The 64703-nt window shown below is 38.8% G+C and overlaps 5 protein-coding genes and 1 pseudogene across 6 annotated transcripts; 3 read left to right on the plus strand and 3 right to left on the minus strand.

Annotated features, from left to right (window-relative positions):
• Nucleotides 1–7124: 7124 nt before the first annotated feature.
• Nucleotides 7125–8889, plus strand: LOC122656784 (F-box protein At1g67340-like). Its single transcript, XM_043851435.1, has 3 exons — nucleotides 7125–7491; nucleotides 7652–7814; nucleotides 7907–8889. The coding sequence occupies exons 1-3, from the start codon at nucleotides 7211–7213 to the stop codon at nucleotides 8687–8689; spliced, it is 1227 nt and encodes a 408-aa protein (XP_043707370.1). The 5' UTR covers nucleotides 7125–7210; the 3' UTR covers nucleotides 8690–8889.
• An 8563-nt stretch (nucleotides 8890–17452) lies between these two features.
• LOC122653946 (serine/threonine-protein kinase RIO1-like) lies at nucleotides 17453–26657 on the plus strand. The gene is made up of 12 exons (XM_043847911.1): nucleotides 17453–17800; nucleotides 18164–18292; nucleotides 18846–18938; nucleotides 19156–19235; nucleotides 21916–22029; nucleotides 22747–22820; nucleotides 23527–23603; nucleotides 24772–24855; nucleotides 24933–25025; nucleotides 25110–25217; nucleotides 25303–25377; nucleotides 26132–26657. The coding sequence occupies exons 1-12, from the start codon at nucleotides 17453–17455 to the stop codon at nucleotides 26582–26584; spliced, it is 1728 nt and encodes a 575-aa protein (XP_043703846.1). The 3' UTR covers nucleotides 26585–26657.
• Nucleotides 26658–29382: 2725 nt separating this feature from the next.
• Nucleotides 29383–37531, minus strand: LOC122656648 (CTD small phosphatase-like protein 2). 2 transcript variants are annotated; one of them, XM_043851260.1, is made up of 7 exons: nucleotides 37259–37531; nucleotides 35607–35860; nucleotides 34677–34810; nucleotides 32970–33063; nucleotides 32166–32528; nucleotides 31585–31922; nucleotides 29383–29666 (listed from the first exon to the last, which is right to left on the minus strand). In XM_043851260.1, the coding sequence occupies exons 2-7, from the start codon at nucleotides 35761–35763 to the stop codon at nucleotides 29448–29450; spliced, it is 1305 nt and encodes a 434-aa protein (XP_043707195.1). In that variant the 5' UTR covers nucleotides 35764–35860; nucleotides 37259–37531; the 3' UTR covers nucleotides 29383–29447. The 2 variants fall into 2 exon arrangements, with proteins under 2 accessions (XP_043707195.1, XP_043707194.1); XM_043851259.1 differs by having other exon boundaries at nucleotides 32166–32729.
• Nucleotides 37532–41959: 4428 nt separating this feature from the next.
• Nucleotides 41960–44282, minus strand: LOC122657130 (annotated as a pseudogene).
• A 7228-nt stretch (nucleotides 44283–51510) lies between these two features.
• Nucleotides 51511–54630, minus strand: LOC122656634 (cytochrome P450 78A5-like). Its single transcript, XM_043851241.1, has 2 exons — nucleotides 53636–54630; nucleotides 51511–52133 (listed from the first exon to the last, which is right to left on the minus strand). The coding sequence occupies exons 1-2, from the start codon at nucleotides 54587–54589 to the stop codon at nucleotides 51519–51521; spliced, it is 1569 nt and encodes a 522-aa protein (XP_043707176.1). The 5' UTR covers nucleotides 54590–54630; the 3' UTR covers nucleotides 51511–51518.
• Nucleotides 54631–55846: 1216 nt separating this feature from the next.
• Nucleotides 55847–57345, plus strand: LOC122653948. The gene is made up of 3 exons (XM_043847913.1): nucleotides 55847–55860; nucleotides 56360–56569; nucleotides 56730–57345. Exons 1-3 carry the CDS (start codon nucleotides 55847–55849, stop codon nucleotides 57343–57345), a joined length of 840 nt encoding a protein of 279 aa, XP_043703848.1.
• Nucleotides 57346–64703: the final 7358 nt, after the last annotated feature.

A 64703-nucleotide genomic window follows, 5' to 3' on the forward strand; every position in this document is an offset into this window, starting at 1 on the left:
ATCTGTCCATTCATTTATCTATCCATATGGTAGTGAGACAGGGGGCACATTCCTCAACCATTGATGTCAATATCGCGGGTTGCTATTTAAAATCTGTTGATATTGAAGTCGACCAATAAGCACACCCACCACGTATGTAATCTTGATTGGATGGAGTTTGGTCCATCACTCATAATTTTGTAATTTTGTAGCTACAGGCAACTAAAGATCCATTCATGGAGAATATTAGATAATGATATATATGAAAATATATATATATATATATCCTCATGACGCGAGTGCAAATTTCATCACATACCATTTCATATAATGAATCATAGGATTCACACGGACACTCTCTCTCTTTTTCGATAATATATAAATCTTTTACTTGACAAATCCGTCTCCTACCTCTCACCTGATCATTGGTGAGGTTATCTATTATAGGCAAACTTTTTCTCACAATATATATGTATTATTTAAATACTTTGCATTTTCTTATCCTCAGAATTAAAAATATAGGTATCAAAGGTCATATTTACTCATATTGGGTGTCATAAATTAAAAAATGAGTCTCTTTTAGGCCGATACTTTCAATTTATATTAGTAACACTCAATATCAGATACCAATGATACTAATACATATCAACTAATACGACACCGATACCTTGATTATCCATGATTGTGTTTGCATTGCTGGTGAGAGAAGTGGGAAAAAAAAAAAAGGCGGCCATAATATATTGTTTATGATAAGAGCACCGAAGTAAAGATTTGGGATACAAAAATATCTATGTAATCTTAGAAAAAATAGTTAAAGGCAGAAAAGATCTCATCCGAAAAAGCCAAGTGGCTATCTTTCCACCACTAGAGACGAGACTCAGTGGTGCAACATTATCTTAGCCGGATAGGGGTCACTTTTTGTCTTTATTATCCACGTGTCATCATTTGAGATGTGTAGACAAACTGTTTTGATGAACAAGTAATCTAATAAAAAAATGATTGGATTAAAAATATCAGATTTTTGGTGACGTTGTTGTAAAGACGTCACCCGTCAGATCGGAATCCAACTGAAATCCAGGGCGTTCGTATTCACGCAACCCAACTTTCTTATCCCAACTGCACCTACGCTACCGCTAGTGCGTTCTTAACCACTCGTCTGTTCTTAATCCAAATGTTACCTCAAAACAAAATATGAAAGCACCTCATAAAATTAATTAAAGGAAGAGAGAGATAGAGATTCAAATCCATTTAAAAACATGGAATCGGTTCTGACCCGGAATCGGTGTCTAGATTTGTATCCCTGGTTTTCATATAAAGATTGGTCCAATTCGGATCTGCCAGAATCAGTCGATCCGATCCTATTTTTAAATCGCTGGTTCAAATATGTAGCATCGAAGCAACGGAATCAGCTACAGCCTATTCGATTTTGATTAATTGGAATCAGCCAAAATCGGTCAGGGACCAACCGGAATTGATCTAAACCATAGAAACCCATTACCTCTCTTGATTAGTAGGAATTGGCACCATTTTGACATGACCAATTATAGGGTTTTTGTGGATCGATTCCAACAACAGGACTGATCAGGTCCCTGATTCCATGTTTTGAATCTTTGGATTAGCGTAAAGTTGATTTCTTTTGTTTGTTTAGTACTGTAAAGAAAAAAAAAAAATCTGGATTGGGTGGCGCCGGGGCAGATCAGACTTTGAAACTTTAGAGATAATTAAGATAGAAAAAAAATGGTGTTTGTCGGCTAAGTAAGAAAATTAGGAACCTAATGGAATAATAATTGAGGGGAAAGATTGAAGGAGGAGAAGAAGTGAAGAAGCAAACAAAGACCAAATGGCTGTTCCCATGGAAGGGAAAGAAAACAAAAACGTGATCTGATGGAGGGAGAAATTGATTGAAAATAGGATATTAGAACGATGTTTGTGGTACGTGTTTGACCCTTCACAAGTCACAGCAGACATTAACAGCCCTCCCTCTCCATTATTAATCCTTTTTTTTTTTTCAAATCTAAAAGTAATCAACTTTACTATCTATTTATATATAAAAGCCTCCGTCCCTTCCTCTAAGTTAAGCAACCAACTACCCACATTCATTTTAATGGACTCAAAAGTAGTTCTACTGTTCTCTATCTAATCATATCATCTACATCTTGACTTGGTCAACCTTATTGTAGAAACAAATCTTATCAGCCCAAGAAAAAAAAATATTGAATTGAATTTACTTTTTAATCCATTGTGAAGAGAGAATCTCTTAATTTACTAGATTTGACCCTTCAATTGAACCAGAAAAAAAATGTTTCAAATCTTCATTTGTAGAGTCATGGGAAAAATGATGAGACTCGCTATTCTCTTCACTCTGTGCAAGGGTTTAAAAAACAGAATTGGGAATAGAATCGATCAATTGAATCCATCGAAGATAGTCAGAATATAATAGAAACATAGTGGAATTGATGAGAATCAACCATAATTAGTTGGATCTATCATGATCGCTTCTGTTCCGAATTGGCTGATTCATCGATCCGATTCATAAAAATATTGTAATAATAAGAGTCAAAATCTAAGGAAAAAAATATTCACCATAATTGGAAAAAAATTCTTTTCACAAATTGAACCCTATGCTAGCACTTTAATGAGTCTTATCTTTTGTCTCTTCATTTGAAAAGACACCTTTGCCCCCTTATTTTGAAAAAAAAAAACGAATAGATATATGAAAATACTGACATAACCTTATCGAAAACTACTTCTCCAAAAAAAATAATCCATATCGTAATGGCAAAAACATTAGATTCCTTCTGGACAGAGCACGAATCGGGAACAGCAACGGTGAATGGAGACACGTGCAAAGGTGCAAAAAAGAGACACGTTCAACAAAGAATGACTCAACGAACTGACCCGACCCGACTCGATATGTCATTAGGAAAGAATGGCTCAATGAAAAAGGCACTAAGCAACAAACAAAGTAGGTAATGGCATGGATTAGTGAGACCGAATATCCACGTGGCAGGATATGAGTAGCCAACATCATCCCTAGAGATCCGCATTATTCCCCAACTTTATTCAAATTTTATTTTGGGCTTTGATGCCTGAGACCTTAGAGTTAATTTTGTCATAAAGCTATTTGGATTTGGTCCTCTTTCCAATTTAAAAAGGAAAAACCCAAATTTAAAAAAAAGTATTGAAGGATAAAATAGGGAATGTCTTGTTTTTCTTTCAGTTCCTCCATAATCTAGACTTCTTTAAACTATTAGACTTTCATGCCCTCAACGGCATACTCTCCCTCCTTGTTCTTTAAAATATTTTTTTTTTGGGAAAAGTAACTTTAACCGGCGCTGGTGTGAGCGTGTATCTACACCAAGACACAATCCGATACAAAAAGACTACCACACCCATGAACCTTTCCATCTTTCTGAGGGTGTTGTGATCTTTTCACCGATTAACTCCCTTCTTTTAATTAATGACGATGTGACACGTTGCCGGCTCCCTATATGTTTCTAAAATCTTTTAATTTTTCTTTTCAAAACAATTTTTTTTGACAATAATGCCCTCAAAAAGTTTGGTAATTGCAATCTGATGTAGTCAGCGGAAGGTAAGGCAATTGGATTGAAGGATAAAATAGGTGATGTGGTCACCAGCTAAGAGGGCTACCATAAACAATGATGGATGATACGAGTCTCGATGGTACACGCGTATGGTGTTTGCTCTTTTAAGTCAAGAAGATAAATAGAAGGTGGTTGATTGTTCACGAATCACGACATATATGGTAAGGTGAAGGTTCTTTTTTCTTAAAAAAGGAAAAGAAAAGAAAAGGTTTCCTACAAGTTCAGGGTAAAAGGAGTCTATATGTTACAAGTTCAGTGTAAAAAGAGTCTATATGTTGCACAATGAGGGTTTAGAAAATAATATCATTCAATAATGTCAACATGGGATCTATATAATCAGAATACGAGGAATAATGGCGCCTAATCTTCTTATTGGAAGGATTTGGATTTTAGATGAAGACGAAGTACCACCCGACGTACATGATGGGTTTGGGAATTAAAGTTGTTTTTTATTTTTTCAACCGTTGGATGTTGAGCAGTTCACATGGCATCATCTAAAGGGGATACTGGAGACTCCAGCTCCTGCCACGATTGGAGGAGAGCCAAATCCACTTTTGACATGAATTGCAAAAAAAAAAACTTAGGTATCAGGATTCAAATTGATCCATCTAGATTGAAAAATCATCAGAATAGGTGAAAATCAGCAAAAAGCCCTTGAAATTGATGGGTTGCAAGATTCATTATTCTCAACTTATAAAATTTCTTGTATTAATTTTAGCCTCATCATCTAGTGGGGGTGTCAAATGGTTTGCTCAACCCAATATGTTTTTTATTAGTTCTCCTTAACCCATGTAATGTCACATGGCAAATAGTGAAGTATTATCTCACTAGGCATAGTGTTGGAGAAAAAAATTCATATATAATAATTATTAAAAATAATTTTTATTATTTTTTCATTTTCTACTGATTTTTCTAACCAAATTCAAAACCATCCAAACATTAAGGCATTTGGTCTAATTTGATTTTTTATAGAAACAAAATTAAAATGTGATTGACTCTGAGATGTACGTTCAACTGTTGATACTTGCAGAGGAACCGAACTCGGGTTTTTTTAAGGGTAGAGCCGTGTAGAAAAGGGAGAACAAGACGTAATTGGTCCGCAATATGAGACGTGGTTCCTAGAACGGTCACAACCCTATCACTACTAGGCCAGTTGGGGGTAGGGATTGTGGCCACCCACCACTAAATGCGTGGAATTTGTTTGCAACCAACCCCTTACCCTCATTACAAAATCGTACCCTGTAACAGTTACTTATTAGAGGCTTATTTCATGTTCTACCAAAAAAAAAAGAGGCTTCTTTCATGCATTTATTTTCTTAGGTAGATTTATAGAAAGAACGTAATTAAAAGGAAGAGAGAAGGAAAGAGAAGCCTTTCGAAATATTCAATTTCAAGTTTCAAATGTTGAATTGGAAGCCAACCTAAACTATTTTGTATGGAAATTAGGGTTTATGGGGTTTTTTTTTTATCGCTTTCTATTGACTCTGGTCCAATCGTGGTTCAAATTCCGATTCTTGTTTTTCGAACCTTAGGTTTGATAGAAATTATCTCCTGGTTGATTATGAGTTGACTCGATCAATTCAAACGATTCCAATACATGTCTCAAAAGCATGGCTTTAGCTGAATTCTAGTACGAATATGGGCTTGTAAGGGGGATTTAGATTCTTGCGAGGTTCAATAGAACCTACAAAATACAAAATTTTATAAGAAAAAAGAACATTGCGTGGTCATGTGGTTCCCCTAGCCTTCTGGAACCAAACCCCCTCTATGATGAAGTAGGAGGGTCGAACCCATGACTTCTAGGGACCTCTACAACCTATTTATAGGGATACCCATATCACCAACTATGCTAACAGTTGTCTTCATCACATCAAAGGTTGTGGGTTGGGCTGTGTTTCTTGAGCTAGGAGACGTTGAATTGTGGGTTCGTTGGGTGAACGGTCTTTTTACGTATAAAAACATTGGTTTGTGTCTAGGTGTGGGAACCAACTAACCACACGACCGGTTAGTGTTCTTTTTCTCATTAAAAATAGGAGAAACCTTCTCTGCACTGGGGGCACAGAATTGCCCAGACACAGACCGGCCTGCCCCATCGAATGACCAAAATGGTCACCCTACAATGCCCCATGTGTATTGGCACAGCGTGTGCCCCCGTACGGTCCAGGTAGAGAACACTACCCCTAAAAAATAAAAGGAAATAGATCCCCAAGACACCAACATTAGGAGTCCCTGCCACTTTTGCATGCCTCCACTTATTTTATTGTAAGAACTCCTTTTGAAATTCCCATATACACCCTATTGTCAGACTTACTCATAATACCCCTCCCTCCAACGCCCTAAAAGAAAAAGAAAACTGAATTTTCGTTCTCAAAAAAGAATCTCTTAATCCACAGGTTTTAGGAATTGGATCAAACTTCTAAAATAGTGTGAAGGGCAATTTAGATTTTTTGTTGGGTGAAAGAAGGGCATTTTTAGATAACGATAAGGGCGGTAGGAATAATGACACCCCTAATATTGACTAGTTTCTTCCACCGAAGGTGAAGAAAAACTTTAGCCAAAATTGAACTTATTTCTCATGGGCCCAAGACACTTCGCTTATCAAATTATCTATGGTTCCCATTGGCCTCTCGTATCACGCGTGATAGATGTCACATATATATAATATATGCACGTCATTGTCTACCTGGAGTACTAGTTCCTCTTCCCATCTAAGGTAATTTGGTAGTTGTTCCAGGGGCATAATTGTATTCTCAAAAGAACAGAAAAACAACGAAAATGAAAAAAAAAAAAAAAAAGGGAAAGGAAATATAAAAGGAAACATTTCCAAGTAACTGAGAGGTCCGGTTTGACCGCCAATGTTAAAAGTCTTCGATGGTGACCATTAGAATCCGAGCTACCTGGTTTTGTTTGTTAATATGGTTTTCATTTGCTTAAATCTTAACACCTTAACCTGGAAAAACCCAAAAAGAAATAACTGAAATTTGTTACCTTTCTTACAACAAAATTAACTGCTTTCAAAGATGAGATCAGAAAGAAAAGGTAATGAGAGAGAAAAAAATAAAAAAACAAAAAAACTAGTAACCCATCTCCTCTGCTATAAGTTGAAGCGATCAGAGATGAGAGAAGGAAAGAAGATTGAAGAAAACCCCTCTTAAGGCTCTCACTCTCTGTAAAAAGGGGTAAAGATTAAGAGAGAAGAAGAAGAACAGAGAAAAAATGTTAAAATTGTTAAAAGCAGAAGAGGGCGTGCGTGCATGCAGACAAGGGAGAATGATTTTTTTCCTTTTTCCTTTTTTTTTTTTTGGTTTTTTGCAGTAGAGATTAGAGAGATTAATAAGAGTAAAGGCATCCGTGGTGGTCTGGTCAACCCCGTTTGACAGAGTGGCTCTCTTTCGTAAATACGACAACTTTACAGGAAATCGCTGAGAGTACTAATGGCGTAATGGGTTGCTGAAAGTATACATAAGCTCATTTGGGCTCTTTGAGACTTTGAGAGACGAGTTTTTTTGTTTTTTTTTTTGTTTTAATATTTTGTTATATATATATATACATATATATATATATAAAGAGAGAGACCTACCCTGTGGTCTGTGGCTTTGCTTTGCTTCTGTTTGTCTGAAAAGATAATGAGAACAAACACCAGAAGGGGAATCACTTCTCACAGAGATAGAACCCAACCTTGCAAGGAAGGGAGAGTGAAGAGGAAAAGATGTTTCTCCGGAGGAGCAGGAGGAGATGTTATGATTCTCCAGAAGAAGAAGACCAAGACAACCAAGACTACGTTTGATGCTTCTCGTGGAAAGTCTGATTTTTTCGATGGATTACCAGATGATCTTATCGTTTGCATCCTCTGCAAACTTAGTTCTTCAGCTGCTTATCCTTCTGATACCATCAACCTTCTCATTACGTACGGCTCCTCCCATTCTCTATTTCTCTCTTTTTTTCCTTTTGGGGGGGGGGGGGGGGTTGGGCTCCAGGCGATCTTTCGATTCTGAATTGGGAGATTTATTTTGTAAAATGTGATTTTTTTGACTGAATTGTATTTTTTTTTTCTTTGTTTTTAACAGATGCAAGAGACTGAACGGTTTAGCTCTCCATCCTTTGGTGTTATCTAAAGCTTCTCCTAAAGTTTTTGCCATTAAAGCGAGCAACTGGTCTGAATCCGCTCATCGTTTCTTGAAGCAATGTGCTGATGCAGGGAACGTTGAAGCATGTTATACACTTGGCATGGTTAGTTTGTTGTATAAATGAAATTAAAAGCTGTAAATCTGATTCTATCTGTGTTTTTTTATTAACAATAAATTTGCTTGTAATGGTTGCAGATCCGATTTTATTGTTTACAGAGCAGAGGGAGCGGAGCAGCCCTCATGGCAAAGGCAGCAATAAATTCTCATGCTTCCGCGCTCTACTCACTAGCAGTGATTCAGTTCAACGGGAGTGGTGGCTCAAAGAACGACAAGGACTTAAGAGCTGGTGTCGCTCTCTGTGCCAGAGCTGCCTTCCTCGGCCACATCGATGCCCTTCGTGAGCTTGGCCACTGCCTTCAGGATGGATACGGCATCCGTCAAAACATCGCCGAGGGACGCCGATTCCTAGTTCAAGCAAACGCCCGTGAACTCGCTTCCGTCCTCTGTTCCACCTCCTCCTCCTCCAGGCCATGGCTTACGTGGCACCGTAATCAGAACCACCAACATCACCAAATCCGGCAAGTGATGGGTGGTGGTGGTTCAGGTGGGTGTCCATTACTTAGCGACTTCGGGTGCAACGTGCCGGCACCGGAGGCGCACCCGGCCAACCAATTTCTGGCCGACTGGTTTGGGATTCGAGGGGGTGTGCCTGGGAATGAGTTAAGGCTTTGCTCCCACGCCGGATGTGGACGGCCGGAGACGAGGCGACACGAATTCCGGCGTTGCTCCGTCTGTGGAACAGTCAACTACTGCTCTCGTGCGTGTCAGGCTCTCGATTGGAAGTTGCGCCATAAGTTAGAGTGCGCACCCATGGAGCGTTGGCTAGCTGGAGATGCCGCCGGCGATGCTGACGGTGAGGCTGAGGATAGGATGGCCGGCGTTGAAGGAGACGATGGCCAAGCCATTATTGGAAGCTAGCGGTAACGGTACTGTAACATGTAACAACTCTTCTCCTTCTTAGAAAAATTAGTTTTTTTTTTTTTTTTCTTGGGTCCCCTTCTTCTCATGGGAAATGCTTTCTTACGATGGTTCAGAGTGTTTCTCTTTGGTTTTGTATAGGAGAAGAGAGAACATACTCCTTTTTTTCTGTACCATAGGTAGTTCATCGGCTGCAATGGGAGACAAAAAAAACTGAAGAGAAAATTTTCTTTTCTTTTCTTTTCTTTTCTTTAGATTTCCTCATTATCTAGTTTTGATTTCAATAATAATTTCTTCTTTTTTAATCTTCTTATTCCACCAAACAAAACACACAGCTGCCGCTGAGATGTTAATGGGATTTGCGTTAATTTTGGCTTTGCCTTTGCTTTGGGGTGAAGTCTGTCAAGTTTAACAGTCACAGAGAGAGACAGAATGGTGAAAATGGAATACTTTCTTCGCTAATAACGTTTTTAACTACAAATTCTCAATGGGTTTGGAATGGAAGGGTTCAAAATCCAAATATTTTTAAAGAATTATTTGAAAATTGGGAGAAAGCTTCATCATCAACACCCATAAAAATACTTGAGTGGGCTACAGAAGGAATCCAAGGTTGTGTGGTTCCGAAAACTGCTCGCTGCTCTTTAGCCTTTTTTTGGGTTTTCTGGTGGTCAAAAAAGAGATGAGAGAGAGAGAGATTGACTAAGCGAAAAGGGAGAAGCAAAACAAAAGCAGGTAAAATGCAAGTGGGAGGTAGTGTGAGACACTTTATACTCTGTCACGCACCACAAAGAAACATAGGAAAGGAATGTTAATAACCAACGAATAAGTCCAGTGAGAGAGAGAGAGAGATCATATCTGAAGTATATCTTGATCACTCTTCTTAATAACAATTGCCACTCAACGGGGCACAAAAGCTATCAACTATACTAATTCAGTTTCTCACAAAGGAACTGACAAAACCAATAACAAGCAAAGCATGAGCTTGTTGAGGGTTGTGAATCTCTTTGTTTTCTTGCTTGTGGGACTGAAGAATTTTCCATGCCCTTGATTTCCTAGGTTTCATTTGTTTTCCATTTGCTTGGTTTAGCCAAAAACAGAGATTTTAAATCTTTGTTTACTTGCAGTTTTGGTGCCACCAGGTTCTGCATCCCAAGGTCAATTTCCTATACTAGTGAAAGGGTTGAGTCTGTAATTTTCACCCATATAAAAAACAGTTATTATAGTTTAACAAACTTCAAGAAGAAGCTATAGAATAAGGGGAAAAAGAAATGTTATCTAGTCATCTCTCATGCGAAACTCCAAGCCCATGACAAAGACTTCTTCTTCTGCCCTTCTCATCAATTGATACCCATATGCGTCCATGTTCGCCAGGAGAAAATGTAAAACCTGCTATATGCAAAACTCCAAGAGATGACGAAAATTCTCTTGTCCTTATCTGGGTTTGAGGAGGAGAATCCAGAGTATGCTTCTCCCAGAAGCAGACGCCTTTTGACAAACTCACTCCTAGTCTTTACTCACCGCCGTTACGTGTGGAACATATAAGATCATATGATAAGGTGGATTTGAAGGGGGGTTGTTTCTGTTCAATGAAAGAAACAGAGAGTTAGGTGGATTAAGTGTTTGTCAAATTTTTTTCTGATCTATATGCATCATCATTTGATCTATATGAAATCTTGTTAAATTTGAAGTTTGAAGTTCAAAAGGCATTAAATGTAGAACTTCTCTATATGGAATGCACCATTAGTGTGAATCATAGATCTTAGAAAACACATAGCAGACCACACTCCCTATCCTGAATCAAAGCAGAAGAAAACCATCTAGTTTCCATTAATGGATTGAACTTGAACCTGACGCTTGTGATTTTCAGGACTATGGAATAAAACATTATCAACAAGGTCTCCATTTTTCTAGAATTCATTAATAAGCAACCTGATTCTTGTACTGGAAATGGAGGCTTTTGTGATATAGGACATCATTAAACAGTTATTTCCCATATGGTTTTGGCATTAAAAACTCACATTAAATGGACACTAGGAGTAGTTACTCTTTTCATCCTGGAGAGGTAATAAAACCAGCAAAAAGTTCAATCCAAAATCAATGAATTAGATGCCCTCTTTGCAATTTAAATCCTGAAAACCAAACCATACAGATGGTGCAAAAGGACATCATGTAGGCAATTGGCAGCTGTGCTTGTGTGGGGTGTGGGTGAGAGGGACAGAGTGAAGGGTTGCTTTGGCTACAATGTGTCCTATGACATATTCCCTAACACCCAAATAAAAGCAGTGTAGATATATAAAAAAAATAAAAACCAAGCATTCAATTAGAGCACAGAGAAGCATGTCTTTTGAAAGGATCTATTCCAAGGTGGAATAACTCAAGGAGGAAAATACACACCAATATCATAAGACAAAAGCATGTCTTTTGAAATTTCCAAGAGATCAATCCACTACCCTTTTTCAGGTGCAGCTTCATTTCGAGGGCTGTACATCTGTACCAAGGTTCAGATTTATCATTGTCATTGCCTACAGTCAACAACCAATTCCCTGTAGTTCGAACTTTGATCCAACCACTAAAAATATACAAATTACAAAAAAGAAAGACTGTTAAATATAAAATGAAAAATGAACAGATGCTAAGATGCCAAAAAAAAATATTAAAAGCAGATTTCACAGCATTACCTTCTGCACTAATTTCAGTGAGTTGACAACAACATTTTTCAAATGTAAGCCCTATACAGTTATATAAGCTGGGCTAGGCTCTGCTGGAACTAGGTCGGGTTAGCCCCATCGAAAACCACCAACCATTTTAACCCTGTCCCCCCCCCCCCCCTCTTCACTAAGACATGATTCTAAGCCTTATTCCATATTCCTAAATGAGTCAAGCTCCTTTTCCTCAGTGAACAGATGCTTGTGGCCAAAAATAAAAATGTGCCAAGTGACCACTTTGGTCACAAGAACAAAGACCTTCCCCTAGTCTGCCATCCCCCAATATATATATTTTTTGAGCAAATGATAAATGCATTAAAGAGAGAGAATATACAAGCAAACCCCACAAGGGCCAACAAAGGGGAAATTACCCCCAAAACGAAAATACAGCAATAGTAGAAAGCTACAAGAGACGAATCTGAAGGCCCCAAGAAGTAACTATATGCCGATTTAGCTCATTGTTAGGCAGGAGGCACGAAGATGATTGACCTTGGATTTGATCTCGAAATCAATGGAGCTCCATATTTGATTCCAGGAGTGGGGATCTAAATTGACTATTGAATAACATGTTAGATCATGATAAGTGGATCTAAATTCTTGGAAAGTATTACCTGTCCTTGAGAAAGAATTATATAAAGGTCTAATGAGCGTATCCCAAAAGGTGAAATTCTCTGGGATCAGTAGCCCTCTCACTGAGAATCCCCCCCCCCTTCTAACTGTGGCAGAATTCCAGAGAAATTTCATTATACTTATTAGATGTCTCCACCTAAAGGTGTAATCGAAGAAAATAATTTTTGAAGAAAAAAATCAATGAAAACTGATGAAATTTCTAGTCATTTACAATGCAATTTATTTCATCCATTGGATTTTGAAACAATCACTTTTGATGGTAAATAGGGCATCAAACTTACACTTATCTAAATGTTTCAATGAACTCTCAAAATCAGGTGTCTTAGGGAAAATTTCCAAAACATGGCCCCTTCAAGAAGGGTTTCTCTACACGGTCAAGGGCCCACCATGTTAGGACTTTTAATTCTTGCATTTTCAACCTTTTTAACTGAAGTTAACTTGAAGCTACCAAAGTTGAATTGTCAACCAATTTCCAAACCTCCATATGTCCTTGTGGGAGGATCAGATTGGGCATGCACCAAAGGTAGGGTTTTCAAATAAATCTAAAAAGATTAAAGCTCTGTTCTAGATTGGCATGCTTAAATGTCTTAGTTGGATGTGATTCCTTACTAATTCTCAACTTAATTATTAACAGCAAACATCTTTCTAGGAAGTTTGTAATATTGCTGGTCACACGCTCAAAGATTCTTGAGGAGTTTGAGTGGTAGTGTCCACCACATGAAAAGAGTATTGATAGTGCAAAAAAGAGTCCCTGAAGCTTTGGTCCTGAATGTGACCCTACCCAAACTGCAAACAAAGAATGATACAGTCCAAACCACAGCAAAAGTAGCAATTTTGGACAATAAATCTGACACCCTTTTATTAGATTTATACCCATTACCATGATCTATCCTTGCCTAGTTTAGGGGGAAATCTTGCTTTTCTGTATAGTGGGATCAGAATCGAGCCTCATACAGTCATACTCCCATTATGTTAATCAACAAAATTTTCCAATTGCATGCCTATGGCCCTGGACTACTATTGTTTTATTTAATCATTCTTTTACCAGTTGAAAAAGGAAAGTAAAAGGTTGGGAATGGCTATTTGAAATTCAGAGTATAGAGAGAACAAGGTTTCCCTGAAAGGGGGAAATAAAGTGCACAGTACTGGAAGGGGGGATAGGTACAAATTACTTAAGTTGTTCTACCGAAGCAACTCAGTTCTTTGCTCTAAAGAATACCATTTTGGTGAATTTACCATATCCCAAGTTAAGCAAACGAAATTCTCCAGAAGAATTTATTATGTGTAAGGCCAGAGATTTGATTATGAAATTGGCTCCCCCCCAACAACAGGTCAGTACTGTTATCAGTAAACATAGTTATCACCCTCTTTGATTACTTGAGGATTACATGTAGTCATGTACTTCTATGTATTGTCCTGCGATTTCTGCTCATATTGCAATTCCAGTACTATTAATTTCACATTCTTGTAACCTACAGAACTTTGGCAAGTAGTTTTGTATTAAGAGAGCAGTAAGCAGTCAAATTACTTTTCCACATCGTGTTGACAGAGTCCTCTTGCTGGATACTCAGGGAATTGACGAAGGAATTTTATTTTTTTTAGAACTACTTGTCCGCATCGTGTTGACAGAGTCCTTCAAGATGAAGTTTCTTCCAGCTAAGGACCTTCCGGCATTCAAACTTCAGGACAGTGGGATCTTTTATCCTCCAGCGTGTTAACTCAGATGGTCCCCTTGGTCCTTATTCAAACTCGATTGGAGTTGAGTTCTTTCCAGAGGAGGAAAATTGATGCCGTAGCACTCGGCTGGTTGGACCAGAACGACCAGGTTTGGAAACCCAAGCCCAGATGGAACTGGCCCAACCTGGGTTTTTGGTCTAATAAGGGCTGGTAGTAGTTTAGTTAGTCTTTATGTCTTTTGTTTTATCATATTTGGTTTTGAATGGGTTATGTAGGAACAGGAGATAGAGAGACAGAGCGTGGGTGCAAGTTAGTTTCAATTTTAGAGTTTGATTAGGAGTTTTTGTTTTTTTTTTTTCCTTTATATAATTTCTTGTACCCAACGAAAGGAACAGATTTGATGAAATAGAAAATTGATATTGGGTTGTTGCTCAAGGTGAGAGTGGTGTGATTCTCTTTCGCCCTGCAACTCTGAGTTCTGTCTCATGTGTCATCCCTACTTTCTTTGGCCCTCCAACATAACCTTTGCCAATTTTTGCATGAAGTGGTTGCTCTCAAACTTAGACACACATATTCATGCTGGTAGCCAAGGCTTGTTACTGATATTGCAAGCGATGGCTCCCATGCAGAACACGACCGCACCCTTGATATTCTAGTATAGCTCCCCCACCCCACCCCCTCCCCCCTGGGTTATCTCTGACCCAAGAAGACCACTCCAGAGCAAAAGGTATGTGTATAAGGAAGCTGTGTGCTATATGGACACGTTATAATTCTTTTTTTCGTTGTGGTTCTACTCTTCATTGCTGTGTACTGCCAGCAAATTCTCTTCCGGCGTTAAGATTTATTTTCTTCTTCTTCCTCCAAAGCCTCAAGCACCAACTTTCAAATGCTGACAAAAACCTGACCCACTTTAAAACCTGCCGAGTTTTTTTGTAAATCCAAAACAAACAGCTACATATTTTATCTTGGCTGTTCCCAAATCCATTATAGGTGTATGGTCAAATTCATTTTAAACCTTGAGTCTGCCAAATCAATCGTAATGCTTGATGGGAAATTGTGACATGAGGTGGAAAACTGGAAAGTCACATTTAAACTTGGTGTTTACCATCAAGGTTTATTCTTTTCACCTCAAATCCAACCCAACCATGCATATAACATTCCATCAAACTTCACCCTAATTCTTACAGGCAACTCCCCACCTCTTTTCCCATATTATTTTTCTTTCCCTTTGTTGGATGGTGCAGACCAGCCACAAAAAACCACACCTGTTTGTGAAAATTTTCCTACCATGTAAGCTTCTTTTTCCCACCCAAGGAAGTTACTTTTCCTATCATCTCTAATAAATTTAAATCATTTTAGAAATTAGTTTGCCTTCTCAGCAGCTTCCCCGATCCTAATACATCCATTATTATGTGAAGAGGTTTTCGTTCTCTTAATTTTACAGGTTTTCCACTTAATTTGATGGTGTTCTTAGATAATAAACTCTGAACAAAAGTAGATTCATACTGAAGAAAAATGTTTACTATAGACTAGGCAAATGTGTAGCTAGATAGGCAGTGTCGAATGATTTTCATTGGCATACATTTTATTTTTTTTGGAGAGATTATTTTGTTTTCCATATTTTTTAGAGTGGTTTTCAGGAAGCATAACATTTGAGCTTCCCATCCTGGGAATCACTAGAGTGGTTTTCAGGAAGCATAACATTTGAGCTTCCCATCCTAGGAATCACTTCCTCATTTTTGGAGCGATCATTCTATGGTGAGCATTCCTCCATCAAAGGATCACTTCTATTTATCAAATAAGTGCTTCCAAGTGGAATTACTTCAGAATATAAGAAGTGAAACGAATTTCACCACCTCACATTAAGAGATATCATAAGTCCAACTCATGAAAAAGGCAGACTTCCCCGTTCCAAACTCACACGAATGTTAAGCAGAACCCCCTCCCCCACCCCCAATTCAGTTATATCTATTCTCTATAAAAATGTAAAAAACATAAAGTGAGAAAGTTCGATCTACCTGAGTTTTTTAATACCAGAGTAATGGATGATCCAAATCAGGCCGTCAATCCAAAATGCTCCCACCTATACTCTCTGAAGATTTAGTACTCTATCCAGTTTCTATTTCCTAATTCCAAGCCCTTCCTATAGTATCAAAATTTTGTGAAGGACAATCTGATCAAACACATCTACATAAGGAATAAACACTGCCTCATTATTGCACTAATTATCATTTAAGTAATTAACACCATTTTTTTCCTTCTTTTGCAGGCATTAACTACACATGAAAGAACAGTTTATTGACGAATTGAAAGGCATAACATTAACTAAGTAGATCCACCTCTTGGCTAATACCAGTAGGAGACTATCTAATTCTCTCTACGAGTGAGTGAGACATCCATGAGTACAATGCGGTTTGTTCGCAAGCATTGACAGGAATGGAGAAGAGAAAAACTGATGGAAAGGAGGGAAGGGGGGGTTTTAAAAAGTATTCCAACAACTTAGATTGATAAAAAAAAATGGAAACAAAAACTGAAACCTGAGTTCTCTTGGCTAAGTGGTTTGCGAAGAAGATTAAGCCGTCTTTGGAGCTCGAATCATCTTCTCTGGATATAATTGTTGCAGCAGAGAAACAAGAGAAATAGAAAACAGAACGACTAGTTACACAATAGATAATAGGTAAAGTGGTGAACGTTTTAGGAAGTTAAAATAGGCTGCACAAACGTATACTGTAGCATACGGCAGTAATGGCACAGGAAAGGGGGACCCAGATCATTTGTCACGTGGGCCGCGCGTCCAACACACATCTGACGGCTGAGAGCACCCGAGATACAGATTAAAAAATCCTCTGTAGTGTAGGCATCTACCGATGCACTATAGTGTGGCCCTGAGAACTCCACACGTGGAAGAAACTTCATCTGGAAGGCTGTTTTTTGTTTGGATAATAAAAGAGAATTATATTAATAAGGGAATGAAAAATGAATTTACCATCTAAAGAACCGTTTCCTATTGGTGTCGTCTACAAGGCAGTATTTTTTATTATTATTATTTTTTTTCGAGCTCAACACCATTGGATGTCATATCGAGCTCTCAAGATAGTTGGGCTAATATGGACGGATGGGGCTCCTCAGTGGCGGGGCAGGGTGTCCCACGCACATCAGAAGCCCAGGAGCACCTGGGCACGTATCCCCATCCAGCGTGAATTTAGCTCATCCCTAGGGAGTCCAGCATGCCCAGGGTGCTGCCAGCCGTTGAATGTGTAGCACACATCCCTACGTATGCACCGAGATGTGTGCGGCATAGCTCAGCCACTGGATGCCCCCTAGCAGCACCCTAGACGCACGCCTCCCTGGAGACGATCCTGATCCATTCAGCGCCCGTGTTGGGCTGCCTTCCCTGGTGCTCCTAACCGTCCACATCGAAGGCCTTGCCATGCCACAGAGGATCCGGGTCCATGTGGACTAGGGGTTCGTGGGGTGGACATGTGTGTTTAGAGTGTAATCATAGGCTCATGGACTGACAGTTAAACTCGAGCCCATGTAAGAGTGTAAGACCCAACAACTAAAAGTCCAAAGCTCAGGAAAACCTAGCAGGTCGGAACCTTGTTCGCAGACCAGAGACTCCAGAATCGAATCCAACTCAGAACCGCTACACTTGCACGGTTGCACCCCCGCTCTCTCTTTCCCTCTCTTCCAGGCCTTGGAACGTTGCTTGCAGTATTTTTTGGAGTAAACCAGCAATTCTCGGTCAGGAATGGAGGAACCGAAAAATCCTTTAAGTTCAGTATCAAAGCAGAAAGAAGAAGAAATGTCACTTGCAGAGCAGAAACTTGAAGAAGAAGAAGAAGAAGCAGTTGGACTAGTTGAAAACGAAGACGAAGAAGAAGGTCTTTCATGGTCATCAGACTCTGAGATTGGAGACGCCCTCGACTGGTTAGACTCGAAGGATGAGACAGAAGCTGTCAACGGTCCTTTTTGTCCGTCTACGAGGCGTCCTAATGCTCATGGCGGGCTTCACTCTCGGCCTACTTCATCTCCGCTTCAACCTCTCTCAAATAGAAACCAGAAATACACACATCACATCCGAGCTGCACCTTTGGAGGTATTTCTGTGTGTCTGACTGATGATTAGTGCATCTCTTACTAGTATTCGACAGAATTCTCTGCTTTTCGCTAGATTGGCTTATTTGCTGGATTTATTGTGCGACCAACCGTAATAGGCGGGACCAGCAATGGGTAATGGCCCTTTAATCTGGATGTAAGGTGGTGTTGTTTGAGTAATTACTGTGGGACTAGACCAACACGATCAAATTTCGTTTGACCTAGGCTTCTAATATTTCTGCTTCTTCTTCTTCTTCTTCCTAGGAATGTTGATTTGCTTGCCTCATTATGAGTAATATTACAAAGATTTGCTTTTGGCATCTCTTTTTTATTCTTTTTTTAACTCAGAAAATTGATTGGTGTAGGAGTGGGAAGGGAGATTGAATTGCAGCATGTCAAACTCTGTAACGACTGCGATTCGTGAAAGTGTTCGAGAGATGGCCATTGGGAGAACTAGAACTACTGAGAAAGCAGACCGTGCCACTGTTGAGCAGGTTGTGGTTATTTCCAGCAGGACTCAAGCAGCATCACCCTCCCCCTCCCCTTGGAACTTTATACCCAATTCCTTATTACAACGATTTTTTTTTTTTGATGGAACCTTATTACAACGTTGTTATCACGCACTTCGGTATTATGTTGATAACTTTTTTTTATCAACAAAATATCTATTTTATCTTTTTTATGTGTCACTTCTTGAGTTGAAACTACTTGTGGCTGTGAGGTTTTTTTTTTTTTTTAAATATTTTTATCGTTATTCTATTTTTTGTTTTGTTTGAAATTCTATTAAAATATTTTATTAGAGACTTCAGTGGCTGTTAGTTTTCAAGATTGCTGTGGAGCCACCGTATTCATGTTTATCATGCATTCTCATTCTATTTTGTTGCCTTAGTCCTGGCTTACCATTTGTATTTTGTGGGCATTTTCTAACTTTCAGTCATTTCCATCTCTTGGGTTGTGGTTATTTAATTTCTTTAGGCTAAACAAGGATATGATCAGATTTTTTTTTGTCTTTAAAATATTTAACATCTAAATATGATGTTTTTTCAGGCTATTGATCCAAGAACTCGAATGGTTCTATTCAAAATGCTGAATCGTGGTGTGTTCCATGATATCAATGGCTGCATTTCTACTGGGAAAGAAGTATGTAAGATGCTACTGCCTGCACATTGTCATTTGATCTAATTTTCTCGAGTTTCTTCTATAATTCACTTTGTTTGCATGGGTATCTTTTCTCTTCTTTTATCCCCTGGATTTGTCTTGAGTTTGTACTGGCTATAACATGCTTCAGTTGCAATTTTGGAAAATTTCTTGGTCATGGATGATTTTCTCAGAGTGTGGTAAAATTTTTATTTCTCAGGCAAATGTTTATCATGCTACAAAGATGGATGGTCAGGAGCTGGCAATCAAAGTGTACAAAACTTCTGTTCTTGTGTTTAAGTGAGTATAACAAATTTTTTACTTGTCATGAATCTTTGACTAATTTATAATTTCTATAATAAATGACTAAACTTGTCAGATCAAAAGTGCCATTACCCAGCACTGGTCCCACCTATGCTGGGTCCTTGGAGGGGTGAGTTTGGAGACAATCCTAACCTTTAGCATTTTTTGCGCAAAGTGTCCACTCTCCTGTCAGATACTCTTGCATTTTCCTCAGTTTGGAGTTATGGAGGAATATTACTGCAAAGGGGCGCACAACCGATATGTTTTGCCTGATTGGGTGATACATATTGATTCTTGAGCTATATGATATACATTATGTGGGTGTTGGTCAAGTTATTTATTTTTAGATATCAGCTGTGCCAGCTCGTGTTGGTCGAAAGTCTGGAAACTGGTTGCTATTTTTCCTCCATATCAAAGAAGTATTGAGTGAACATACCTTCTGGGGTTTCTTTGTCTGGAACTCCTCTTCCCCCCCTCCCCCCGTGGCACTTTTGGCCCCAAAACTCCTACACCTGCATCATTTAAAATTAAAAAAAAATCTGTTCATCTGCCCAAAAAAGACAAAAGTGCCTCTCCAGTTATCAATTTGTTTAAACAGATTGAAGCATACCTTGGTTTGAAACATCCGTGTTCTTCAACAACTCTCTCTCCCTTTCTCCCCACTCCAATGGCAATCAAATAATCTGACTGTGAATGCCATCAGTCATATTTAATGACTTCCATGAATGTCTTGTCAAATACATGGGCACTGCTTTGAACATATTGATTATGTGGTTTTTTCGTCCCACATCTTTGATCAGTATTGTGTTAAATACCATATAAGAAAAGCCTCTTAATACAATTCTCACATTCATACGCCCTCTGTCCCACAAAGATAGTCCTCCTTTCCTCTTTTGACTGTCCCAAATTCTTCCTCCATCTCACAAATTTTGTAATTTTTTATTTTGCCCCTTTGCACTGATTATCACATTCATTAATTATCCAATTTGAAAAAAAGTTTAGATTAGTAATGGAATGGAAATATTGAAAGATGAGAGGATTTTTAATTCTTTGAGCACTCCTCAAACTTTGGGCTTTTCCAGTTGGGACGGTCATTATGGGATGGAGTACACTGTATTATATATGATATAGCTACATCTCACTAAAACTTGTTATTGGATAAAAGGAAATGTGTATTTGTAATTTTGTTCTGAGGACTAACCTAGATTTTCAATTCTTTAATGAAATTGCATATAGTGTATTTGTAATGTTTTTTATTTGGTCTAACAGTAGCTAATTGGCCACAACTGTAAATATGTTTCATGTGTGTGTAAATTTTTTTCTATGACATTGCGGTACAGATTAATAATATTTTCTAGTAATGCCTTGCAGGCCTGTATATGGTATTGTCACTGAGCTGTTCTTTGCTTGTGAGAAAATTTTGAACTCTCCTTTTGAAACATTATTTATGTTTATATATGCGATCCAAATATTAGCAAGGTTAAATGCATGAAAAGGCTCCTTAAATGTGTCTCAATTGTGTACGAATATGTGACATTTACCCTAAAGTGTTAGCTTTTGTCTACAAGAAACAAGTGACTGATTCTTCGTGAGTACTTGGCATTTTTGCAGTGCATTATGTATGATTCTATAGACTGGTGTTTCTCCTTGTTAGATAGCTATATTCTTTATTGTAATTTTTTTTTCTGGTCAATCTTTAATGCAATTTTTGTGCTGCTTATTTAAGAAGTTTGTGGTGTTATTATTATTATTTTCTTAATGCCAAAAAAATCAAATTCTTGATGATTGATTATTATATGAAATTAAGATCGTCTAGTGTGACATGCTTACCCACCTTGAATTACATATTGAACTCTCAAGATATAAATTAGCACAAAAGGAATTAGCCAAGTGTTGATTTTGATTAGTCTATCTATACAAGCGTAATCTATGAAATAGGAATTATATTATTAGTTCTTTTCTGCAATACCAGGTATATTGATGGAACTGTATACCTCTATTGAACTGGGGAGCCAAAATTGATGGAGCTGAATACCTTTATTAAACACTCAAAGGGGACGATCTGACTGGGGAGTCAAAATGGAAACAAAAGATAGATTGATGGAGCTGTAATCAGGAGAATAACTTACCGAAAATTTAATCACCTTCAATCATTAGCATTTATTTATTCCTTCTGATTTCAAATTGTACCCTTTGTGATGCACTAATGCGGTCGAATCGAACCGAAATTTCGTCGGATTGGACGAGGATCCGAGAGATTCAGGGAGCCCTGGGCGGGGATGAATGAATGTTGTTTTCACATCTTTTAAACTTATTTCATACACTATGACGTCTTCTATTTTGTTTCTTTTAGGCTTTCATTTGATTGTGGTTGTTTACCTAATAAATTTATTGTAGTTGTGTAGATCGAGAAAATGAAAATGCAATGAAAAAGTTAGAATTGGTTGTGTTAACAAAGTATTAATATAAGGATACACATGCATTTCACTTCTTATGATGTTATGGTTCTGACTTCTGACCCTTTTGACTCAGAGATGCCACAATGGTTCTTCTTTGTCTTTGCCATCCTTTATTAGCTTATGGCTCCGCTGCACAACATGCAAAATTAGTTTCCAGACTCTGTATATCAAGACATGGCATAGTCTGATTAAGTTTCTCTCTGCCCTAACCATTTCAGGGATAGAGCTCGCTATGTACAAGGAGATTATCGTTTCAGACATGGCTATTGTAAGCACAATCCGAGGAAAATGGTGAAGACTTGGGCAGAGAAAGAAATGAGGAATCTCTTGAGGTAAAAGGAGCCTTTATACATTTTCCGGTTATGGGTGGTTAGATTTTTAGGTCGCCCCTTCCTAGCATGTAATGAAACTGAATTTTGATTGCCGCTCAATGGGCAACTTGGGCACAGGTGGGGCCTTCAGAGATCATGAAAGCAACATTTTTCTGGTTTACTGAGGTGCAATTGGTTTTGCTGAATCCATCACTGCTGAGCTGATGCCTAGGGATGTTCTGAGTTAATTATTGAGTGTGATATCAAGCGGCTGTTGTCCAATTCTAGGGGGGCCATGAAGTTATTTTTACCTTATTAGAAATGCTAGAAGCGTTAGTGCTGCGTCTCCATCATGTGGAGAATGAGGTTGGCTTACTGTTTCTCAGATGAGTAGCTAGAACTGGAATCAATGGCCACTACATATATTTAGGTTCATACCCTATTATTTAGTTTACCATCTGGTGTGCTGGTCATGGTGACCAATTGTTATTGTTGTTTATATTTTATATTTGCATCGTATCTATTTTCTTCTTTAATTAAATCTGTTATAAACCACCCCAAAAAAAAAAAAGGTTTTCACTGATTAAGCATGTAGGAGTGGAAACCCATTGAATCCACTGGGTACAGCCTTTTTTAGTGGAAACCCATTGAATCCACTGGACAAATTTATTCTGTCAAAGACAAACAATTAGACACAGAGTTGTAATTTTATTTCTGAGTTATTTCTCTGAACTGCAGGTTAAGGGCAGCTGGGATTAGGTGTCCAACTCCTCTTCTTTTGAGGCTTCATGTTCTGGTTATGGAATTCATAGGTACTTTTCCTCCAGTTTTATTCCTGTTTATTTTCTTTGAAATCATGGTATGGTGTTCGTAGAATGTTAGGACTTGTGCCGGAATGGCTATAGGCTGGTTGACAGGATCCCCGCTCCCCCCCCCCCCCCCTTTTCCTCTTCCTCATGTAGTATAGGATTCAGTATGGCCCTTCAGGTTAGGGATTGAGTTTGGTATATGAAAAAAACCTGGGGCCCCATCCTTCCCTGTGTTGCCCAGTTGGGGTCCTGCACCGTTACCTTGTAAAATCGGTTTATCTTATTCTTGCTTCACAGTGCAGCACAGGTTTTCAATATTTAATAGGGTCAAGTTTTGTGTCGGTGAAACCTGCACCAAACTGGATTGTGTTGCTATCAACTGTAGAGAAATCAGTTCACTGCAATTGTCCAATCCGGTGCTTAGATGGTTTCTAACTATTGGGGGCCAACGCCCAACCACCCATCACTTCAGCAAACATTCTTAGTTGGTAGTAATTTCATGCTGTTATGTACAGGACTTGGTTGTTAATGCATCTACCTTTAATGGGGCATTTCCTTCGTGCCCTGCCCTGAGTTCTGCCTTGAAGTGAACGCCTCAAATGCTTTTGAAAACGTTGCATCCATGTACTTGTCATCTAGTCAATTTAGGTTTAAAGAAAGATAGCTCCCTGCTATCTATGAACTTGTCTTAGTTATTTATTTTGTGCAGGCAAAGCAGGGTGGGCCGCACCTCGTCTCAAGGATGCTGCTTTATCTCAAGACAAGTTACGTGAAGGTTATGTGGAGGTATGTCTTGTTCTTGCAACTAGTTTGAGATATACATAGGAGTAATTTATTATAGTCCGTTGTTGAATTTAAATGGAACTTACTCTCACTTGATTGTATTATATGCCCAAATATGATCATGTAATTGGCATAAGGCATTGATATGATGGTAATTAATCTGAGTTACCCTTCATTTATGGATGCCTTATTCCTTTTCGTCCCTTAGTCATTTTTTGCTAAATTTTGTGATTTTATAATCTTTGCAACTTGAGAATTAAAATTTAATATTTGGTCAAAAAATTAAGATAAACACGTGAGATTCTCACATCTTATAAGGTAAGCGAGATCCTTATGTGAACTAAGGGATATCTTGTTCCAATGGAATCCTACAGCCAACTCCCTTAGTGGATTCTTTGGTCAGGGAGAGGATGGAGAGCGTGAGATTTTTGTGTATGGGACCATATCCTATTGAATTATGTGAAATAACTTGGAAGACATATTCTATTCTCTGTTTAGTCCTATATGAGTAGGGCGTATAGCTTCTGCTATACATATCTTCTTTTTCAGTCCAAACTCCAAAGGCCCAAAAAAAATTCCTTCTATATTAAAAAAAAAAAAAGAAGAAGAAAGACGTGATCTATCATGAGAAAGTAAGTTGTTTTGCTTGCTGAAGGAAAGTAACTTACATCATCTAAATTAAATAGTATTCTTCAATCCACTATCAGTTAGATATGGTACCCTCTGCATTTCTCCAAGGAAAAGAGGTAATCACAACATTGGAAGAGGACCAATGTATAAATGCATTATAGTTTACTCCTAGCGAGTTTTTTTCCTCCGCCTACTTGTCATCCAGTATGTGGAGTATGTACAATGCTATGGATATCCGCTGCCTACCCAAGGATCATTCTAGTGTCACTTGTTCAAATATGCCCTAGTTGCTGATGTTGATGTATTTATTGCTGTTAAAATAATAGAAAATGTCAGAAACCTTGACTATCACAATAATAGATGACCTTGACCATGATGAACTATCCAATAGGTGAAGCTCCTGTTTGACTGTATATGGTTTTTCCGGAGATATTGGTTGACTCTGTTTATTGTCCAATTTAATATCTAGAATAAGATTTCTTCTTAAAGTTCTCTCCTAATGTCTATATATAGAGTTAATTCTAGATTTCTGCATGAATAGATGATTATGGCGATGCGGACATTATATCAAAAGTGCAAACTGGTGCATGGAGACCTCAGTGAATATAATATACTTTATTTTGAGGTAAGCTCAGTGTTTCATACTGAAAAATGTTTCTAATAGTAAACAATTGCGATTAAGTTTCACTTGCCACATTGCAGGGTCACTTGTACATTATTGATGTTTCTCAATCAGTGGACCTTGACCATCCTCATGCATTGGATTTCTTACGTGAAGATTGTGTCCACGTTTCTGTGAGTTTGTTGCAAAGACAAATTTATTTACTGTTTCAACTAAGGAAAATAACTGAAAAAAAAGGTGGATGTGGTGGGCTTCAGGATTTCTTTAGGAAGCATGGTGTAGCTGTTATGACAGTTCGAGAGCTGTTTGATTTCATAGTTGATCCATCTATTGCAGATGAATCTGTGGACAACCATTTAGAAGAGGTTTGTGCTTCCTCAATGCATTATTATTTCACCAGAAATAAACTTTTTTAAATTTCCATGACCATGCCTTCAAAAATTATTTCAGGTTCAGCAAAAAATTTTGGCAAGAGGAGATGTCATATCTGCAGAGGAAGAAATTGCAGACTCTGTGTTTGTGCAGGTAATCAATACTCCTCCCATTTCTGTCGAAGGAGCTTATATTCATACTGCCTATTTGAGCAAATTCTCAATATTTATCAGCATCTAAGATGCGTTCCAGATAAAACAATTGCATCTGCTTAAAAATTATGTATATCTACTTGAATAAATAGTAAGGAATCAGATGCGTTGAGTGAATCTCAGTTTTTGACAATGCTGAACTGAAAACTTGCTGAGGTAGATGTATCAAGATCAAATAATGATATTACTTATTTGATTTCACCTGGTTGGGCTGCCTAAGGACTTTGGGTTGAGGTGTTGGAAGTTTTTCAATTATGAACTCAGTTAGACCTTTCACAGCTTATTGACCAATCTACATGATTTCCATCATGTTTCAGTCGACTCCTCTGTTTGTCACCTATTTGAGTTACTGCTAAATTCCTGTGGAAGCCTTCATTTACAGTTGTGCTTCTTAGTGATGCCACCCATCCATATCAGGCTCTCAGCTTGCTTGTTTTACTAATGCTCTTTTTTTGTCGGTCTTGCAACATAAAGCATGTTGTGCCAATGCTCGGTTGGATTACACTCCAAAAGCATATCTCCTTTTTGTCGACCAGCTCTAGTCTTACAGGCAGCATCCTTTTTTAATTTTTCCCTTGTGTACATAATCGAATCTATGCAGTAAAACAGATTATAATTATTTGATTCAAAATACTGTAATTCATGGATCCAATCCCCAACCCCCATCCCCTTTCTTTTTTTTTCTTAACTTGCAGTCTTTCATTCCAAGGACATTAGAACACGTAAAAAATGTTGAGGAGGATATAAAACGGATCACAAGTGGCGAGGACACGGGGGATATTTACTACCAAACAATAACAGGACTCAAGCAAGCTCTTCAAAGAGTAAAACCCACTGCAGCTCAAAGTACTGAAGAGAAACCACAGCAGAAAGAAACTCTCCAACAAGAGTCCCTTGTTAATTCAGCTGCGCAGACCAACTCAGCCAGCAGTGAAGCAGAAACTGAAACAGATGAAGAAGAGAGCTCAGGTGACTCACAAGGAAAGGATTCTGACACTGAAATACAGACACCGGCTGATAAAAAAGCTGCCCGGAAAGAGAACAAGAAGAAGGTTAAAGAGGAGAAAAGGGAGGCTAGGAAGACAAAAGTTACAAAGGCATTCAAGAAGAGAAAGAAGAAAATGTCAAAGGCCAACAAGTCCAGGTAGAAGGTCCTTATATTATGACTCTAGTGGTGAACGTAATTTTATTATTCACCTTTTGTTATAGTTCTCATACAAGTAAAACTGGGTACCTCCACCCCCCCACCCGCTCTCCCCCCACAGAAAAAAAAAAACACGGCTGTAGAAGATCGACTGACCAGGGTTTTCTGTCAAATGTAAAGAGCAAGAGGAAGTATTACTTAGTAGCAGTCATTCAATGACAATCCCAAATAAACCTGCCTTCTTAACTGTCTCCCAGACAAATGATCTGTTGGAGAGACTGATCATTGTATTGGATCGTTAAGAAATGCTATTGTTGCAATTGATTGGGTTCTAAAATTCCATGGAGCAAACTGAGTGAAAAAACAAACAACCGTTAGCTCGGTTGGTGGTGGCATGCCAGTTGAGTCATGAGTGTATCCTCCCCTCCCCGTGGGACTTCTGGTTGCATATTTGGGTAAAAATATGGCCGCTCTTGGTAGTTGTAAATTCTCCCCCTTCCTTGGTAGTGGTAGATTTTCTCGTAGTTGGTATTTAAAGTTCCATTGGACAGACAGGTAAGATAGTGCCAAAAAAATAAAACTGTTTGATGTGAGGGGCAGCACCGTGTGAGACCAACCTGTTTAACTCATGAGGGTGTGTTCATCAGAGCTAGGAGCATCATTAGAGTAGGATTTGTAAATCTTGAATAACTGTTGATGTGTGGCCGGTATGGTTGTTAAACGGTATGGTTCAGTGTAATAAGTAAAATTGAACTCCAACCGTTAACGTGTTGATTTTACGTTTTTTGGGTAGAATTTCCGTGTTGAATTATAAACGGTTTTGTAAGGTTTTTTAACCCTTTTTTTAATTCAAAGTTTCAAACAACTACTTTCCATTACATGCGTATTAATATTAATTCAATTTCAATTTTATATGTTTTTCCACCAAAAATATTTTATATCTTTTTATTAAATAAGTATTATTTATATCATTACATATTTACTAATTATTTATTTATTGTTACCACTAATCAGTTTAAACAATTGCGTCAAAAAACAAATCAGTTTAAACCATTTGATTCGATTTAAATTATTTAATTAAACGGTTTAAATTTTATTTAAAGGAAAATTTCACGTTTCTCCACTGAGATTTGCCTTAATTATAATTTTACCCGAAGTTTGAAAATTTTCATGTACCTTCCCTACCTACCTTCCACACTAAGTAACAAAAACACCCAACAAGTTTTGGGAAAACGATTTGAGGAAGATGAGTTCCAGGTTCTTTCAAACCCTAAACAATTTGGGGAAGATGGGGCATTTTGATCAATTAAAATACAATTTTAACATTTTAGTTACCTAATTTGAAAAGTCAAGGGAGGTACGTGAAATTTTCCCAATCTTACGGGTAAAATTATAATTAAGACAAACCTTAGGGGAGTTATGTGAAATTTTTTCTATTTTAAAAAAAGAAGCAAACCATTCTTTTAAACGGTTTCACGGTTTCGATTTGGTAGAATATCCAGCATCCAAAGATACAAATTTTAGATGATTTCACTCCGATGGGTTATTTACTGACTATTGAATCTTTACCTTAAAAGAGCACCAACCTGTTTAACTCGTGAGGGTGTGTCCATCAGAGGTTGGAGCATCATTAGAGTAGGATTTGCAAATCTTCAATAACCGTGGACGCATGCATTCGGTCGAATACCCAGCTTCCACGATACAGTTTTTGCTGAAAATATTTTTAGGTCAAATTAGATGAAGTTTTCACTCATGGGTTGTTTACAAACTTTTGGATCTTTGCCTAAAACGAGAAAGAATTCTCTACTATTGCCACATGAAAACTGTGCTCTTCTTCAGTAATCTGCTTAACACAGCCTTGGTAAGAGTGGACCATGGCTTGGAGTATGGCCGCACTATATTCCATGAAAGAGTGAAACATTTGTTCAAGACCATAAGGTATTGAGATTGCATGAGATATCCCATCTTATCCAATCCTCAGATCTTTCACCTAGATCTAGATCCAACCTTTGTTTGAGCCATTCAAAAAGAGGTTCCTGGTCTTAGCCTTGATAGGGCTAGGAACAAAGAAATTCATCGTTGGGATAGAACACGAGATCATATCATGAAATCTCGCATCAACCAATTCCAGATACTTCGCCTGCCATAACAGCCTGAAGCCCCCTTTGTATGGATGAAGCATCCATTTAAAAGGGATTTATCTCGTCATTGCTTGTCACTAGTGCTCCATAAATCTAAAGGCAAACAGTAATCATTTAAAGAAACCCAGAAAAAAAATGCAAGGTGGTACACCCTCGAGGGCGTAAACTGTGCTCGAGGAAATTATGCCAGCGATGAGACAGTCAGGTCCTACAATCCTACTTAAATGTTCTGCAAACATCAAGGACCTGCCATGGAATTTTAAGAAAAATACCTTATTTAAAGGGAAAAATATACTTACATTACACCCACAACTTTTCCACCATGTAGATTGGCGATGTGGCATGCAGACCGTTGGTAGTACTGGTACACCCTCCTGATCAACCATATGTCAAGTACAGAACCATATTCCATCAAATGGCATACCTTATGACAAGCCTTCATATTTTGAGGCAATGTTTTGTTGAACTTCCAAAGATTTCATTTTGAACTTCTAGAGCTTAACGGCTACTACAAAGTATTTATTATGATGTACACAATGAAAATCAAAGAAAACAAATCCTCATTAAACTTAAACCCCATTGTATAAGGCCTAGCTTGCTGAATATCACTGAGTATTCTGACAACATTTTATTGGATTTTCAGCATTTTTCCTCCTTTACATTTCAGGGGTACGGGCATTCCACAATGATACAAACTATATAGTAGGTCAATCACGCATTATGGGCTCACCTTTCGAAAGGATCTCCTTTATTTGAGTTCAATGATGGATATACAGCTGCAGCTATCTTCTCCCGCAGATTGAATTTCTTTGCAATCAATGGCCGAACATCTTCGACTCCAACCAAACTCTCCAGAAAAGGAAGTAACAACAGTAATTCTTGATCCAAACGATCATCAAACCAACTCTCAATTGGGATCCCATTGTCCACTTGAAACCCAAAAGCCTGGCATCAAACAAGACTCAGGTTTATAGAAACGAAATCCATAGATGTCATTCATTATGTTACAAAGAAAATACTATGGGCAAAGACTTCTGTGGAATATTACACCCGTCAGAGCATGCACCCAACCAAACCTCCACAATAAAAACTGGGAGCTGATATCATACAGGTAAAGGTCTCCAATGTAAGCCCATGTATAACACTCCTATCTAGGAGGCAATTGGTGGAATCATGCGAAGTCATGCCAGGATGTCTAGGGAACATACCAAGCCAGCATCACATCAGTTCATTTATCAAATATGCAGGATAAGCATGCTTAAGCCAATAAGCCCAGTACATTTATAATCGGGAATATGCAAATGGTCCGCATAAAAATTAGACTATATAATGACAACTCAGCTATAACAAACAATGTTAGACATTACATTCAGACGGGTTCAGAAAGGTTGAGCAAGCAATTGCGCAAGGTGAACGGTCTAAGGATAGACTAGAAGGTAGTACGCTAACTACCCTAGGTCCATGCCTCGTGCATTCTTTTGAAGTGTCTCGGTTTGGAGGTCCATGGAACTTTGTACCCTGGGATCATATATGAGCGTAGCTTAGCTAATTGTTAGTTATCTTTCCTATTATAATTAGACTTGTTGGGCTAGTTAAGTCTTTCTATTTTTTTTTGGTAATTAAGTCTTTGACCTTTTGTAGGCTGTTACTAAGAGTCGATTTAAGGAATACACATAAATCATGCTGCTCACAAATCACATAATAATGCATTAAGGCAATACTGCCACCCTTAATTCCTAATTTAAAACAAGTTACAAAAAGCATCAATATATGATAGCCACCCCTTAATTTCAAAAAATATCATTTTATTCATTCTGTTGACAACTACTGGTTGCCTAGACATCACTAAGTCAATGGATCAATTCACAAGTTGACAACCTTGGATTAAGTAGTGTTTTCTGATTTTTACTAATATTATGCACAGTGACTAATATTTTTTATTAACTACAGGGCACATGGCAACAAAACAGGATAATGAGAGACGTGAATGGCCCAGTAACTTGTCATTGTCCCAACCCAAATGATTGAATAGACTTCTTTTTTCTAAAAAATAATAGATAACACCAAACTCTTCTTTTTTTTTTTTAAATATTCCTTTATATTGTCCAGTGTAGTTCCAAAATATAACGTCTTTGTGATATGGTTGAAAACCATCTTGCAATTTATCCAATAGAAAGGGGAAAATTTTTTCTAGCAATTCTGATTCCGGTATCAACAATCCCACAGGAAGGGATGGGCAAAGTTCCGGGCAGATTTCTCCATGTCACAAGTATAGTTATATTCCATTCAGCAAGCATGCTCTGTAGTATAAAAAGCAACAAATAAGGGTAACACAAAACAGATATTCGTGGAGAGGTTTTCCCCACCTTTCCATTTCCATTCCCACACCCCCATAATATGATAATCAGAACTTTTGTTTATTTGTAAGAAGCAGGCAGCATAAGCGGCATTTTGTTTAGTAGCTAGATGATCCCTCTTAACTTATCTTTCCTCTTTATTTATCAACATTTTGACGAAGAAATTTCATGATACCAGTTATCTGAGCTATGCCATTCTCTACCTGTATAGCACTTTTTCTTTTGGAAAGGAATATTATATAAGCATGCCTGTATGGAAATATAATGAACCAATTGTGATTGTTCTACGTTAAAAAAGCAATATACTTAGGAATCCAACATGCACCATGTCCACCAGCATGCTAAATTAGTAGAACACCAAAAGAACTAGGGAACAGGTAGAGAAATTTTCTAATCATATAGCTTACACTCAATTCAGAGGTTAAGATGAAGCCAACTTTGTTTGTCTTAAAATCATTTAAATTTTAACCAAGTGTATCGAAATCTTCTAAGGAAAAGCATAGTACCTGCGGAGAGTTATCAATTATGATCACACGAGCCAAATCACGTCCCAGAACAGACAAATCTTTGAGATAATTACCCTCTACAAAAACACAGGACTCGCGAAAAACACGGTGGCGAAATATTCTCCTTTTGGGATCCAGTACATTCAGAAGCTGCTCCGCATAGATTGCTTGACTGGCTGTAAAGATGATGATCTCGAAAAGGTTGCCAACCTTTTCCAGAAAGTCCTTGAGATGAGGGCGACATCGAACATAAACCGTATGTTCCTTAAAGTTAAAATTTACCGAAAATGTAAAATCTGCATCATCGCAGTGTTCAAGAGTTGAGTGCACAAGTGTCTCTGCCAACCAAAGAAACCAATCTCAGAAATACATTAATTTCACCAACATGTACAAGCAATAGCATGCAAAGTTCAGCAAACAAGAGGCATGAATGATGAGAATCGGAAAATTTTGGAATTATTTAACATTAGAAAAATAGAAACATAAAATTATAATTATCAGTGGGAAAAAATGACTTATTTAATACCGAAAGAGAAATTGAATCATAAAAGGCAAAGGGTAACAATTAATGAAATTCTTACCATCCAAGTCCAAAACAAGTGTAGTACGAGGGCAACTCCGTGTTTGCTTCGGGAGTAGCATGGGTCGAAAAGTAGGAACCACCGAAGACAAGTCTGGTAAATTTTTTATAAAAAAATATGGATCAAAATCATCGGTTTCTTCAATGTCATCAGTCTCCACGCACATGTCAGTCGAAATTGAATCTTGACTGAGCTCATCAACACACTCCAACTTTGACTGCTGCATGGCAAGGTATATTGCTGAAACCTCAGATGATAGACTTGCCGCAACTAAATTGTTATTACCGTGTGACACTCCATTAGGCTCCGAAGAAGGCTTCTGATGACTACTGTTCTGAATATCTAAGTGATCAGAGGAAATATCTGAATCCACATCCATATCAACAGGACATATGGTATCAGCATCTGGTTCGATATTCTGGCCATAATTCTTCTGCTCATCCTTTTCAGTTGGATTAGAAGTTGGTACAGAAACAATACTTCTCAATGCATCAACTGGTTCCATAATTCTGGAGTTCTGATTGATTTTGTGGTCTTCGCTCCGGAAAAACTTAATGAAGCTTGCTGAAAGCATTTAATAGATATGTATAAACACATATTGACACATTTGATGTCATTTAAAAATACATTTCTAAAAAAGAATCATCACATGGGGAAAGGGGGATGGGGAAGAGAGAGTGTGTCACCTAGAGAGAAACACACTGATAGATAAACCTACTTGTAAGTACAGCAACAACTATAACATCGTGTAACCAAATGAAAAACATCTGGAGCAAAAGGTTAAGATGCATACAAAATATCTACCTCCATTAGCAAGGACTCCCACATCTTTCGAGACATGGAAGGCAGGCGAAAATATGGTATCCAATGTGCATTCACCAGTCCCTTCATGAAATCCCTACAAGACCATAAAAAAATTAAAACCTTCTGCTGAAATGTGTTGGATGGGGGAGGTGAAAGGCCCAGGTGATTACCAACAAACAGCTAAATAGAAAACAGTATAGTATAACATAAACATGCACAAAGTTATCAAAACCTGTAACGGTGTGACTTAGTAAACGAAGTAACAATAGAAGAAGGATAAAAGTGCTAGCACAATGAAACTCAAAACAGAAAATGGATTTGAGTTGGATGAATCAGCTTTAATGCATTGTAGGGACTAATCAATTAAATTTCACATAACCCAACTACAATATCACATCAAAAAAATGACTTCTTTTTATTTTTATGGGGGGTGTTTAATCAGCAATCTCCCTACTCACACAATGACTAAATAAATGGTATATGTCCTACTCTTATATTTGTGTTCAACTCGTACCTGACGATAACCAATGTTGCAGCATGGACACACTACAGCAGGTACTACAAAGGACAGAATTCTGTTTAGTTTATTCATTTCAGATTTTATTCTACAATCAACATACCACAAATTTAGGATTACAATGACTAAATAAATGATATATGTCCTACTCTTATATTTGTGTTCAACTCATACCTGACGATAACCAATGTTGCAGCATGGACACACTACAGCAGGTACTACAAAGGACAGAATTCTGTTTAGTTTATTCATTTCTGATTTTATTCTACAATCAACATACCACAAATTTAGGATTGTGATGAATTGAATACCAAAATATACCTTCTAACATAGGAAGACCTCTCTAGAGACAAAAATGGAAAAGGCTTCCCGGCGCTTCAATCCTCACATGAGCAAGTGGACACTCCAAAATAATAATTTAAAGGACCTAAATATATGTAGATAAGGATATTGAAGAGATGAAGGGGCACGACAGACTGCCGGTCAAACCTATAAACTCAATCAATGCTCTGTCAGCTCAAACTAGTCCACAAACCATAAATGCTCAAAAACCAACCAAATTGATCAACATGGAAGACCTGAATGTGTAGGCCCAACCTAGTTTGTTGACCTGATAAAGTTGTAACCAGTCTTCTGCCGTGTCAAGCACTTGCAAAGTGCATATGCTTTGAAGCCAAATGAAAAAGTCAAAGTACATTGTTGGGATAATGCTGAGTTAGAGTTAAAGGCTAACCAAAATGACAACAATTAGACAATTGCCATCAGATGTCCAACAATATGTCATTCATAGACAACTCAAAACCAGTGTATTCTCCTTTTCAAAGACACAAGTGGAAGAAAGTTTCTATTAAGAGAGGTTCTACAAAGAAAACTATATCTTCATGATCTTACCAACCTGTTAAACACAAAACCAAATACTCTCCTCTGTGAAGACATTTGTAAGTATTACTTCGAAGCAATCAGCAGTCTGAAGTTGTAAATAATGGTTTACTTATTTCCCAATGGAGTTTCATTTATTTTCCTATATCATGGTCTATTTATTTAACTAATGCTAATTAATAAAATATGTTTAACACATGATCATAGAAAATGAAAATACATGTGCAAACACTTAGCATATGACAAAGGAAGATAATTTCAGGACAATAATAAACACAATAATTGAGCAATGAAGTCCCATGAGCTTTCACCTTACAGTCAATCGAAGCACCATTAGCTGTATCATAATCCAAGCATCTACTGCGATCCCCATCACATGTCAGTTTGTGACTAGGATTCAAATTTTTAACTGCCACTGGCTCTCTACTTTTCTTAGGCACATAACCTATTAAAAATTACACCAAAACAATGGCATAAAAGATCCATTTGCAAATAATGAATAAGGAATGCCCACCAACCAATTAAATGATTGTAATTTTTGCAACAGATAAAAAATTAATGTAAGATTAGACCACGATTTTGAATACCCATAGACCCTTGAAAACAATAAAAACCTAGCTTCTAAAGCAAATGACCCTCCAACTCCACCTCCCAAAAAAAAGAAGTTAAAAAACAAAATAAAAAAAGGTCACCAAAGCAGGATAGACCATACTATATTAAACTTGAATAACAATAGGAAGCTAAAAATAGAATAGTCGAGATTCAAATTCTTATTGAAGCTGACTTTAATCTCTACATAAAATGGAATCATGGTTCAAGAGATCGGAATTGGTGGCTCCAAATCAGCAAGAATCGGCCAATAAAATTATCTATAATTGCCGGATCGGATCAGGCAAAGTCTGGATCGGCTGCGGGTAATCCGATCCTGATTCCTTGAACCATGAATGAAATAGATATTGACATTGTTTAACTCATCAAAGCAAGTCTTAGAACCAATGAAAACCAAATAAAAGCACCAAAAGAAGGGCATACAATAAATAAATTTTCTATAAACAATTAAACACAAGCAGACAAAAAAAATAAAGGGCAATAAGTAAACAATTCTGAGCATGTCAGTTAGCAAGGATAAAGGGTATGCTGGGAGGCTTTTCGATCAGGGTTAAAACATGAGCAGGATATATTTTAGACGGTTAAACATCAATCACAACCATTGAAGAATCAAGAGAACGACGATGAGATACCAATTCTCTGCTTTCTAACAGAAGATGTAATAAGCTCCGTGACTTTGTTTTCCACAACTTGCACACTCTCAGCAACTTTCTTCTGTTGTCTTGACATTCTTGGACTGACATGTTCTCGAGCAGCATTTCGTGTCAGTAATTTCTTCTTGGTTTGCATTGTTAAATAAAAAAGAGATCTCTTTGCAGATGATGACCAAACTTTACTCTTAAAGAGCCATATTGAAAATCAGAATGCTGTCTCCATTCTCAAGCATCTGCCCAACAGAATACAGACTCATATGACAATGCTTTCAAAGCAGAAAATCTCAGCATCTATATTGATAAGCTGATTTATATATTTCATAGAACATGACAACAAGTATTCCTCCAATTGCTTAAGCACAATCCAAAAACAGCCATTACCATGTAAATCAAAAAAATATAGGGCATGCCACATCATCAATCAAGTCTTTGTGGATTTGAAAAAATAAAAAGGGGTGTACCCAGTGCAAAAGGCTCACACCATTGCAGGGTCTGGGGAGGGTCATAATGTACACAGCCTTACCCCTGCTTTCGCAGAGAGACTGTTTCCAGGCTCAAACCCATGACCACTTGGTCACAATGGAGCAACCTTACCGTTGCACCAAGTCTTCGTAGATTTGAAAATTTTAAATATCCCACCAAATTTCACATGAAAATATATGCAAAATCCGGGATGACACACACACACAGGGAAAAGAAAACAGTTGTGGCTAGAATTTTGAAGATGAGCCAAAGCAGAAACTAAATGTGGCAAGATGTAGTGAAATGTATTGGTGTTCAAATTCCTGAGATTTAGCAACAATTCAGGAAGATTTCCCAGCCAATATAGGGACAAATAAGCGAGTGCCTATCAGGCTTTCTTTGTCCATGATGTATCTTCAGAGGCTATAAATGCAAGGGACAGAAACCTATAACTAACCTATCTAGAATGTGAATTATTAAAACTTTCCATGTGATCAGTATAGAAGAGAGGTCTTCCATATCTGGGGAATGATCTCTTGGGAATTTAAGAGCCTGTTGTGAAGATTAACTATGGTTCCCCCCGGACTAATAAAATTACTAGAATTCATTAGAGTGAACAATAGCTGTTACTGATTTTAAATAAAAAATCGACAAGTAGTAAGGACTAAAAGTCAAGCTAACCAAGTTCAATAAATCAAAATATACTGAAAGTGCAACTCACTGGATGAGCGTGTTACTAAGTTCAAAGGTCAGGCCTTTATTAGCAATGTTACCATGACTAAAATCCGTAACGTGAAAGAAATGGATTTATCCAATTCATCACGGCTTATCTCCTCAGATTAATGATTTCACCACCACAAATGTAAAGTAACGAAACCAAACCCTAATTACTGAAAGGAGCACTAATATCCAAGTAGCAAATTATGCAAAATCTCTAACGCATCAACTAACACTTGGAATTAGCGTAAACACTAATCATTCCTCACATAACAATGATCTCTCAAAACCATCAGACCACTTCGACCAGCAAAATGATCAAATATGGACGATACACTGACTTATAGTAGTGTAAAAACTAAAACCCTAACAAATACACCAACAAAAAGAAGGATACTAATAACAAGTCCAAGAAAGGTTCAAAAGTTAACAGAAACATCATAAGTTCATACCTGAAAAAAAAAATAATCGCTCGGAAACGACAGAAGATGTAGAAGACGAACTATAGTAGTCGTTGCTCCGATCGATCCAGAATAAGAATGAATAAATAAAGAGAAATGCAGCAGATCTGCAGTCTCCTGACCGAACGAAACCCTAAATTTCCATAACTTTGCTTTGGATAGAGATGGACGGAAATGAAAGAAGGCGTTGGTGGAGGTTTTCCCTCCAAAGAGAGGAAGAGAGGGAAAACGATGGCTCCCAAACTTTCTTGTCGGGAAACGAGGAGAGAGAGTGACAGTAGTACAGATAAACACTACTAATAAATATAAATATATTTCCAGCGACTACTAAATGAGGCCATATAATTTTATCCACCGTTGGATCTTAACGTTCACTTTCAATGACATCATTATTCACATATCCAACAGACGATATTGAATTGAGATATTGGATTCTTTTCCTTCATTACTGTCCTTTATTTGGTTTTTTATTTCCGTAAATGGCGGTCGGAACTCGGAAATCCTTGCCCGTTGGCCTCGTTCTTCATTTTCTAAATCCCTCCTTCTATTTTATTGTTTTTACCGTTTAAGTCCTCCTGCGCAAAACCCTTTTGAAAATTTCAAAATTTGAAAGTAATGAGGGGGACGGAAAGCCATTAGATTTAAATTTGGTCAACACCATGAACAAGCACCCTCTAAGTGATACTCTATCTCTCTCATGAATCTCCTCTTCACTTGAAATGACCTCATTGTTCTCCCATGTACTAAATTATTTCGTCACACAATCCCTTGTTTGTTTGAGCCACCAGAGAAGGGTACATTAGTATCTCTCTCTCTCTCTCTCTCTCTCTATATATATATATTAGGGGTGTCAATCGGTCGGGTTCGGTCGGTCTCGGTCGGGCCTAGACGGGCCTCACCAATTTTATAGGCTGCACCGTGTCCGACCGTTTAGGTGTTCGGGCTTGCATTGGGCGGACATGGTACTATTTAATTTCGATCGGTCAGTGTTCGGTCTTTAATCGGGGCAGCCTTATTCAAGGTAAACGGGTCTTAAACGGGCCTCGGTCGGGCTAGTGACCTATTTAACTCTAAACGGGCACTAAACGGGTATTAAACGGTGTGGGCAGATAATGTCCTCCTAGCATTGCTCAAATTTAAATATTACAAATGCAATAAAATGCACAACTGCCTTGAACACGAGCGTAAATACCAATCTGTCTGGGTTCATTCACTTGTTAGATTCTGGTAGAAGTTAATTAAAGAAGCCACCTTAATTCCAAATGTAATCCTCATTAGATTATAAGACCCCATCATAAAACAAACCCTATGAGGATACGTGTTAGATTGAATCCACAAACAATTACTCAAAGACTAAAATTTTGATTTTGCGAGACTGAATAGAAAAAAGAAAAAAAAGAGGTGGAATTTGGAAGGTTAATTAGGGTTAATGGTTTTTTTTTTGGTAAATAATTAAGGTTAATGGTTACTTAGTCATTTAGGAGGGTTAGGTTACCTAGGTCGTTAGGGAGTTGGAAGTTGGAACGTTTGCGTTTGGGTCTTTTCTCTTTTGGCCGTTTGAACATGGCTGTGCCTTGGGGTTGGGGGTAGAATAGGTAATAATTATCGGGCTTAGGGGGTCGGGTTTAAACGGGGCAAAAGGGTTCGGGCTCGGTCGGGGCTTTAAACGGGCGGGTCGGTCGGGCACCCGACGGTGCCACCTCCAGCACCGGGAACGACCGTTTATAAACGGGTCGGGCTGAAGCCCGACACGTTTATTAATCAGGTCGGGCCGGTTCGGTCTTTAAGCGGTCGGGTGCGGTCGGGTCTGCCGGTGCGGGCTTGGCATTGACACCCCTACTATATATATATATATATATATTATCTTCACATAAAATGGCCTTGTTATCCTCATATGTACGAAGGTGTTCTATCGCACCTCATTGGTGTATTATTTTATCCTGCTTCCTTAGAAAAACCCTCCCCCCTTTGAATAATGTAATTATAGTTTAAAATAGTTGTATTGGAGGATTGCATTTGGTGTTCTCACTCTCTATTTCCTTTTTTTTTATTTTTTTTCAAATCTCTAAATGATCCCCACCCCCTAACCAGTTGAAAACCCTAAACGAAATGAAGCCACTGATGAGAATCTTCTTATCCACTGAGAAAAATCCCTAGAAGCCGTGTAGGAAACTTGAAACGAAGAAGAACAGGGTAGTGTTTCAAGAATCATGAATGGTACTCAGATTATCTCTACAGCTTCTGCTGTTTTACATTGGAATCCGATCCAAAGGACCATAACAACTTGAAAATTGAAACCCATGAAAAGCAAAATGGTAAGATTGGAAGGAAAAACAAAACCCCTCAATCGATCTTTGCTTGCTTTTCCCTCCATGGATCACTGCAGAGGATGGTGTGGGATGGGGCCGCGCGGCGGTGATGGTGGTAAGGATGGGTGGTGGCGGTGGTGGTGGTATTGGGTATCTACATTAATGTTTTAGCGTAGAGGGTAGTTTAGTCATTTACACTACATTGTTTTTTTTTTTGGGATAATACATTACACACACATAATTAACCCCGTTAGTTTTTTTATCAGATTTGATATTTTGGTACTTAGTGTAGTTGCATTAAAATAACGGGATAACTCAGTGGGTGGCACTGATAATTTCCCAAAAAAGAAAGAGAAGTAATCAAGTATGGGTTACCAATCCCGTATGCCAAGTTCAACAGCTTGAAATCTCTTTAAAAAAAAGAGAAGGAAATAGATTCAAAATAGAACTCTCTTTTTTTTTTTTTTTGGTAGAAAAAATAGAACTCTCAAAAGCTATTAAGTACTATATTCTTACTCAAATACGTAATTACTAATTTCATGCATTAACTTTACCCCCACTTTATAAGCTTATAAGAAGCCCATTACATCAATAAAGGCTCAAGACCCATAGAAAAACTACCATTGGCCAAAATAAAGTATTTTGAACATTTTTTTTCTTGGTGTATGAATTTTATTTATTTTTTTGGTTGGTAGAACTTGGTGTATGAATTTGTAAAGGGGAAATATGAAAACCAATAAAAAATAGACAAGGAAAAACAAAAAGACTGAATCAGCTCCTTCAGTATTCCATACTCTGCTGACATGTTCTCTTTTCTATTTGTCTCTCTTAAAAATTACCAGATTGTATAAATCTAGCTTTTTGAGCAATAGAAACCATAGATTCAACTCTTCTATTCTTTTAGTTTAGAAAAAGGAGCGCTAATCAGTGTTGTGTTGTGCCTGGGTGTGTACCTGTGCCCAGACACATCCGAGATTCCCAGCACAAAAAGACTAGTGCTGCCCCCTGGAAAGGCAGAAAGGACCAGGGGCAATGTCAGTCTTTTCGCACTAGGCTATGGTTAGGCATAGATACACACTCAGGCACAGCATCGATTAGCGTTATTTCTCCCATAAGTTTTTTTTTTTTTTTGCCAAAAAAAAAGAAAAAAGTGTTATGATAGTGTTAGCAGGAAGAATGTTGGACCTTATTTCACAAGTTACATTATTAACCACCTATTGATTGCACAAATTGGAACATCTGGCTCATTTACTGGGTCTCCAACTCATGGACACCCGTTAAATTTTACTTTTGCTTTTCACCAGGGTCATTAATGAGTAAAAAATCATTCTAAAATTTGAGTCTGAAATGAATGTGATTATTTTGGTAAAGCTTCACTAATACTACAGGCCTTGCTTTCTCCAATCAAGGGAATGCAAGAAGTAGCTGCTACTGATGGCAGGCCACTTCAGTGGAGTTTTTAAAATTTGGTGTGTGTGTGAGATATAGAAACGTTGAATTAAGTGAGGTAGTAAACAAGTTCAAAACTTGGTAAAAATTCAATCTATTGTAATCATTAGGATGCGAATAAATATAGAAGAATTGAACCTATACAAGGTAGGGCAGGCCTACACAAAAAAAAAGAATTATAAAAGGCAAAAGAAATATAACAGCAATTCATAACAGAATATACATCTAATACCTCCCTTCAAACTTGAGATGGTAAATGAGAAACCATTTCAAGTTCAGATATAAAAAACTGAAGATGCATGTGAACCTTGGTGAGAATATCGTCAAATTGATACTCTGAGGAGATGTGTGGCAAAAATATTCCTTGAAGAAAATGGTGAAGAACAGTTAATTTCAATATGCTTTGTTCTTAAGTTCTTAACAACAGCTGCCTACCACAGTTGGTGAGCTGTGGTGTGCTTCATGCCCATGCTCGCCAGGAGGTCTGGAGTTCGAGCTTCTTGGGAAATCCACTTGTACAAGGTGAAATCTAAAGTCTCAAACCTACAAATGAGAGGTGGCTTTTGTTGGGTACGTTGGCCTGTAGTGTCACAAGTAGAAACCTCAAACCCTCAAAATATCACCATGAAATCCATTCAAGAAACAAAATTGCTTTGACAAATTTTGTGAGCATAAGAAATGACTATTTCATAAGAGGAATCAAAGATGTCCAACTCAGAACAAGATTAAAGAATTGGTACTCACAATAGCAAAACTGCATTATAGGAGAATAGAAAAGAGTCTTCCCTTATATTGTAAAGAACAGATATATAGACAATCCCCAAAACTGAGATACCCTATACCCCAGTTGTCCAAGGAAAGCAGATGAAACAAAATTGGTTACAATATAAACTAAAATTTTAAAAGAAAGGAAAAAAATAACGAAAAAATACTGAGCCCCTGATTCAAGAGAAGTGAATGCCTGCCTTGTTAAACAAGGAAAGCAAGTACAGGAAATCCACTTGTGTAAGCTTGGAAGACCTCTTCTCCTCAAAATCTCCTTGTTTCAACACACCCAACACCTTTTCTTTGAAATCAGACCCCTCCATTCCTGCTTCACCATCCTCCATCTCCATGTCCTCATCATCTCTTCCATCCTCCATGTCCATATTCAGGTCCTCATTAGCGTGTGCCAAAACAGACACATCCTCAGCCATATCTGTATCCTCTGAAGACCCTTTCTGCGAGAGCTGTAGTGCCTGTAAGGTCTAGTAGTTCTTTTCCAGCAAAGAGAGGACAGACTTCTGCCTGAAAATGGAACCTAGAGTTTTGTTCTTTCGGTTGAAACAAAGCCTGATTAATCCATCCCACTCCTTGAAATTCACTGGGGGAAGTGGTTTCCTTGGCTCAATTCTGACAACAGAAGAATCTACTTTAGGTGGAGGACGGAAATTGTTTTTACCCACTTTAAGGAGATGGGAAACACGGGCCAGGAGTTGTGTGTTCACTGAAAGGCGACAATAAAGATTATCTCCAGGCTGAGCAACAAGTCTCATGGCGAATTCCCTTTGAAACATAATGACCGCACACCTGAAGACTGGTCGATGTGACAACAACTTGAAAGTGAGAGGGGAAGAAATTTGATAAGGTATGTTTGCTACACAGATATCGAAGTAGGGAAGATCACACTTCAGCACATCTCCTTGGATGACCTGTAGAAACCAAGATTTCACAAAGAATGGTAAACTCTGATTAGTTTAGCAGCCAGTGCACAAACAGATACACTAGTATAGTAGCACACCAACAGAAGACAGCAAATTGTGGGAGATCATGAGGATGCCACTCCTGGAAATGTATTTCCACTTCAAATTTCAAACAGAAAAGCAAAATCAAATACACCATTTCCTGAAGTTCAAATTTGGTTGCCTCAATGGTATTTTGTTAGTTCTCCATGAAGATGACTGATTTTTCTGGAAGTCTCGACGTCAGTCATTTTGGGAATATAGGATTTGATTCTAAAGCCAGAAGAGATTATCCATTTAATAATTTCTGGTTCAGATGGTTCTTAAAGAAAATGAATATCTTGATAAAAGATGAACAACCATGACACAATCAGATGAGACAGTGACAACTGAGCAATATACAATAAACAAGCCAAGAGCTTGCTGATCCAGTCTCTAGCGGCATCCCCTCTTTGAGGGGAGGTTGCAGGATCCATTCCTAAAGAGAGTCTGTGGGTCATGTCCTAGGTCGCAGTCAAACCTTAACTGTACCTATGGACCCTAAAGGAATCTAAAAGAGGCAACCAGAGGATGAGGTAATAAAATAATATGAAAACAATTCATCAAAACATGTTTATGGAGAAACAATTCATCAGAAAGACAGTTTTATGGAGAAATCATTCATAAAAAATAGATGCATGATCATAGAATGAGTTAATGTACCCCCCCCCCTAAAAAAAAAAAAGAAGAAAATTGAAAATCCAGTGAACAGACAAAAAGGAATATCACCAAAAAATATATGTGACCTCTCAGCTCAGAGGGGATACATCAGTGTCGATGGAAAACAGGAAAGAAGGAAAACAACTAAGTGATAAACCAATTTGGGGGGGTTGGGGAAGGAACACATTATTCTAACAATTAAGAGGATTCAGCACTAATTGATGTAAGGGGCAGTTACTGAAGCTCCACGGTAATTAGTGAGAGGAGAAAAAAGCCTTTTTTTTAAAGTGAAAAAGGCAATCATAATCAACAATAATATATTTAAAATACACAGCAGGTGAGTTGATAAAAACATTCAAGACTCTCTAACTAGTCCATTCATCCAACCACCTGAAAAGCCCAATGATCCCCCCCCCCCCCACCAAAAAGAAGAAGAGTATTGATACCTTCAATCGATTGGAATGAGTTCCTTGAAAGCGACGCTGCAACTCGAGAACCATGCGAGGATCCAATTCAACAGCGATCACTGACTTACCAGCGTCAAGTAGCTTCTTTGTAAGGTTACCCGTACCAGGACCAATCTCAAGGATAACATCTGTGCTCTTAATTCCTGCTTTCTGAACTATTGTGTCCACGAGCAGAGGGTTCTTGAGGATATGCTGTCCTTTTGATTTGTGGAAAGGAATGCCTCCCTGGAGAGTTGCAGCTCGGGAAGGCTTTTCCTTCCTGATCTTACCACCCGCCATGATTAAGCAGTGATTTGAGTGTTGGAGGGAGTGAATTAACAAGATAGAAGAGCTTTTACTTTCTAGGTTTTCTCAGTTGGGTGCTACCTGCAAAGCCCAAACCATTATCGACATATGGTGCATTTGGGTATTAACTAATTTGACTTGCAATTCAATAATACTTTTAAAAAATTTAGCTCAAAAAGATGAATGTGGCAAAAACAGGGTATTCAGTACATAATATGCACATCATCCAATTAACACAATAATAGCGTGAATAATATCAATTTATTGAAAGGGAGCATACCCAAGTCAATTAAATGCAATAAAGTAGCTAAATAAAATTAATCGTTCTATTAATTCTGAAAATATGAAACTTTACATCCACATTCCACACAAAAATGATTAAACTCTTCTAATGGAATCACAATTTGTACCATGACTGATGTAGATCCCATGCCTGACCAGCATTACCACAGGAAGAAAAAGAAGAACCAAGCATCTGGCCCATCAAACCAACAGCTTCTAATGGACCAGAACTAGACCAGCTTGAGCCAGCCTAGCAAGACCAGATTGAGCAAGCCAAGGAGGCCTTCTAGAAGACCCAAGGCTGAGATAGCCTACCCCTCTCCTATACCTATCCCCCTTTCTATCTATCCTTCTATTTTCTATTTTTGTTCTTCCAATCGACCCCTACTGTTGCTTCCATCTTGTGACTGCAATAAACTACTGCTGGAGAACTCTTTGAAGACTTGAATCAATCCACAATCATCACCAAGTACTGCTGTTTCTGTTTACACAATCAAGTGAAGGACTGCTACACCTGCAATCTTAATTCTGCCCAGAATCTGCTGCAAACTTCAGACTTGAATAACTTCACAACCAGCCATTAGAATTGGCTGATATTTGGAGCACAAACCACATTTTCCTTGGCCTTCACTCGATCCTACTTTGGAGCCATTCCTGCAGCTGGTTTGGTCCTTATTCACTAAGTTACTAATTCTGATTTAGTTTCTATTTAGGTGTTCTGCTGCAACTATTATCTATCTTACTGTAGAGTGGTTCTTAGTTGAACTCCTACATTAATGAAAGATGGTACGCAATAGAAAGAACTGACTGGGTAAAATACCAGAATTATATATAAAATAAATAACTCCCTCAATAATGTCTGCTTACTCCCATATTAGGAGACTTAGTAACGGGTAAGACCGTTGAACAAATTAATAAATAAATATGCCATGGGCAGTACATGGGATAGTGGCAGTGGATTCTCCTTGCATAGCACAGGAATTTGGAAGGGCATTCTGCAAATCCTTTCTATCTTACTTGATAGGTCTGTATAGAAGTGGGAGGAGAGGAATAGGTGGGGTTCTGAAAACCCATAATCAGTTACTTTCCTGAGCTCACAACAATCCCGCCACTAATAGAACAGCTCTTATTTCTGATTATTTGAGTATTGATTCCGTGGATGGGAAAGGGCAGATTCAGACAAGATCTTAATGATGCCCCCCCCCCCAACTCAGCAGCAAGGTCGAGTGGCTGTGAGGGGATTCCCTACCTTGCGTTCAGTAGAGAACATTTTCCGAGTCTTTCTGAGCAGTGCACACCAAATGGATAGAGTTCTGGACCTTCTGGTTACGAAAACAGAGTATGAATATCGAAAGGAGAATTGAATTCAGAAAAAAAGAGTAGTATGTGATGATACTCAGCAAAAATTGAATCACAGTATAGAATGGAACTTAAATTGGCTGCAAACTTAAAAGTTTCAGATCATATATAGAAAAGCGGAAGAGCAGGGAGCTTCTCACTGGAGATTTCACATAATTAGAGAAGCTTGCAGATTGTGATTTCACTAAAATCATTCAGTTAGAATTTTGAAACTTATATCCGCCAAATATTATTTAGCTGATGGTGTCTGCCAAGAGGGGCTAACAATAGTTAACAAACTCGGATTCTGGAATCATTCGGAAGGGTATAATATTTGGAATAATTCGATTTTCCAATTTAAGAATTTGGTCAAGAAAAGCTGTGATGCAGAAGCTAGGAACCACAGCAGTGTCACCAGAGGTAGAAGAAGACAAGGCTAGATTCGAGAATCTGACAGCATACAGTTCCAGACAATAGATTCCTGAACACTTCAGGAATCTTATGATCAGCATAATTATCAAGGCGGCAAGGCGACCATGGCGTTTGAAGGCCTTCCTAAGTGCCTTGGCCATTGGGCGGCCGCAGTCGCCCTTGGCACACAAGTGTTTTTTTTTAATTTTTATACAACCATTTCATTAGGCACAAATAGCATATTAATATGAAAGAATTGGAGTACATAAACAAGGAATTGCAAAACAGTATAATCACAGAATTACAAAATCAGTGAATCAGATAATCAATGAATCACATAATTATTTACTCACATAATGACAGAATTACAGACTCACATAATCACAGAATAAATAGTTTCATAATCACAGATTGCATAACTTATAATAACAGAAGCATTTCATAAATTATACTAAGAAATGCACAATTTATATCGAATCACAGATATTACAGCAGCAGCCACTCCGGCAGCAGCCAAAGCCACCGGCCACCACTAGCATGGAAGAAGAAGGTATAGGAGAATAAGAACAAAAAAAGTAGAAGATGGTCAGACACGGAACAAAGAAGAGGAAGAAGCTAGAAGAATAAAAGGAAAAAATGCAGCTGCCAAACCACCAGCCACCGCTAGCAGAAGCAGCTAGAAGAATAAAAGGGAAAAAAATGCAGAGTAGAAAGAGGGTTTCAGACCGTTCAAGTAGAAAGAGTGTTTTCTTTTCAGAAGAAAAAGAAAAGAAAACAGAAATGGGAGGAGGACGGAAGAAGTAGAAGGACAAAAGAAGCCAGAAAGAAAACAGAAACAGGAGGAGGAGGAGGAGGAGGACGGAAGAACTAGAAGGACAAAAGAAGCCAAAAGAAAAAGAATAGGAGAAAGAAAGTCGAAACATACCTAAAGAACTTGTTCGCGACAAACAGCAGCAGCGGCGTCGGCAGCAACGAGTTCCTTCCCTTCTTTCTCTTCGTCTTCGATCCTTCTGTTGTGTTTTATGATATCAATAAATGTATCTGCAGTATATATAATATGGTATACAATCCAATCTGAATGTTAAAAAGGGTATCATTCCTTTTTTCTATAAAAGTCTGAAATGATTTAGTGCATCTACAGTGTATCGAAGCTACATGTACATCAAATAAAAACATTAGAAAAAACATCAAATTAATTATAAAATTTTTAAAAAATAGGCAATAGGCGACGCGAGGGACCTTAGGCGTGCCTAGGGTCTCAACTCTCAAGGCGCCCGCCTGATTTACTTAATGAAAGACGACCAACTACCCAGCCCTTGAAAAACCGCCTTGGTAACGCCTTGATAGTTGAGTTGATAACTAATGGGAGGATTTAGATCCTCTATCGCCGAGCTGCTCGGTAAGATCATGTTGCCTAGACATAGCGATGCACGCAATGATTGTTTTACCCTCACTTGGGCAAGACACTCGGACAGGGGTGAGGCGGTCATTGCACATCGTGTCGTGTCTAGGCAGCACCGTCTTACCAGGCAGCTCGACAATAGAGGATCCAAATTGTCTCAGCAAACGTAACCAACGCATCAAAGATAGTCAATTAACCAATCCAAATTTTTTGTTGCTTTAGGAATGGGTTAGAAGAAAAGAAGAAACTGGTGACTATTAAATTCTTCTGATGTCTTGAGAACATTAATGGCAAGTGACATAATGCTTGCATGTATTAATTCATATGATTTTTTTTTTGGGTTCAAATTAATTCATATGATTGATCCTACTAGTATTAATGCACATAAAATGTGGAAGGTCGATCTACTTAGAACCCACATTGGTTCCTCCATGGCGTATAGCTTCTATTATAGAGGATTGTAACTCTTTAGCACAATACTTTTTCATCATTTCGTTCCTGCATACTTTGCGTGAGGCGAATGCGGCTGCCGATTGTTTGGCAACTCTTGGTTCTGCATCTCAGTTAGATCAGACTTGGGTTTCTTCACCCCCAGATTGTATTTCACTTCCATTGTTCTTTGACTGTTCTTTGACTGGACTGGAACGTTGTTCCAGTGCTAATAAAATAGGTTATCAAAAAAAAATCTACCTAGAACCAAATATTGAGGTTGTTTGGTTCCTACTTGTAATATAACATCAGATTTTCATTTTATTTTTTGACCCTACTTATATTTGGAAGGGAATCTATACGTTAGTGGTGTGTAATGAGTTCTTTACGCACTAACATCTTATTTTTTATTGGATCCCCTATCTGCATATCAACCGTTCAACTTGTTGTCTATTGTCGCAACCCCATTCTCTCCACCACCCTCTTATGCTTAGGTCAACGCTAACCTACAGATGTCTCTCTCTCTCTCTCTCTTTCTTATGAAATGATATTGTTGCCCTCCAATGTATAATATTATTTTGTCATCTACCTTGTTGGTGTGCTTCAGATCTTTATCCCCTACAATTCCCCGCCGGATCCAGTTCCCCTAGTGCCCCTAACAACGGGGCGCAATGACCAAATACAAGCCCTTTTGATGCCTTCCCGTTGGTTATCGTGGAGTATACTTTTGTCGAAAACATGTACACAAGTAGTACAGAATGTTGACACGATTGACTTTCAATATTAGTGGCCGTATGTAGCAGACAAGAGATTCTATTTGGTCATACAATTAAGTATGGAAAGACGACTCTAGCCACTAGCCAGTAATGATCAGACAGATTGGATCATAATTCCACTATTGAATTTGAATTGATCGCCAACATGGTTTTAGTGCACGGTATTGGAATGGTTATTGGTAAAACGGAAAACCGATATGGTATCGACCTGGATCGGTCGTATTGGACAAAATTACCTCTTGATTTCCTTAAAAAAATGAGTTTTTGGATCATTTTACCCCTTGTTCGTACCATGTTATCGATACAGGATCGGTATGATATCAGTATCAGTGACTAGTAAAACTGGTATGTATCACTCGTATGGGTACTTTTTTGCTTTTCTATCAACTGATAATGACCAATAAGCGGAAAACCATCCTCGGGACCCTTTTGTTTCTCGGAAAATTATCGCCCTCAGTACTAGGGGCATTGCTGTGCGCATCGTGCGGCACAGCAACGGCCATGTGTGCATAGCGGGCCCCGCCGTGCGCACATGGCCGTTGCTGCGCCACACGATGCGCACAGCAGCGCCCCCAGTACTGGGGGCGATAAAGAACCTGAGATATTCCTAGGGTCATAAGCCCAATAATATCATACACTACCTAAGCAATGTGGTTTGGATGAACTTTCCTAGGATTTAGTTTTATTTGTGGGGAATTTCATACCCTAGTCTATCTCTATATATCTTTGATCCATTTCTCTCCCTTTCATTCCTAAAGTCGATCTAAGTCTAATAGTTAGACACTACCTAACTGATTGTTCATGTTACAGAGCGCCTTCTTATATTTCTAAAAATAGATCGAATATGAACACATTAAAAATTGCAGGAATGTAAAAAAAGATATGAATACTAAAACAAACCTATCTTTACCGGATCTTTTTTGAAATTGTTGTTTTAGTATTCTTTTTTTTTTTCTTGCAATTTTTTTGAAATTGTTGTTTAACCAGCTTTCATCATGTGCAGGTGCTGGCACCTATGGGGTTCCAGTTGTCATCGTCTTTGGTGTAGGATATGGATATATATGGTGGAAGGTAATTGATCTCCTATTCTTATGATGTCCTATATTGCATTACATGGAGAGCAGAGTCCAAGCCAAAACCAATCAAGCTAGCAACGCTACAAGTAAGCCTAAAGTTAGTTGTTCAATCGTTCAGATAGCAACGTTTTGAGAAAGCACGCGAGGCTCTGGAAGAGTGTAGTTATTCAGTATATGTCAAGCTCAAAAACTGTCTGTTCTTTGGATTAAAGAAAGAAGGACACATTTTCTTGAAATATTCAATATGAAACATATAGATTGTGCAAATACTAAAATGCTGAACCTCAGTTTAGTTTGATTTGTCTCACGTCACGGATCTATTGTGGTTTTTGTCGTACACGTGGAATGCAGTTTTAATGCAGGAACACTGAAGTCCTTTTATATGGAGAGAAGCTTGATATTTGTCTCTGTTTTTTTTTTGGCCGGGGGGTGGGGTGGGGGTGATTATTTGAATGAGATCACTTCCAGGATCTTCTTTTGAGTTATACCTGATTGGAGATTTGGAGTCGGGCTTGTTATATTATTGGCTCAGGTTGCCTTGGTTGTGGGGTCCACAGTTTTCTAATAAAATTTAAGATCTATATGTCTCCTAGTAGAAGGTTTGTTTTTCCATCCATGAAATTTATTTTACTAGCTACTCTTCTAATGTGGCTATTGGTGTTATTTTGTGTTCTCAAAATAGGCCAGTAAAAACCACCAATGCAGTCCTCTTAGTGCTATCGTTTTCTGTTTTTAGTACAAGTTGCTTATTATTATTATTATTATTATTATTATTTTTGGGATTGGGGGGGGAGGTATGTGTTTTAGTACAAGTAAACAGAAATTCTATTTGTACTTCTCTTTGAAAATCTAATAACTCAATGAGGAAGGGGAAAAAAAAGGTTCAAATTTTAATTCTTGATAATAATCCAAAGCCCAAACATTAGCTGAGCTGAGCCTAATACCATCAGTGATGTGAGATTGTGAGGTGGGATATAGTTTCATATTAGATTTACAGTTTGTAGGTATACCATTTAGTTCTCAGGGTTGAAAAGGATTGAACCCGACCAACCCTAGTTAGTCCCTCTAGTTCTCCAAGAGAGAGAGGGATATGTTTTGGAAGGATTTTCTTGGGGGAATATGAGCAATTGAGCAAAGTGTCCTAGACTTTAGGCACATCTATGAGAGTGTGTGTGTGGGATCCAGATCCTCTACGGCGAGCTGCTTGTAGCAGCCCGAGCGGCGCAGACTGAGCTGCACATGCAAAGACCGCCTTACCCCTGTCCAAACGCCTTGCTCGAGCGGGGGTAAAACGGTCATTGCGCACGCGACCCAGTCTGCGTCGTACAGGCTGCTACCGGCAGCTGCGCCATAGACGATCTGAATTGGTGTGTGTGTGCCTGTTATCTCTTCACCTAGCTCGGCTGAACTCACACAATGCTTTCCTACCTTGAATAGTGAATGCTTCATATCTCAAACCCTCCTCTGGATTAATACATAGATATCTAATTGTCTTTGTATAATTAAGAAGGAATAAGAACTAAGCTAGAATAGCTTCCAAGTATATTGAGCTCACTAGCTGCTTTGGCTTTGAAGGAAACTGTCTCTTGAGCGCTGCAACACTGTCTTCACTGCATTGTGGGTCTCCGATGAAGAACACGGCAAGCCAATGGTTTCTTCATTTCGAGGGAGAGATGCAGGCATTCAGAAAGATCGACGGAATGGGTTGGGACTTGGAACCAGGCAAAATTTTGGAGAAGACATGCCAACCATAAATGAACAGTAGCCAAACCAAGGGCCTTACCTGGACACACCCGACGGCCCGACCCAAATGGAGCAAGCCTTAAATCTGAGCCCATAACACTGACATCTTCTTCCAAGAACCGTTCCGGTCTGAAGGCCCATGGGTCATTCCAAATGGACCCGTCGTGGGTTATAGCCCACATATTCACCATTGCTGTTGTGCCTGCTGGGACAAAGAACTTGCCTACATGGACATCGTGAGTGGCGAGGCGGGCCCATGAAAGTAGCGGACCCGGAGGATGCAATCGGAGGACTTCCTTAACTATAGCTTGAAGGTAAGGAAGATTGAGAATGTCCGAGTCTCGCACGTGCCGATTTTTGCTGATCTGTATGTCGATTTCTTTTTGGGCTTTGGCTTGAATATCTGGATGCAACACCATTCTTGCCATGATCCATTCAAGAAGGATGGCAAGCACATCTGTTCCCCGAAATAGCATCTCCTATAATCAAAGAGAGAGAGAGAGAGAGAAGCATTCACAATTCACATTAAGTATGAAGAAGAAAGTTTTCCTATACCTAGGATGAACTCTTCACCCACGAATCTACTGTTGTAATTATTACCTTCCACCGTATATGTTGAAGGTCCAAAATACTCATTTATAACGCAACAATGGCCTTTGATTGAAGAGATTCTTTTTCAACATGGTTGAAAGGAAATTTGGTCATGTGCATGTATGAATATACACTGTGCAACCTCTACCAATAGGATACATCGCGATGGTTAGGTGCAGATTTTTGTTTTGGTAAAACCCACGATCTTACCACCATTAATTATTCGATGACTAGGGTTTTAGAGTGGGAGTCTTGTGGGTTTTTTTATTTGAAAATGGATCATCTGCACATACCAACAGGTGAACATACATACATTTTAGAGTCAATCACATTTTAATTATGTTTTCATAAAAACCCCCTCCTCTTGTAAATGGCAAAAATAGGACAGATGGTTGGCTCTGACATGTGCGTTCACCTGTTGATAGGTGTAGAGGAACCGAACTCTTTTTTTTTTTTAAAGTTAAACATGTGAACTAGTTAACCCTACTAAAACAAAATCAAAATCAAGTGTAATCAAGAGAACATAAACAATCCAATCTCCAAAGTCCAAAAAGTATCTAAAGCTTAAAAAAATTGCGAATCAGAAGATGATGTTCGCCACATCTTGAAGATTCTTTCCAAATCACCATTTTCATTTTACTTTTTTCCATTTTGGGTATTAAAACTCAAAAGATCGAGAGAACCTGCTGACCGAGGAATAAAGAATCTAATCCTGTGTGATGGGGACATCAAAAGAACAAAGATACTTTTAATTAGCATAAGCATGCTTATCTCCTTGATAACCCACAAGAAGGGTATACAAAACCAATTAAAATGGAAACAAACTCAGTCCACATCAGCTCCACATACGGTTTCGTGATGACACATGTCCTTTTGCTTCTATAAATGCCTTTCTATACTGTCAGTAAGAGACAGAACTTGTCTCAAGTCTGTACATATGGAATCGTTACTCTACACATATGAGGAGCTGATCCACACACATATCAGTTGTGAGGTTTAATAGGGCCATATATAGCATATAAAGCTTTCTAATAGGGACCGGGTTCCTTTGCGGCTTGCGCGGCCATCGCACTGCACAATTCTCAAGTCACCACCTCAGCACAGATGCCCATCCAATAGTTGGGCATCGAACTCTTTTTAAATTTGAATTTTGAGCGACATTTTTTAGAAGCTCGATGCCCAACCATTGGATATATGGGCATATGTGTTGAGGTGGCGACCTGAGAGTTGGGCGCAACACGATGGTCGTACAACCCCAGGCCGCAGAGTATCCAAATCCTCCTTATAGTTGTGCGTGTGTGTGTGTGTGTGTGTGTGTGTGTGTGTGTGTGTGTGTGTGTGTGTGTGTGAGAGAGAGAGAGAGAGAGAGAGAGAGAGAGATTATACTTACCCACAGAACAGCCACCATATCGGAATCACTCAATTGGTCTTCCTTCGGTAAAGCAAGTAAAACACTGAGAAAGTCATCTCTGCTCCTGCAGTACCCTCCCTCTTCCCTTCTCCTCTCCTCTATCACCTGACGCAATAGACCATCAACCCTAATGGCCAACTTACCACACCTCCTTCTCACTCCATGGAAGTCCAGAAACCCCAATGGAAAATAATCCTCCCAATTAAACTTCTCTATTAACTCATAACCTTCCTTAACCATTAAACCCAACTCCTTCCCTTCCAAACACAAAGACTTCCCAAACAAACTCTCTACAATATTATCTAAAGAACCCTTTTGAAGTATTCTTCTAACCTCCACAAACCCTTTCCACTCCATCTCCTTCCACACTTCCTTCAGCATGTCATCCACTATACACTGTCGAAGACCCTCGAGAGTGGCAATTCTCCGTGGAGAGAACATGTGATTCGCTGCTATCCGTCTCAGATGTCTCCAGTACTCCCCTGATGGTGCGAATCCAATGGCCCGTTCAAACATCAGCAGATGGGTGGATTCTTTTCTTGGACGATCAGAAAAGGCTGACCCACAGAGGATCTCTTTAGCAGTATCAGGGTGGCTACTGATCACGACACGTGTCAGGCCCATGCTGAAGCTCATAAGACGTGTTGCACCGTGTAAAGCCGATAGGTCGGCCAGTTTACGATGATTGAGGTGACCCAACAGTGTAGGGATGCTTCCCAGTAAGGGCCACCCAATTGGACCGTGCAGCGTTGAAGAGAAGTTGTGGTGGTTTCTCCATGCAAAGCCTCCTGGTCCTGGAACTAACCAAGAATTGAGGAGCAAAGGGAAGAGAGAGAAGAGAAGGAGAAGACGAGGCCATGAACAATGGGTTTGGGTAGTAGCAACAAAAAAGAGGGTCAAGAAGCCGAGATTGGCTAAGAATCTTGCTTTCATTCTCTCTTTTTTTTAAAGACGAGAAGAGAATGGAGAATAGAATAGAAGCTCTTCACAGTTCACAGGGCCAATAGGAATGTATTGAGAAGCAGGTTTGGCTGTGGGACTGTGAGGGTGGCATGTATTTCGATTTGAATATATAGTTCGTCTGAAAGATATTTTGGATCCCCCACCCTTCCCACCCCCAACACAGATCTTCTACGGGTGCTGTGCTGTCCTGCCTGTGCTGCACAGACACAGGGCCACACGCAATAACCGCCTTACCCTCACTCAGGCAAGGTATTCGGGCAGGGGTAAGGTGGTCAATGCGCCACCTTGTGTCTACGCAGCACGGCAGGACGGGCAACCCGCGCCGTAGAAGATCTGGATACTCCCACCCCCACCCCCCCCCTCCCAAAAAAAACAGACAGAGAATCATGTGTACAATGGAACTTGCCCCATTTTCAAGTCCACATACATTTATTTCATTTTCGGTGCCTAAGTCCCCTCCAAATTATGGATCTCTTCAAAGAAAATAACAAAACATGCAAATAGCCCCCACATCAATTGTTCCAAACTAAAACCTAAAACCTAAAACCTAAAACCTAAAAGCGTTCAAGATTCTATATGCAGAATTGCAATAATGTTTCATGCATGTAGAATAGTTGATAAAGTTAGAAGAATCGAGTTTTCCTCAACCCACAATGAAAGAAGAATTCCTTCACCGATGCTTTTTCTTGCGGATGGATGAGTGCCAAAGAACAATGAAAGGAGATGAGTGTTTCCCTAAACGTGGATGAATTAAAAAATGGGCGAATGTTCTCTGTGCTGCAGCGCAAGTTACGCTTAGGCACATAGGCAGCCTGTGCAGGGGGGCAGGGTGGTCATTGCGCCCACCCCCATATGCCTGGGTGTAGTCTGCGCTGCAGCACAAAGAACAACGCCCCTTAAAAAATTGGCCAAGTTAAAATGATACTTATTGTTCCTAATACACACTGCACTCCTCCAAAAATAATTAGCAAAAGACTTACAAAAGTTTTTCTTCCTCGTGGATGTCATTTTCTCTCTTCCCATAATTATATGAAGTTAGAAATGCCCTTGGCATCATAATTCAGCAAAATCATCTAACCACCCAAACTAATGAATTATGAGATTCACTCTTCACATGAGTGAAGAAAACTCGAACAAAAAAGTATCAGAAAAAAAAGTATCAAAAAGAAAAATTAATCAAAAGATTGAGTTTCCCCCCACCCAAGGTGAATGGGATTCTATTCATCGATGGACGAGAATGGGTATCGGGAGAATATTTTGAAACATACTAAAACCCTTATAGGAGTTTGTGAACCCTAGGATGGTGGGTGAACCGTCCTCTACAAGTGGAGGAAAACTTTATCCTTAATCAAATATTTATACAAATATATATAGTAAACCCCACTCATCATCGATCATCCACTTCAACCCTAGGCCCACACACCCCAACCCTAAAGGGAAAATTACATCATCCGTGATAGTTGACCTCACCACACTATAAAAAACCATACTGCACTTTTATCACTTGAAACTATTCGATTGCCAAATACTTTTCCTTATTAATTATAGGAAAAATTACATTATCACCTCCTAAGGTTTGTATTAAATATAGAATAACTCACTATCTTTATAAATTATACAATCACATCCCTTGAGTTTTGGTTAATTGTTACAGGTCAGTCCCAGTCTGTTATATCATTCCCGTTAAGTGATACTATGTTGGTTATTCATAACTTAAAATGACTAATATACCCCTATTAGTCATTTTGTAACTGGGTCTGAAGAATCGTCTCTCTCTTCCGACAACTCGTCCCAGCAGCTGTCGAGGGAACGGGTGAAGCTCCTCTCCTCCGACCAGTTCCCGTCTGATACGACAGATAAAGACCCCACTTTCAAATGCTTCTCTGTTTCAAACCTGAAGAAGGTCATGGCTGGTCTCTGTAAGAGCTGCGAGAATGAACGGCAATGGAGGTACTTCCCTGTTTCTCACTCATTTTCCTGTTTTATGTTCCTTTTTTTTTTACAGAATATGTTAATCAAATAAAACCCTATTGAGAATGTCAAAATCATTGGAATGGTTTCGTTTTATGTTGCTTATCATCATCTCTCTCTGATTTTTTTGGCAATGCAGGTACTTGGTTGTGGGTCAAGCTTGTTGCCATCTTGGGTTGATGGAAGACGCAATGGTTCTTCTTCAAACTGGGAAACGTTTAGCTTCAGCAGCGTTCAGGAAGGAAAGCGTGTGTTGGTCTGACGACAGCTTCTCGTTTGCCAACGTTGCTGCCAGCAGTGATTTTAGCTACAGCAATCCACCGACAACACCACCACCGTCGGAGTCCGAGTGTGTCGCACAACTTCTTGTTCATATCAACCTCCTCCTCCACTGCCGCACAACGGCGCTTGAAGCCTTAGACGCAGGCCTCTACTCGGAGTCCATCAGTCTCTTTTCCAAGATAGTCGATAATTGTCGAAGAACCCCACAGGGTTTCCTTGCGGAATGCTACATGCACAGGGCTTCCGCCTACAGGGCCGCCGGCAGAATTGCAGAGTCCATTGCCGATTGCAATCGGACCCTTGCACTTGACCCAACCTGCATTCCGACGCTGAGCACACGAGCCAGCATCCAGGAGACGATTAGATGCCTTTGCAATTGGCTGCGTGATCTCGAACACTTGAAGCTCCTCTACAATTCCATCTTGTGGGACCGGGAGCTACCAGGCCCTGCTTGGAAGAGGCACAACAAATGAGAGCAGGGAAAAAAATCCGGGAGAGAAGACATAAATGTATAAATGAATACCTGTGCGGTGGAGTTGCAGGTTAGCGATGGAGGCAACTTCAAATTTAGGGAAGAAGACAACCGTAAAAAAGGTGCGGTTTTGGTTTATAATCTTATAAGAGGGCAAAGTTGGAATTTCTCATTAAATTTTAACAGGTTATTAGAAAAGGGCAAAATTGGTATTTTAAATATATTATTTAACGTCGTCCACTTACCATCCACTCAGGGGGTGTGATTGTATAATTTAAAAACGCAGGGGATCATTCTATATTTAATACAAACTTTAAGGGATCACAGTGTAATTTTCCAATAAATATATGATTCTTGATTCTTCTTGGATTTACATAAAATAATAATAAATAGAAAAGCTCTTATAATCAAAAGAAGATAGTAGGGCTATAATCAAACCTCAAGGGATGACAGTGTACTTTTCCAATAAATATATGATTCTTGATTCTTCTTGGATTTACATAAAATAATAATAAATAGAAAAGCTCTTATAATCAAAAGAAGATAGTAGGTCTATAATCAAAACAGAAAGGTGTAGAAGGAGTAGACTTCTGAAATCAAGTGGGCGAGAAAGAGAGAGAAATCCTTCTTTCTGAGAAAATAAAAAATAAAGGCAAAGGTTAGGCATGTCACTCACTCTTCACACACTAATAGCATGCACCAATGGGGAGTACATGATAAGCGAAGTAGGGGTGTCATTTCACAAAGGGTGGAGATAGAGATAGACATATGGTTGGACAGCCCAGCAACATGCCTGGCCTTTTCCCAAAAAAGGAAATAAATATTGGAACTCTTCAATTTTTCTCTCTCCCCGTCGGTAGCAAAACCCTAAGTGCTCTCTCAGTCATTCTTTGTTAATTGAGAAATGGTAGCACTACAATTGGGTTTCTTTCTTGTACGAATGACAACAAACCGACTACGCGCACTTACAAATGGGCCTTGAAAAGTAGAAAAAATAAAAGAATTTAGAACCCACGTGTCAATGCATACATCAGTTGGCTTCTTTGAGAATTACAAAAGAAACCCTTCATGAAAAAATACTTAACTGAATAATCTAATTCGTTTAATTAACCCCCCCCCCAAAAAAAGATAATCAGCACGCCAAAGCCAAAAAGATACTTATGATCATCAACTAAAGAAGACTGACTCTACTTTGCTAAAATCCTACTCCAAATCATTATATTCTAAATAAAGGAAAAAGAACGTTGTGCACCTAGATATAGGAGAGTGCGAAAGTATCGCCCCACCCCTCTTGAAATAAAAAATCTTATCCGTGTTGATGTGCTGCAAAAGCTCTCATTGGTGGGGATGTAACTGGATAACCAAAAATCCGAATACTTGGATAAAAAGGCCCGTGAGTTGCGACTACCCCAACTCAAAGTTCGATCCGATTTGCAGGTTGCCATTCAGATGATCGTGGGAGTCTACAAGGTTCCTTGGAAGGTCCGATGGTTGGGTGAAGACATCCGTGATCTTCGGGATTCATTTCAAAGTTGCTCATTTGCGCATCATGTTCGTGAAACTAATAGTTGCGCAGACTTCCTGGCGGATTTCTTGCACTCAGATCAGGAGGTCTCTCTTTGTATAGACTCTCTCCCAGAAGCTCTCTCTGCTCTCGTGCAAAATGACGCTAAGGGGAAGAGATATATCCGACTGTAATTTTACTCTATAACTATATATAATACAAGCTCCATTTATACCCAAAAAAAAAAATCCGAATTCGATCTGCCTCCATATCCGTTTAGGGACATCCGTATTCGTTTAGAGATATCTGGAAAAATATTCGAATACTTCGATAAAAATCCGTCTGGAAAAAATATGAATACTTAATAATAAAAATTAATTAAATAATGATCTTGAGGGTTTTTGAAGATTCAGCAGGTTCTAGAATATGAGGAAAATAGAATCATGATCTAAGAGATATGGATTGAGAGTGAATAGTATCCACTAGGGGGAGGAAGGTCCGGGTTACACAAGGCAAAGATGTAAACGAATAATCGAAAATTCGAATCGATCCGCATCCGAATCTGTTTAGAGGTATCTGTATTCGGCCATTGAATATTCGTATCCGAGCCGAATCCGATCCTTTTACATCCCTACTCATTGGTCCCCATGCTAGTGCATGCAACGCAACCAGGCAACAATCTCTTACCCTATAAATAAAATTGGGGAGGGGGGATTACGTTCTCTGTCGGCCGGCATAGCGTGTGCTAACACCTCCCTATGTCTATCTCTCTCGCCTCCCACAATAGAGGGCAGATATGTCATTTCATAAAAAAGAAGAGAGAGATATTCGACTGCATAGCATACGCTAGCACCTCCATTTGTCTATCTCTCCTCACACAGTAGAAGACAGATATGTCATTTCATAGGACGGAGGGGGGAGATAGACACAACCGGATGCTAGCATATGCTACACAGCCTGCGAACATTCTTTCTCCCTAAAATAGATGTTCCCTTCCCACCAATTCCCTCCCACAAGAAAATATTCAACCCCAAACTTAAGCCAATCAATTAATGGCGATTTAACAAAGAAATTAAATTAAGAGTAAAAAAAGCGTTAATTGATCGCATGGTTCCTACACCTAACCACAGTGAAATAAAGAATCTCATTCAATTAAATGCTCTAACATATGCTCTTATTGATCCCTATACTGATGCAGGCGCTACACGACCGATTAGTGTTCTCTTGCCAATTGAAATTAAACAACCATTAAAGAACTCTCTCGAAGGAAGAAGATTGAAAAGTGGGTGCGTAAAAAATGTTTTGTGATAACAACACTTCCCTTTATGGCATGGACATTCTTTAAGGAATCCACGACAGCTTAACCAAAGTGGACAATAATAGTGATTATCGTCCAGTAAAACGAAAGGTGTCATTTCATACTAAAGCTCTTAAAGCTCTGCAATTTAACTTTTCTTGGAATAAAATAGATAGAAGTTCCCCGATTTTGGCGACATCTCCATTAGTGATTCTTGAAAATTATCTTTAGCCAAAGTCATTGATCATTTGATCTAGTGGCCTTTTAAGGGAAATGAATCTGAGTTAATTAAATTAAACAAATGTGAGCAGATCCTATCGGCTTTTGAAAAGATCCTAAAGATATGGGGAACCCACCAGACATATATATCAGTAACTGTATTAGATAAATCCACTTATCCACCACTAGATGCCTGGTTCTAGGAATCGGGATTGAATCGGCCGACTTCTAGGTTATTTAAATCGGGCTTTTTAGGGTTTTTTGGTGATTATTTCACTTCAGGCCGATTCTTCCTAATTTGGATTGGAATCGATCGTTGGCTGATCCCATGCTGATTTCGATTACTCAAAACTTGACTAAACAACCAATGGTTTGTGATCTCGGTATAGGTTGGATCGGATCGGATCGGCCGATACAGGATCACCCAAACTTGGGTAAATATGACACTTTTGTCTCTGTTTTCTTATTAAAAAAAACTAAATTTTTTATATTTTTACCCCTGTCCGTACAGCTGGATTGGATCGATATCGGGATCGATCTCAGCCGATATCAATCCGATCCAGCCAAAACCGACTGATCCGATCCGATACCTAAAACCATGGTCTCCATGTAAAATGACGGAAAAGGAAGTTCCACTGTTTGCTTTAACGTAATCATGTAAAATATCATTTACATGGAAAATTACAATGAAACAAACGGGTACATATGTCGAAGTATTAGCGGTACATACTGGATCATGAATTCCACGACTGTCTTAAAAAGGCAAGGAAATTGTGAGCAATTTGAGCGATACTCTTAGTCTAGAAGTTTGGCATGGAGATTTGGCATGTCTAATCCCTAAGATTACTCCTAGAATATACATTAATACCCTCTCCCCCTCTCAAACTCAAGGTGGACAAGAGGAAACCAACTTGAGTTTGGATACTAATAAATGAAAAACGGTCGAAAGAGTATGTTTTGGTAAATAGATCTGTTGGATGATTAAGGGGTGAAATGAAAGAAAAAGTGAGTGTCACAGAAGATGATGATGAACAAAATAACAATCGATCTCAATGTGTTTAGTGAGTTCATGAAACATATCATTGTGAGCAATTTGAGCCACACTCAAGTTGTCATACTATAGAAGGGTTGGAATATAGATAGATATACTCATTTCTTGAAGAAGCCACCGAAGCCAATAATTTTAGATGTGGCATCAACAAGAGTATGGTACTCAGCTTTGGCGCTAGAATGAGCAATAATACTCTGTTTCTTATTATGCCAAGGGAGTTGCCATGGATGATACAGTAGACCGTTGTGGAAGGCTGATCAATAGAGCATCACATGCCTAGTCAGCATCAAAATATGTCCTTAACTCGAGGGAAGATATGGAGGAGTATAATAAGCCATGGAGGAGAATGCCCTTGATGTAATGAAGGATCCGAAGAACTACAACAAAATGAGTGGATCACATAACAGACATAAAATGGTATTGAGCTCCTCTCCAAGGAGCCCAGCACACCCAGGGGACATCCAACCGGTGGGTTGTGCCACACATATCCCTAGGTGTGCACTGAGATGTGTGCGGCACAGCCCAAACCTTGGATGCCCCCTGGGCACTCCTTGGGCGCTGAGCTCCCTAGAGAGGAGCCGGATCCCATAAAATGACTGATAAGATGGACAACATAAGTGATATCAACACGAGTGACTGTCAAGTAGACAAGGATACCGTCAAGCTAGCAATAGAGGGTAGGATTTTTATCCGCTGCTGTACTCATCATGCAGTGCTGCAGGTGCCATGTGTGCCATGTGGGGCCCACTGTGCACACATGGCACCTACAACGCCACACGATGAGTACAGCAGCGCTGCAGTTATAGCAGGGGATAATGATCCATAGAGGATAGCATCTACAAGAGGCTCTCTCTCTATTGCTCACAACTAGGTGTTGTTTTCAAGAGAAATATCAACAGTTTTATTATCGGTGATCTTGCACATGACAATAAATCAAAGGCATATTTGACCTGAGTCAGGAAATATTTGTCAGTGGTAAAGCATATTTTAGACCAAAAAAATATCATAAATGCCGAAGATCTTTCATCTTAAAATGTTTTGATACCATGCAAATCTTCATATCAAAAGACCAATCTGATAAGAGGAAGGATTCACAGGTTAACAAGTATATAAGAAAAAGAGATTTTCCCACTCACAATCGAGGTGGGATTAACATTCTCCCCCCACATGTATGTGGGTCAGAGTCGGAACCACAGTGCAAGAAAGTGGATGAAAACAAAAGGGGGAGAACAGATTCGGACGGAACTGGAAGGCTGGCAAGACGTAACCTACTCTTAACACCATGAAAATGTATGTATTCAATCTATATTTCTGAGTACGGAGTGTATAGTATATATAACCTAATGGTTTCCCGAATCTCTCTCAATTACAATATAATCCCCAAAATTACTCACAATACACATTAGCTTCGTTTCTCTTATTTTCACCAAATAGACTCCGAGTCTCCAATTTATTATACACCCACAAAGTTGTCTCTACAATCCTAACAAAAAATGCACATAATTTATTCTAGTGCTCAGCATAGTCAGCAAGGGGTCGCCTAGGAATCCAAGCTCCTTGGGCGCGCCTGGTGGGCGTCTTGTCGCCTTGCTTTTTGGACCCATTCCAACGGCATTATCACTTTGCCACCTTGACCTCAGTCCCATTTTCTGTACAAATATAAATCTCTTGATTTCAATCTTAGGATTATCCCACATCAATCCCCCTCTCATATTTCATGTTTTGCCAAAGGATATGATTGTTTGGTCGTAAAATATTTTATGGGATTTGTCGAAAACCACTAAAAAATACAACATTGTATAAGAATTAGAAAGAGGTTTTACTTGTATGAAGAAAAAAAAGATTACAACTTTTTCACCAACTAAGGTTACAACAAGATTGTGCTCTTTTTCAAAATAAATATTGAAGAGAGGTTTCTGATCAATGGTGCAAACAAAGAGAGTAACGATAGTGGTAGGATGTGACTTGAGGGTTATTTAGGAAACTGTGTTCAATGGAGGGAGAGTATCTATACCTTCTTCAAGGCCGATGGCTCCTGATTACGGAGTCAGTTTTCCAGTCGGCAGACTAGAAAACTTCTCCATAAAAATCTATTACAACGTATTTAGGATTCTAGTTAAATCATCAGAATCCTTCAGCCCGATGAATTGGCATTACTCAAAAAATTGTTGAACCGTAGACACAACAGATGCCAAGCCCATTACAAACAACCTACAAATCTAGATCAGACATTTGAGAACCACCACTCTCAATGACTCTCTCTCCTGGCGACGTTTCAAATGAATGACAAACCCAAATTCATCAGGATACCATTATTTCTCATTCTATGACACATTTGCAATCCATGAATCCTACCATCCAAGATGTGCCACGAACAAACTGCAGCTCGGCTTTAAAGCTTGCTATCTCAATGTGAATGTTTCCTTCCCACGGCTTCACCTGCCTAATGGCTCCATCGAACAACAAATAATTGCAAGAACTATTTAAGCTCAAACCAGTGACACAATTGGACGCAAAGACAAAAGCTAGCTCACCAGATAGACCATTCTGAGTAGGCTGAGCAACATAGTATTTTACCGATTCAGATTCAAGGGCATTGTAAAACATTAAATGAAACTCAACATTAAGCACACGAATTTGGACAGTTAAAGTGTTGCAGCAACTTCAATCACACAGTTCAGTAGCAACTGCTCCATAGGTACTTGACCAAGACGCCAAAATAATATGGGAAACCTTTTCAATTGGCTCACACTATAGCAGCAGGTAGGCCCTCTCTAGGTGGCTACACCTTATTCTTGAGTTTCTGCTTGGTAACAGGTAACCCTTTCCTAATGACTTCACCCTCTCTAGGTAGCCCTTTCTTGATGGCTCAATACTCCAGGTAGCCCTCTACCTATGACTCAAACCCATTGAGTGGTGGTTCGCTTCACATACCCACTCTTTTTTTTTAATGTAAAGCTCTAATACCAAATATTAAGTATTACCAATATACGAAAAGCTCAAGAGCTATGAAACACCTTAAATCTAACCCTTAAACCTATCCCATGCTAGGCCTGCCCAATTTAGCACCCATAATCTAACCCATATCAAGACAATATCTTAAAGTACCTTCAACAAAAATTTGACCACTTTTACCAAAAAAAAAACGAAAATTTGACCACCACTAAGCAACCCAATGCCAACATTCCCCCATCCCCACCCCAAAAAACAGAGTTTTCCTCGAACGCAGCTTCACATAGTTAGGGGCACGTCCAACCAGCAAAAGATGGTGTATATCATTGTGCAATC

This window comes from Telopea speciosissima, chromosome 3, assembly GCF_018873765.1.
Source record: "Telopea speciosissima isolate NSW1024214 ecotype Mountain lineage chromosome 3, Tspe_v1, whole genome shotgun sequence".
NCBI lineage: Eukaryota > Viridiplantae > Streptophyta > Magnoliopsida > Proteales > Proteaceae > Telopea > Telopea speciosissima.

What these genes read in the sequence shown, in the direction of transcription:
- LOC122656784 (XM_043851435.1), top strand. Translation starts at nt 7,211, where the DNA reads ATGAGAACAAACACCAGAAGGGGAATCACTTCTCACAGAGATAGAACC. An exon ending in ACCATCAACCTTCTCATTAC is followed by an intron (nt 7,492 to 7,651) that starts GTACGGCTCCTC and finishes TGTTTTTAACAG; the next exon opens with ATGCAAGAGACTGAACGGTT. An exon ending in CATGTTATACACTTGGCATG is followed by an intron (nt 7,815 to 7,906) that starts GTTAGTTTGTTG and finishes TAATGGTTGCAG; the next exon opens with ATCCGATTTTATTGTTTACA.
- LOC122653946 (XM_043847911.1), top strand. Translation starts at nt 17,453, where the DNA reads ATGGAGGAACCGAAAAATCCTTTAAGTTCAGTATCAAAGCAGAAAGAA. An exon ending in GCATTTCTACTGGGAAAGAA is followed by an intron (nt 18,939 to 19,155) that starts GTATGTAAGATG and finishes TTTATTTCTCAG; the next exon opens with GCAAATGTTTATCATGCTAC. An exon ending in TACGTGAAGGTTATGTGGAG is followed by an intron (nt 23,604 to 24,771) that starts GTATGTCTTGTT and finishes CTGCATGAATAG; the next exon opens with ATGATTATGGCGATGCGGAC.
- LOC122656648 (XM_043851259.1), bottom strand. Translation starts at nt 35,763, where the DNA reads ATGCAAACCAAGAAGAAATTACTGACACGAAATGCTGCTCGAGAACAT. An exon ending in GGGAGTCCTTGCTAATGGAG is followed by an intron (nt 32,730 to 32,969) that starts GTAGATATTTTG and finishes AAATGCTTTCAG; the next exon opens with CAAGCTTCATTAAGTTTTTC. An exon ending in TAATTGATAACTCTCCGCAG is followed by an intron (nt 29,667 to 31,584) that starts GTACTATGCTTT and finishes GTTTGATGCCAG; the next exon opens with GCTTTTGGGTTTCAAGTGGA.
- LOC122656634 (XM_043851241.1), bottom strand. Translation starts at nt 54,589, where the DNA reads ATGAAAGCAAGATTCTTAGCCAATCTCGGCTTCTTGACCCTCTTTTTT. An exon ending in ATATGGTGGCTGTTCTGTGG is followed by an intron (nt 52,134 to 53,635) that starts GTAAGTATAATC and finishes CTTTGATTATAG; the next exon opens with GAGATGCTATTTCGGGGAAC.
- LOC122653948 (XM_043847913.1), top strand. An exon ending in GAGAATGAACGGCAATGGAG is followed by an intron (nt 56,570 to 56,729) that starts GTACTTCCCTGT and finishes TTGGCAATGCAG; the next exon opens with GTACTTGGTTGTGGGTCAAG.